Here is a 72,089-nt window from a genome sequence, read left to right as displayed (position 1 = left end):
TGAGAGGATCCAATGATACAATATCAACCGAGGATGAGTCCGGGATCCATCACACTGTTTTCATGTATTTTTCTTTTCTATAGTGGTCAATCTTTTGTGCAATAAAGAGGCTTCAGACAGAAAATAGCTGCTGCCGCTCCCTTCATTGTGTCCAGTAGAAGCACAACTACATCAGCTCACTGCTCTTGTTAACCTGCAGCCAGTTCGATTCGATCTCAAGCCAAATTAAAGACTTGACGCTACGGAGTCAGAGGTCGCAGTGTATGCCAACGAAATTCGGCAGCGCTGATTCTGTCCAGCTTCAGATTACATTTTAGTCATTCTTAAGCGATACCTGCAGATAGCACTTGAACTTCCGCACCTCTGTAATCTACACCTGACCGTGGGGAGTGACGGCAAGATAAGATGAAAATTCTACATCCTTAGATTCTTTTCTGAACTAAAGTCATGTGAAAAAGAACCCCATCATGCAGATTTACTAACCTTAATTTCAGGTGATCACTCTGATTGTAGTATCAGCCTGAATAAAAATTTTAATAGAGCAAAAAGGACCAGCCTTTCCCTATTTGAACAATGAACTGCTTCTTTGTTATGAATTAATTAAGGCAGTTTCTGATTCAGTTTCCTTAGGTACACCTCAGTCTTGGTACTGCCTGACGTGGAGAATGAAGAAATAACTTAAGCAGGATGTGTCTGACAGCTTAAAGGAGGCTAAAACATCTCAGCCAGAAACTATTTTTACCCTGAATATGTTAAAAATAATCTCTATAGCTTCGCGATGCCATCCACAAATGACTTAAACATGGAACAGTCATCTTATTTCTCGTGCAAAGGAAAAGGATTAAAATGTTGACTTCCTTCCTGAATGCAGATGATTTCAAGGTACTTTTAATAACACTGAGAAGCTCAACACAACAAAGTCCTTGAAAGCATTCAATCAGAGCTGAAGTTGTAGCTTAAACTTCACAACAAACCTGCCCCAGCTACTACACCCGTAGCTGGTAAATGAATTCAGAAACATGTCGATCTGAATCCATCCTGACTTTTCCCGTGGCGCAGCGGAGCGGCATCAGAGTCAGGCCGACCCAAATGACCCTCAGTGGGAAGAACAAGCTGTGTGCCGGAGGTCCGCTTCCTGGCGAGCACAATGGCTGTTGTTCTAGACAGGATGTGACATCACCGCCAAGGACTCTGGCAAAGGAAGAGGCTGGTGAGGGCATATCTCTGCGTCGTCTTTGGTGAACCAGCGTATCTGTGAGGAATTCAAATTGGTTTGGAAATCCAGCAGACCGGTTGAGGTGTTTGAAGATCTGACGGATGAGATATCGCTCTCTGCTCGTCCTAACCATAAAAAGATAAAGAATAAACCTGATTGAACTCGCATATGGAAACAAAGCAGACTCCTGACTCAACATGCAATAACTCATCAGACTGACAAGCATCCTTAGCTTGTAAGTAGATCAGATAAGAAATTACTGGAGAAACTTTTAAGACAAGACTGCTAATTGTTTTCACATTTCAGACTTAAGACACTGCTTTTGCTTTGCATTAAAGGCTGGAAGTTTTACATGGATTACTTTAAACTTCTCCAGTTTGTTTGGGTAATACATGTATATTAGATTTTCTTTCCAAAGCATCATCTCCAAACGTAATAGAGCCACGTCTAAAGGTTTTAATTGTCTCGGGATCAATACGAGGTTCAACTAATATATTTTATGAGGCTTAAAAGTCGTTACCATAGTGTGGATGTTCACCAACACAAACATTTCCCTCCAATTCCCTTTGAGATGCCCTTCCTGAACCTTTAAGATCTCGTCAGAACCTCTTGTTCCTGATAAATTCTCTTCTTCAGTCTCCGACCATGACAAGAAGAAATTTTCTCTAAAGATATTTTCGTCGAACATCTAAAACATTTGAAAATATCTTCTATGAATGATCCGACTTAACAAATTTCTGAAAGCTTTTAGCACAAGACATGATTGGTTAAGTTTAAATGTCTATTAACATGTTTAACTTGAAAATGTAAATGTGTGTTATTATTCACTTACATAATTGCAACCCTAAAGCTGACAACCTAGATAATAACTAGATAATTATTTCATCGTAATTTTCGTCTCTGTTCAGCTAAAGAATATACGTAGTTTAGAAAAACATTTTCAAATACATATGAAGAACAATGATACATGTGTGTAGCCCTTTATCAAGTCCAGAGGACTTGAAAGTTTATTACACATTCAGTCATTCACCCACTGATGATGGCAAGCTAGTGGGTTGTAGCCACATCAGACCTGAAGCACACCGACAGAGGTGAAGTTGTCAAGCACCGATGCCACCGTGCCAAAGGACACAACAACACAGAGTGGGAATCAAACCAGCAACCCACAGATTGCAGAACAAACTCTTACCACCATCACCACCATCATCCCAATGAATTAAATGTATCGGGAGGTCACTCAAGGTTATTTTTGGACATATTCTGAAACTGTAATTGTGAAAAAGAAATGTTAAATGTTTAAGTATATGCCCAGCAAATAACAGAAAAAGTTTTTAACTATAAAAAAACCCTCTTGCAAATATGAACAGTTAATAGAAGTATCAACAGATGTGACCAAAACAACATGCAAGAATCTTCCAGATTGAGATAGAAGTTTCTGCCAATACGTGCTAGTAAATTATGTTAATATTTGCATCTAACAATGATCTTCTATATTTTGTGTGTGCGTATGCGTGTGCATGTGCATGTGTGTGCGTGCGTGTGTGTGTTCTGACTGTGCACTTTTGTTTCTGCTTATAAGCCAAGTTGGTGATGAAGGTATTTGAGCTTTCTCTCTTTAGCTCAGGAGACATTTGACTCCACCACACAAATAAAAACTGCTGAGAAGTATAACTCTTCAGTCAGCAGTGTGTGTGTGTGTGTGTGTGTGTGTGTGTGTGGGTGTGTGTGTGTGTGTGTGTGTGTGTGTGTGTGTGTGTGTGTGTGTGTGTGTGTGTGTGGGGGTGTGGGTGTGGGTGTGCGTGTGTGGGGGTGTGCGTGTGTGTGTGTCTGAAGGCATCTTCTTCAGAAACAGCTTGTGTTGCCTGTGGGACAACGTGCACACTCTCCCTTCTCATGCACTCACATACAGTATAAATGCTGCAGGCCTGCAGCTCATTAATGATGCAACATATGGCCTCATACAGGCAGACAATCACGGTTATCCAGCTCTTATTGACTTGTGATTAATTACTTTTGAATCAAAGACAAGGCAGCCCGTCGCTGTGAACTCTGACCCAGTTCATTGGACTCGGTTTATTTATGTTGCGTTTCACAGTTGGGACTCCTGCGTCGCTCTGAGATCAGAGTTCAGTTCTGTTTTCTGTCTTTGGGATTCTCAGCTATTTAGCTCTCGGAGCGCAGCGAAGCCATCGCAGTTTGCTTGTTTTACTCTCACCAGTGCTTCTCTGCTCAGTGTCCTCCTCATGTCTGTTGCACTTCTGTCTATTTTTGGTCATTTTTGTCATGTTTCTGTGCAGCCTATAACAGTCGGTCCACAAACAGCCAAATCCCCGTTATCCGAGTCCGTACTGACATGCACAAGACTCTGCTTTGGGAACTACGTCCATAAATCCTAATTTGAACAAAAACAACATTATTTGAACTTTTACGAGTAATCTTAATCATAAAATTACTGTTTATTTTCTTTCACTCAAGCAATGCATGCATAGATTATCAGAGCCACTTTGCATTGACACCCTAAACAACACACAGAAACAACAAAGAACATTTTGTACTCCACAGTTGATTAACATTTATTCACACCCAACCTAACGTTTCCTTTAAAGGGGCAGTATTATGAGTTTTCCAGGAACATAGTGGCATTTTACAGCATAATAAAGTAACAATGTTAACTTTAATTGTTATAAAAATGCTTTACAAATCAAATATGACTTAAAAAAATTACTTCCAAATTGTGGGTCTTACTTCAGTTAACGATTCCTTGATTTCAAACCATCATTTTCCTCTAATGTCACCAAACATTTGTGTCAAAATCCCCACAGATTATCACTGAAACACTCAGACCAACCCGTGTGGCACCAACAGCCACGCCATGTTTAACGACACGTCCACTTCCTTTCTTCTATATTCTGATGCTTTAAACTTCAGCAAGCCTCAGAGCATTACTTTATTGACATCGAAATGCTTTGAGTTTCTGCCATGTAATAAACTGATTTGCTATTTCAATTAATTATATATAAACAGGCTCATCAAATGAAGTAACGAGTGAGTGGATACCAATCGACTTGAGTAAAAATTGTCCAAACCTCGACTAAAGTTGTGAAAGAATCCAGAAAAGAAAACTTTAAGCTAATTGTCAGTGAAAACATGGAGAAATTTACCGGACATCTATCTTTTTAGTCAATTTCTGTAATATGCAGAAATGACAAGCAATTTAAATAGGTGTTAAGGGTTTTAAATATTAAATGCATAGCTTGATTTAAACTCGACCTGTTTACTCACTGATCGAAGATGTGCTTCTGTTTTTTGAGATGCCATTACTCCCTGGCCATGCACACTCTAAATGTTACCTCAACTATCACCCCACAGTCTGACAAATTCAAAAGAAAGACTGGTTCAAACACATCTGCTTCATTGTCATTGTAGGCTATTATTGGTTATGCATAAGAAAATGAACAAAGTGAGATCTGCAGAGATTTCTGAAATCTCCACAGTGTGTGTTTGAGTTCCTGATTCCTCTGCAGAGTGACCGGAGGTTTGACTGAGACTCTGGAGTTTAGTCACCTGCTGTTTTGTCCTCAGCTGCTCCATCCCACCCTTTCTCTTTTCTGCTGAAACTCTTTGGTGTTCATAATGAAGATGCTTGTCATCATTCACAGTGACAAGCCGGCTGCTCTTGGCCTATCCTGGGAATGTGGCCCCGTTTTCATCTCCGAGAAGTGGATTAAATACTTTTTTCCATTGCTCTGTGTGTAAGATGGCTCGGTTTTAATGGGGCTGTGGATCAAGATTTGACTAACTCCATGTGTGGAGTTTCTTCTCTGTGTCTCGACGAACAAGCCGATTTTCACTTTCAGTCACGGTTTTTTCCCTCTAAACTATAAAGATCGCCTCATGAGTCGGCGTCGGGTCTGCTGGAGACCAGAGGCACGGCCACACGTGTCCACCAGTTCAAAGGTGATGTAGCTCGAACATGCTTCTAATAAACTGATCAAATCCGAATAGGCCAAAAAAGAGATAGGAACAGTTGTGCGATTGTGACTGCACCATGAGCTAACACACACACACACGCACGCTCACACACTCTGAGAGGCCTGATGGAACCAATTAGCAGACGTTATCATGGCCTGGAGACGTCACAAGCTGTTCACACACCCCCATCCTCCTCTGTGCCTGCCAGGGGGTCTGCGTGTGTGTGTGTGTGTGTGGGGGTGTGCATGTGTGTGTGTGGGGGTGTGTGGGCGTGTGTGTGTGTGTGTCACTTCACATACATCAGTTCTAAAATATTTACAGTCCTCTGTGTCTTACAGTTTATGTGACTGACCCACATTAATCTGTGAATATGTGTGTGATGTCAGCGGCCTCGGTCACAGGAACCTCTCCATTTATGGTTGGAAGCCGGGAGCTTCACACAGTCCTCTCTGTCTGAACTCTCACGTCAAAAAATTTGACTGTTTTCTATCTGCTATTGCACAACGTCAGCCATGCTTCTTTCTACAGAGCAAATACTGAGAATATTTTCCAAATTGGACACATTTTCTATCACTTTAACTTCAGCTCGTGTCGTGCGGCTGAGTGTGTAGGACTTTTTTTGTCGACCAAAAAAGAACGGCCAGTAAAACTCTTGTCCTTTTTGTTTCCAAAAGGAAATAATCATCGAAATGCTACGTGAGTCACTGCTGGAGTTCACCTCCTCTAGTTCCATCATCGGTACAAATGACTAACAACGTATGGTTCGCATTAAGGATCAAGACTTCGTCTAACAAGAGGAAAGACTGAACAGGACGAAAGGACTTAAAAGTCAGGAGCGTGTATGAAAAGGAAACAGAATCAAAGTCTCAGACAAATATTTCTCGGGACATTTCTGAGTTTTTGTTTAAAATCAGAACATCCCATAAACAATTAGAAAATTAGCATGGAGCTTGGTGACATTAAGTTTCAGAACAAGTGAAACGCAGCATGCACTACCGATGAAAAGAAACTGTGGGTGTTCAGCAACGATCCATTAATGAAGAGAACTGACACAGTAGGGTGTCACATAAAATTTAACGTTTCAAGATGACAGAGTCTTTAAACAGGACAATGCTTCAGGTCACAACACCTGAGCAATTAGGTCTACCTCAAGTCTTCAGCCAGAGAGCTGAAACTTGGAAACAGTTTGGTTTCAAACAGGACGCTGATCCTTAAGATGCATCAAAACTGGTTATGAAAGAGATGTTCATATCAGAAAACCAACAAATTCAAATGAACTGAGAGGTCAAATATCCAATGGAGAAATTTTGAGTGTCAATCGGTCGAGGTGCAGTCACTTCGCCAAACATCAGCGGGGGTGTACGTCTGTATTTGTTTCCAATCTGAAAAAAAACTCAAAACAAATAATTTTGAATATTAGCTGTAATTGCCTACACCATTAGTGTTCCCTTAAACGAGATACTCTCTGCTAAATGAGTGTTTTTCATTATGTTTGTGTAATTTGTTTTTCTTTGGCCAGTTGGTGCTATTGCAGGGGAAAATCTGGATTTAGTCAGTAGTTAGGGGTCTAAACATTCATTTCCTTTCATTTGACAGCGGCTCCTCCCTCCTCGTGTGCCATTCTCTACTTTGGGCGAACAGACAGTCCCACAGCCGTGTTCAGTCTCAGATCAAAGCTTTGTATCTGGTCCTGGTCTGTAATCAATTGATGTAAACGCAGATGGGGGGTAGAGGGGGAGGCGCCTGTTTATTAACATACCACAGATAGCACAGATAAACTCCAGGCCATGTTGAGAGCTGGGTCAGCTAAAACTATTACAGGCTTCAGGTATGGTGCGTTGCAAAAAGTGTTTACTTCACTTCAACTTTTCCATTGGGTTAGGAAGAGTTGGCATTGTAACACAACGCGATGTGGAGCAGTTTTCAGAGGTTTTGTTACTTTTGCTTAAGAGCTGGAGAATGTTGGTGCTTTTTTACAACAACACTGCACCAGTATAAATTTCTAAGAGTGATTTATCCGGCTGTAAAAAGAACATAAAACACCACATCAGATTCAATTATACCATAATTTACTAACCCGAGATGAAATGAGAAAAAAAATGTAAACACATAAAAACTAAGAATAAACTTAAAAGGGTCCTTTGTGTGTCAGGACTGTAACTTCCCCCTGATGTGCTCGGCGTTGTGTGAATGTGGCTTGAAGTGTAAAACTCTTTTCACACCAATAATTTAAAACTGCAAATCCAAAATGACTAAATGTTTCCGTAATGCAATTCATCATTTTGTAAAGGCATGTTCAAAGTTTTTGGCAACATTTTATTATTAAATGCACTCAGATAAAAAAAGGCCACCAAAACGTGAATGGAAAACACGTGCAAAACGGTTTTTTAAAAGTGACAGAAATCTTGGTTTCATCTTCTCAGATGAACTTTAAGTATTTACAAGCTCAATACAACATCATGAAATTTAAGTTCAGCACAAAAACCTGATTTGCATTTCATTTTTGCCCTGCTGTTGTTGCTGCTTGATATCATTCTCAGAAAACTGAGAGAAGCAAAAATTATTTCTTTAAAAGGGAGTGGTGCGCTAAAACCCCTTTTACTTTCATGAATCATGACTACCTCCAAGGAAACGTGCTGACATCAGCATTTTGCCTCCCAAAGACTTCATGGTCCAGCATGTCGCCACCAGGAACATTGAAGTTGAATCAAGCGTCAACATCGAAAAGAGGAAAAAGGGAGGAGGAGGCCCAAGAAAGACCAACAAGTTTCAGGAGTGTACTCTAAAGAAAATCCACTTTTTTTATACTGTCTTAAAAATAAAACACCACATCTGCTCATCCAAAAAAACAATGTTTGGTCAGTGAGGATGTCCTCTTCTTTTCTTTAAATGACTTGAAGCTCTCACCCAGAACCTGCAGCTGACATGGCAGGAGTTTCTGTTAGCAAGATGACTGTATTTTTATCTGCAGCAAATGTTATGTCATCATTTTGGAACAGAAGCAATGCTGTGGGAAAATCTGTTCTTGTCTTTTAACTGGTAGGCAAACAAAATTTCCCACATCCCCCAAACTTCTCACACATCTGAGTTTGCGGAAAGTTTCAAACAGAGCAGCGAAAGGAAGTTATAGAGCGATCCTATTAATCATGATACACATGCTATCTCTTTCTCTCTTAGACAAGTTTTGTCAAAAATTGTATCTTCGTGATTTTTTTTAATGTTGTAGCTGAAGTGCCACATTTCCTGGCCGGGTGCTGTGTTAAAAAGAATGAAGGGAACAGGCTGTATGAGCGGTTTCATCACATTAACTGCACTTTGTGGTTTCTCCCAGATGTTTACAAGCCAAACCGCTCCAGTGACTGCAGCAACACGGCGACGGAAGCTTGAAATCTGCGCTTCAAGAGAACGAACCTTTCTCAAGATCTATTGCTGATCTCTCGTCGACTCTACGATCGGATGAAAGAGGGAAATGAAAAAGAACAGAGGAAGTGGAAGAGCTGACAGCAAATTTGCATGCAAAACCAAAAAAGATTACCACAAGAACAGCTCACAATACACCAAATACCACATTTGAAAACACACACGGCAACACACGCTGGCGGTGGTGGGTTGCGGAGAGCCTTAATGACCAAATGAGAGAGTTCAACTTTCATCTTGAGGCGGTAGCTTATCGGCTTCTGATCTTCTGGCCTCTCCTCCGCTGTGGGTCTGTGACCTTTGACGTTAATTGCAGCTTGAGGAGAAGTTTACAGTAACTTCAATGAAGGCAGCACGCTGCTGAACAGATGCTACCAGCGATAAGATGATCCCTATGGGCTGGGGGATTGTCTGTCAGGCCACAGTTCGTCACAAGGCATCCACATATGCCACTCACTTCAAATTTAAAAATTGTGTTCCTTTATTATGTCTTTATTGAAACTGAATCGCCGCGAGCTGCAAATCGTTTGTCTGTTCTCGTTCTTGAAAGGCGGTCAAGTCAGAGATCCGTCGCTTGCATCCATCACCTGGGACAGACGGAGTCAGATCCAGGTCTGGTGGTGACTCTGCTGATGCTTCAACAACTGGAGATTTGTTGCACCGGTCCCATGATGGATGCCTAGAAACACCAAAACACTTCTCGTTAGCAGTAATTAGCTTTTTTATACAACACGTCGCTTGGGTGTTGATTGTGCCATCAAGCCTATCCATGCAGATGACCTTTGAATATATTCTCTTTTAGCGAATATGAAATACAGGACGTGTTTGTCTTTCAACACAGCCAACATTTTGAGAGGTTTCATTTCTCACTCTGAATATTTTTGCTAAGCATTAAGTGTCTTCATGTGAGACAGCCTCACACAGGGAGAAGTTTACCCTGGGCTCACAGTGAAACAGTTTTTTGTTGCATAAGCACAAATCTTGCTGAATATAAGGTAATGATTGACATTTTAGGCAATTTGGTCAAACACTGACTTAAAGGTAGTACATACGATCGGATCAGGGCGTCAATGGTAATTGTTATGTATGAATAGATAAACACATCATTTAGCAGCCGGGAAGAGCTGAATGTGATCTTTTCATACAGGTTTTCTTGTTGTATTTTCATAATTTATTCTCCTTTAGTGACAGCTTACGGTAAGGGATTTGAAGAAGTTTCAGAAAATTTTTAATTCCACTGCCTGGAAAATACAAGTAGAGGACTATCAAAACAAATACCACACCCCAAGGTTGGAAAGAAGCATGTTCACCCTGAAAGCAGACCGCATGATGCTAAAAGGAGTCTCCAAAGCTCTAAAATGACGTTACTACCAATATGAAAGTACACACCTGCACAATCAGAAATAGACTGTTCAAGTTTCAAAGAAGGCAAGAAAACATGAAGGAACATTTTGGTAGATAAGGCTAAAATTAAACACTTTGGACACCAAAACAGAGGATGTGCGGTTTACAGCACATCCTCTGGGGATGGTTTGCTGCAGCAAGGACTGATTAGTGCAGAATCCCTGAATCCACCGTGTGATTCAGGGTGCTTGCGGAAAATGTGAGACCATCTGTACAAAGCTGAAGCAGAACTGAACCCTAGAGCGGGACAATGACCCAAAATATACCAACAAGTCCACCAACAACTGGGTGAGAATTGACAGATTGGACGTCCTGGGTCTTGATCTGAGGGATGTGCTGTATTGTGACTTCAAACAAGCTGTACATGTAATAAACTCCTCAAACGTCTCAGCTGACTTTACTCAGACTGATGCCACAGACTGGTAAATGGCGAAAGTTATTTAGATATTGGAGCGTTGGATGTGTTGTCACTCAAAAACATATCTCTTCAGAAGCCCATTACCTTTCATTTGATTCAAGCACGTTGAATCAAAGTACATCTAAAACATGCAGGGCACCGGGTCTTCAGAGCTGACTTTGGACACCATTGCTCGACCTCAACCAGTCAGGATATGACCAAGCAGAATGGATCAATCCACAAACAAAAGAAAGTTATAAGGCTCCATTTGTACAGAATAGCAAGACCTCTTCCCTCCCTTTTCTCTCCTGGACTCAAGTTGGTGGAAAATATTACTTTCAGATGATAAGGGTCTTTTTTTTTCTTTTCCAGAAAAAAACATATCCAATTATGGGTGAATGATCTTCCACGTACGGTCACCTAGCAACTTCACATGAACTCCATCACAGCTCAGTTGTTTTTCACAGTAAAGTGCATGTTGTCATGCTAAATTTACAGCGAGATTAGTCAGATTTAAAAATTTTCTTCAGCACTAAATCAGACAAAATCTGACTTGTTACATTTGATCATTTCACGAACACACTTCAAAAAGAAATCAGCAAGTACAAACAACTGCTTGTTTACTATAAGTCATGCTTGAATCCAGGTGCTCTGATCAAGCTGTAGTGAACTCAGAGAGGGAAGCATGGCTCTATTTTTACCCCCATTTTTGAACATACGGAGACTCGGAGTGGGTGGGAAGCTGGGAACAGTAGCGGCCCAGATTCCAGCATAATAACTGCTGGGTCATTAGCAGGAAGTTCCAATAAACAAACTGGAAAAACGTGAATGTGTGCGTGGAGCAGAGTTCCTGTCCTACATTTGCCCATACAGTGTCCTTCAGTTTGTGGCTATTTTTTACCCAATTGGATAAAATAAAGTTGATTACCGCCAGAGTGCTCAGAATGAATAGTGATGTTCATGTTTTCCCCTGAGCTTCTTTCTTAACTTTGGAAATATGAATTTCTGCTCTTGCTAAAGAAGTTAGAAATATGTGGAGATGTGCAAGAGAATGCAAAAGTATTCACATCCCTTAAACTTGTCAGATTTTGTAAAGTTGTGTACTGTGTAAGAATCCAGCAGTGAATGACAAAAAGTGAGGAGCTCATAGGGAGACTGGGTCCTTGACCAGTAAGAAGTGGCTGACTGGGAAACAGGGTGCAGCTGAGAGAGATGGCAGCGCAGGCAGACTGAGGGAAGGCAACACATAAACAGAGAGGAGGACATGAACAATAACCAAGGAAGAAAGGCTTCAGGAAACTAAACTCAAAATGCAAGAATAAACTAACAATTATTACAAATTAATGAACCTATACGGCAAGACTTAAGTAGATATAAACAAACAACAAAGGAAAGAATGAAAATACAAACACATAAAATGCACAACACAGTTCAGAAGTTTATATATGAAAAATGTGCAAACTATTCTGTTTTTACACTGTCACATTGTTTTTTTTTCTGTGTAGGTCTATGAGACAAATCTACAAAGATTGTATGAATATGAGTAGTTTTGCAAGACACTTTATTTTAAAGTACAAAAAAATAAAATAAAATAAAAAATATCCCTGTCCTCCTTGCACATCTCTGTGGTTTTATTTAATGCTGACTGGTTGTTGAATTGGAATGAATCCCTGAGCACTTTGGAGTTCTTCTCTGTCTTTTCCAGGACAAATATTCATCCCTCTGAACTTCATATATACAGTGAACCTTAGCTCTTCATCATTTCAGGCTACTGTAAATAAACTGATAGTGCAAATAGTTTCAATCACACTTAGCACTTCTTCTGTAGTAGTCTTTACAACTTGGTCCAGCTATTGTTGGGACGATGTCTGTAGCTCTTTTAACACAGGACAAAATTACAAATTGTTTGCAGTTTGCAGACATTTTGAGACTAATTCAGACTAATACTTTAATGTTTATTAGGAGAAGTTTTAAAAAGAAGTTGCTGCTTGGATGCAGATTTATAATCTTGTGGTCTTTGTGCAGAACTTTAAGGTCACATGTCACCTCCTGGCTCTATCTTAAAACATCAAGCTGACGGAGGAAACACGTATGACAAAAACAATATGTGTGTTCATATTGACTTCTTTATTTACTCATATAATTTCTCAACTTCCTGTTGGCTAAATTCCTTGCTTTCAGTGGTATTTGCAACATGCTGTCCCCACAACATTGTGGTCCAAAAATAATAATTCAAAGTGATGAAATCTGGTGCAATGCAGAGTTCACATTCCTCTCACTTAGTTTGGGAATCAGTGTAAACATTTTCCCAGAAAACACAATTTATCTTATGCTTAGTATAGCTGCTGATCCTTTTTTCCACTTTTCTTTTATTTATTTTTTTACTTGTGGTCTCATTTTTTTCCTGTGGTTGTATCCACTTTAAATGAGATTGATGTTCGCTGTGCGTTAGACTCTGTTGACATTAAGATCCCTGCTCCCTACTTTGCCAAATGTTTATTTCAAAATACAAAAAAAATAATAATAATTAACCCAACACATCAATGGGTTGTGTCTGCATAGTCCACATTTACCAAAATTTACTTTTTATGCAATAAAATAATCTCATATTAATCTCTAAATCAGAAGTTTTGGAGTGATAATCAACAGGTCTCAACTTTATCAAATCACAGTTCTAATGTTATATTGCTGTGCTTCGATTGTTGAAAACAAAATAAACAAGACATGCATGCTTAATTCTTTAAAGACTAAGTAAGTGTAACTGTGAAGACAGAAGAATATATTTTATATGAGGGTCCTTGAACATGTATTTAAAAGTATAAAAATCACAGCAGCTCTTGATTTTGCAAAATATTAACTGATGAAAGCGAATCAAGTCCACATCGTATCAACATTTCACATTTATTTATGGGAAGCTAATTTGGTTTATTTTGGGGTTCTGGTTGTAACATTGGTTATCTTTTGCACTAAGATTGTTACTGTTGTCAAGTGTTATTGCTGCAATACATTTATCACAAGACTCACATCAGATGGGCAGGATCACAGACCATATGATGATTGGGACAGCACTGTGGTTAAACACCAAACTATTATACTTCTAATTTTTTAAAACTGCAACCACTGTAGACATTTTAGAGAAAGCTAATATCGTCACCTTCCTAAAATAATAGCCCAAATAATTTTTTCTGGCATTTTTTTTTGACACAATCCTTTTTGTCAAAAAATGACTTAAACCATAATTTTAGGAAGGTAACGATACATAAGTTGTTAACTAAACTAATAACACGTAAAAGCCAAGCATTATTTTAAATAATGAAACATGTGAAACCCCAGTTGGAAGGAAGATTTCATAGAAAAAATATAAATATTATCAGGACTTTATTTTGTTTATAATCATATGTCAATGTACTTTTGGAAGGACTTCTTTCTGTCTCATCAGGATGATAATAAAAAAAGTCTTGCTTATAAAAGTAAATGGTAAATTATCTGCTAAGTTCCCGAACTTTCCTGTTCTAATAAAAAAATGAACAATTTCTTGTTAAAATTCAGAAAAATAACTATTAAACCAAGTAAAAAAAAAAAGAATTTTGACTGAATAAAGATTCCTAGCCAATGGTTCATGAATAGTATTTTTATTTGCCATCCCAATAATGGAGAAAAGCAAAAAGCTAAATTTAAAGTTGCCTAATTCCTGGAGGTTGTCCAGTGATTCTTTTCCAAAATGTGTGAAAAAACAAACTTCCTTTAGTTCAACAACGTTTACGCTGCATGGTTTTTACAATTCAAATATAAAATATATATATATATATATATATATATATATATATATATATATATATAAAAACGCGTTGCTCGATAGAGCCTGGTGATGGTTTGGTTAAGGGGAGCTAAGCATAGGCTTTGTATAGGCTTTGTTCGCTTGCACCTTGGGCTGGCTCTGGTCCCGTTGTCAGAAGTAAAAGTACCAAAGTAATTTAGCTCAGCAGGTTAAAACTTTATGCCAGACTGAACATGTTGATGAGCTTTCCCACGACCGAAAAACCTGCTTGAAACTAGAACTAAAAGGAAGTGTTTTATTTTTAAATGTTTTTACAGGAGGAAATCCCATTGAGTGTTGCTGTATTCGTTGTTTCTAAATCTCTCCTACTTTCGTTGAATACTTGTGCGTTCAGACGGTAAAATGGGATTAAAGTTCATTCTATTAACACCTGATGATAACTGCAGAGGAAGCACGGTTAGACCCGCGCGCTCTCACAAACACACACACACACACACACACACACACACACACACACACACACACACACACACACACACACACACACACACACACACACACACACACACACACACACACACACACACACACACACACATGCACAGCCGCGCGCTGCCCTCGCGCTCACTTTGGGCGGATGCTGGAGGAAACACCGTTAGACACATGGAGAAAGAGGAAGGGTCTCAGACGGCTCTCAGTCTCATTGAAACTCAGCTGAAACTCGAGTCTTTCACGGTTCTTTACTTTCATTGAGGTTTAAGCTTTTTTCTTTAGTTTTTTCCCCTTTTCTTTTCTTTTTCTGTAAAATCTCTGAAGCTCGTGCGCTGTCTCGAGGAGCAACAGGGGGTTTCAGCAACAAGTCTCTGGCGCGATTGAGAGGAGTTTGCCGGAGTCCCATTGAAGAACCAGCTTGTCTGTTTTTTAAAACTCGTTCTGGATAGAAGCTTTTTGACCTAAGAGGCTCTCAGTTGTCTGAGTGGTACGTATAACCTCCATGAGGTGTTCAAGACAGAAAATCAACAAGTGTCAAGAGTTCGTTAATGTCCTTAATTAATGATTTTCTTTCATATTGCTTATGTAAGAATCCAAGCAGGAATTGTTTCGGCTTTGGTATTTTTATTTGCTTTTTAAATAATTCCATGTGGAATTTAAAATAAAATAAAGATTATGTGAAGATGATAAAATACACCACAACATATTAGAGTTTAAGTATATTCAGGTAGCAAACACATTAAAAAGAAACTTGCGGCAAGTTATGAACTTTAAAGTATTTACTTTACTTAAAACATAGAGGAAAGCATAAGCAAATTGCCATACACTCTTGATTTAATTATGCTAAAACTGTTTTAAGCAATAAAGAATCTAACAAGCTTTAAGCATTGTGACGGTCTAATATTTTGCAGAATATGGCTTTAAGCTAACTTTTTTATGTGGAACCACCCCTTGAATGTAACAGGAGAAACAGGATACCGTCTTTGTTTAGCAGCTTGTTTCATTAACACTTAGATTGTTCTGCTTATTAAAAAATGAGTCTTTGAGCATCACAGAAAAAATTGGCATTTTCTTTTACAGAACTTGGGAACATTTTCTTGAATTGTGTGTAAAATGCGTGTCTGTAAGGTGAAGTGATCCAAATTCAGCAGGGATGAAGTGCGTCAGCCTCAGGGTTCATGTTGGAACAGTCCTGTTCACAGCAGCCGGTTTAAGAGGTGGGAGTTAACCGCAGCTCATTCCAGCCCCTCTCTTTTACTTCCTACTTCTGTTTGGGGTTCCTCTTGACATCAGAAGGTCTCAGCCAAAATGTGGTTGCACGTTAAGACACTGGGGGGTAGCTGACATCCTGACATGCCACATTTCTTGCAACTGACTTGGATCTTTGGGAGTACTAGATTATTTGTTCAACTTCTTAGCCTGCGTATAGATTAGATCAGTATATTGAGCCTCATACTTGACTGACGATTCACACTTGACAAACTATTCAAACTATTTTAGTTTGTTTGATAAGTTAAAAAAGACTGTGTTTATTTTAGTTTCCTGCAGGATTTTCCCCAGGAACCCTGCCAAGCCTGGTAGTGAGGGCGCTACGGCAGTCCACCAGTAGTCCACCCGTGTTTTTATGTAGAAAATGTTAATAGTTACAAAAAATTGGAAGGTGAACGAGCAGGAATAATAATTTAGAAACAACAGCGTTTGAGGCTAACGGGTGCAGGAAGGGTGCAATTGGAGCACACCAATCGTGCTCTTTTCAGTCCGTCACCTATAAACCTAGTTTAATCTGTCTATACTACCACTGTTACTGGTGACATAAAAACCCTATTTAAAATAAACAACACTTAGCCTGTGGGGGGCTAAGTCAAGCCTGGTGGCCCGCCAGGCTTATAATACACTGGGGGAAACCCTGTCGTTTGCTTTAGTGATGCTTATCCTAAGCTGAGGAACATTTGTCGATCTTTAGAGTTTAAATCTGATCTTATTCTAAAATGAAAACCTTATAGTTTGGACAATCAAACTAAATTCCTAAATTTTATGTTAACTTGTACCTGATTTTTTTAAAAAATTTTTTAGATGGAGCTTTCACCTGATGGATCTTTCATACAGAAAGTTTATCATTTTGTTGCTAAATAGAGACGTTTCTTACACACTTTGACAAGCAACAATTGACTAAAACTAACTTGTTTATGGTCTGGTCATGGTTTACTGTAAGAAATTGTGATTCTATGATTCCAAAAGTATCTTCTAGCAGGAGGTTTCTCTGTCATTTTTGCTTGTCAGTAGTCATGATGTTTCATATAAAATACATCAACTGGCCCAACAGGGATCAGAATCAGACTAAATGAAAGTATGATGCAGAAAGAAATAGTTTTTAATACTTTCATCATTATTTGTGAAAATGAGTAACAAGAAATAAAAACAAACTCACTATTTTAGGTGGAAGCAAAGCTTGGGTATAAAATTGGGGTAAAAACTTATGAAGGGGTGAATTAATACACTATTTACAGGTTTTGCTATTTTCAAGATTCTTAAAGATCCTATCGTCCTTTTCTGTCCTGCAGGTCGTCTACACCCATCAGTGGACATCATGGGTGTTGTCTTCTGCCTGGTTCCAGTCCAGGTTCTGGTTCTGGCTCTGGTTCTGGTCTGTCCTGCTGCAGGTTATAATCTGGATCAGGAGCACAGCATGGTGTTCAAGGGCCCTCACTCCTCGATGTTTGGATACTCTGTGCTGCTGCATCGCCATAACTCTGGAAAATGGTCTGAATCTAATTTCTGTTTTTACGTTACTCAGCTTCCATTTATCTCCTCCATAATCGGTCTATTAATCTGTAGATTATCCTACGGTAGTCTACTTTCAACTCTATCGATCAAACGTTACATGTTAGACATTTGTCTTGGATCTAATTGATCGTTATTCACATATTAACCATCTGGTCATCCAAGTCTAAAATATTTTAATTCAAATATTGTTTCTTTGCAGCCCAGATAAATTAGGCATTTATCTACTTTGGGTTTATTTAATCTTTTGTGCTTTCTCTGTCTGTTTATGCACTAAGCTGCTTCTAAAAGCTGCTTTTAGAATATATTGTTTGTAATAGTCTAACTGATTTTTATTTTGTCACTAAATATCATTATAGACAGTATTTGTGAATCATATATATTGTAGCTGTGATTTAAACCAAACACACTGCTGTTCCTACACATATAGACATTTGTTTGGTTAAACGTCTTCAGTTAATGCAGTTCATTAGAGGTCCATCCATGCAAAGGCCTCTGTGTGAGCTGCTGGTGCACATTAATTAGTGTGTTTTTGGCAATAAAGAAAAGCTCTTTGAATCCTCACACACAGCTCACCATTCAGACTGAAATAAAAAAAAAAACACTGACCCTGTCTTCATTTTTTCCCCGTCTAACTCAGGCTGCTGGTCGGAGCTCCAGTGGCTAACTCCTCTCATCAGCTGACTCAATCTCCAGGAGCCATTTTTCGCTGCAACATTATGGATGAGAAGCGCCGATGTGATCGTCTTTCTGCTGGTCAGAGTTTGTTTATGCTGTGTTTTTACGAGCATCAATGAAACACATTTACTAGTGATATATGCACGCGCCTGGATGTTACTTGGGGTGGCAGAGTAATTGGCTGAAAATAGAAACACACATAGTTATTATCAAGATATATCATAAAACTGTAATCTTCCCTTGACTCTTTGGTTTGTTGGATAAAATCCCATTGAACTTAAATCTATTCACAAAGGTGTGGGATGTGTGAATGACCATCAAACTGGAACAATAAAATGGTTTTATAGCTTTTGTAGGGTACTGCAAAGACGCAGGCCATGATAAACAATGCATTCAAGTATACAAATACATTAACACTGACTTATTAACAACAAAAAGAGCTCATAAAAATCTGCATGTTCTGCCTGACTGAAAACAACATTTGCCTTGTGGAAGTGGCAGTGAACTTTTGTACGTGTGTGCAGAAATTTCAAGTTGTGGGAAGACGTGTGAACCGGAGAGCGATCACCAGTGGCTGGGTGTTAGTTTGTCCAGACAACCTGGAGAAAATGGTGGACGTGTCCTGGTAATGCACAGTTCATTATTTTAGCCCATTGTGACTGTTTTTTGACTTTTTCTCTGTTTATGAAGATGAAATAAAACATGTTATTCCCAGTATGTTCCACGACAGACAGAGGCTGAAAGTCAAAAAAAGATATTAAGGCCTTTCTTTATGTGACCACTGATCTTCCAGCTGTCACTGGCAGTCTTTCTCTCTCTCACCCTTTCACAGCCTGGATGAACTTTTCAACATATGGTAGAAAATAGCTTCCTTTTAGATAGCTTCTTACATATCTGTGCTTTCACGCAGATAATGAAACTATCTCCTTTACTAACAACTTCCACACCAAAAGGTGCATTTAGCTCTTAGATATGGTGCATTCAATTATCCTTTTTTTTCATTTTTGACCACCAGGAGGGCAATAAGTCTGAAAACAGGAATGACTTCAGTTACCAGCTTCTCAGGACATCTCTAAATATGATTTCTACTCTTGATTTATTGATTGATGATTGTATCTTCTGTTTACTTCTGAGATCTTAACACTGTAAAATGCCTGGACTGTCCAAACTAACAAGACTTGACACGTCTTATATCTGCTGCATTTCTTGTGTTCCTAGTTTTTCTGCATGCCAGGAGGCGACCAAGGCATTTTCCAACATGTAGATTAGATATAGACAATGTTGGCCAGCAGCTATCCTGCTAAATTTGCTTCCTGTTAGCACGGGAACACTTAAATAGCAGCAACGCCCAATGGAGAACACTTCCAAAAACATTTCCAATGACATAAACGCCCTCCAGTAATCTATAATTGTTCAAGTGGTCACTCAGGAACGTCTTAGAATAGTTTCCTTCTGATTCAGTACTTCTGAGGCTTTGACAAACGCAGTTGGTGAAGTTATTAACCAGAGTATGGAGCAACTGCACAACAAATAGCTAAATTTAAAACCATGAAGGCATTGTTTAGTTGACAGATCAAGGAAAGCTTTCAGCCATTTGATCATTTCTGTTGCAAAATTAATACAATCAATAAAAATACAGAGGGACTGAAATAACACTATGCTGCTGGCAATGTGGATGATAACAGTGTTCAAGATTTCTGTCACCATGATGGCGTCCCGTATGTCTGTGGCCGGTTTGGATTTATTGCTTAGGTTAGCGTTTTCTGTCGCAATATCTCAGAGAAACAACGCAAGAACAGTCCATGACCATCTAAGTGAAATGTGTGACTCAGTAATAGTTCCTTGTCAGATGTTGTTTGTGAATTTCAAGTGTTATATGTGTGTATACGTGCATGTTCAGGCATGTGCTCACCGCTGGAAGAACGTGTATTACTCAAGGAAAGACGGCCAGAACAACAAGCTTCCTAATGGCGCCTGTTTTCGCTATGAGAGTGACCTGGTATCCTACCAGCTCTTTATCCCTTGCTACAAAGGTACCCCCCCGCCCCCTGCCCACACACACACACAGTGTTTTATCCACAGCTACATGATTAGGGTGTCATGGTGTTGTGAGGGTTCTTGACCTTTGCTTCCTCATCGAGACAAAGTCTGAGGATGAAACTCAGCTGGGAAATCCTACTGGTTCAGGCACTTCCTTTTCTGCCTGAATTGTTTTTTTAAAGCGCCACAGTGACTTGATATTATGGTTCAAGATTAAGAAATCATAGCCATACCAAGAGATACAGGTGTATGTGTGTGTGAGTTTGGGTATGTGAAAGCAGCAGCTGTCCAGGAAAACATTTGGATATAATTTGCTCACCTCCACCTCTGTTCATCACTCACAGACCACCAGAGGAAGTTCGGTGAGGATTACGGGTCATGTCAGGCGGGCATTTCCAATTTCTTGACACAGGTCAGTAACAGACAGGCAACATGGTCTCTGAAATCTTTTTTTGTTCAGTGACAGAGAGAGTTGTTAACAGGATCTGGCTGCTCCTGTTTTTTGTCTTTTTGTTTTTTTTTCCTCCGGAATTCTGAAATCTAAAAATTGCCCAATTCCAGTTACTGGTTTATTTCTTAGTACGTCTCTATTCATAATGACTCGTAGTTTTAAAAATAAGAAGCTGATAGAAGCAAAGTTTGTCGTTTTAGTTTCTATTGTTTGAAAAAAAGAGGAAATGTTTTCAACTAGTTTTATAAAACCTTATTTAGAAATTTTTAGCTAATAAAAGACTGTCACAATCTACCGTAATCCAGATTTCAAAAGTTTGTTGTGAGTTTTGAGTTTTCGTTCTCTCTTAGGAACTGATCATCGTAGGAGCTCCAGGATCTTCTTACTGGACCGGCTCGGTTGTTGTCTACAACACATCCAGCAACTCGATGTCGGTGTATCAGGATGACGAGACAGGAGCTGTCAGCTATGGGAGCTACCTGGGTAACACTTGATCCTTATCCTGCTCAATCAGCATAAACCCTAAACTACAGCTGTGTTTTATTTAGTCATATTTAGATTTAACCATCCTGATGCTCTGTTATACAGTTCAAGCAAGCTGGATCTCTTCATATCTTTACATTTTAAGCAGTGACACCCTGCTGTAAACACATTCAAATACCTTTTGCATGTTTTTCAAAGTGTATGCTTTCTGCAGTTCTATAAATTCCTTCCTCCATTATTTTTGATCCAAGCATCTTCATCAGGAACCAGAACAAACCTGTCTATTGTCAGCTATATTTTATAAATCTCCAATTCTGTGGCGTAAATAAGCACAAATGTATTTTAGCAAGTGTAGTTCTTGTGTTTAAAAGCCATCTATGTTTACTGTTACTTCAGGATTCATTGTAAATTAGAAATACTGCTAAAGTGAGAGGACATGCTGAGCTGAATGAGGATTTTGTCCACCTGTCTCTTATCTCTGTTTCAGTTAGCTACGCCACGTTTCATTTGGCTTTTCAAACACACAATTTAGATACAGCGGAAGAAGGGAGGGTTCAGTCTCCACACCACTCTCACACATGCTCATGCTCAAAATATTCATATTTGCGAGATACACCTAAGGCCATGTTAAATGTATGTGTCGCTTAGGGATAAATTTATGTTTGAATTTTCCCTGATTTCAAGGTGGACACTAAATGTATCTATCATCTCTCACAATGCTGAGCAGGAAATCAGTCAAAAAGGCGTGATGTTCAGAGAGAAACACATAAGCTCAGAAGGAAATGAGTTTTAACACGTTTATCCACTGATCTTGTTTCCCACACCAAGACACTTGTTCAGTTTTTTTTAAAGGTTATTTCCAAAAGGTATTCTTAATCTGAGGAACGAACATTGTCATATTGTAATTTACTGATTATGGCTGTATGTCACATTACAGTCTTGGTGCTTTGATGTTGTAAACGTGCAGTTGTTGATAGAATCGTTTTAAGTTTGAGGGTCTTACCTATTTAGTAATTATCCAAGATTTTGGATACAATTATCCCAAAAGAAATTGTGTACTGAATCTGTGCTGTGTGTTTGTTATAGTTGAGTTTATATTTACGTATTTGTTTGGATCTGGTGAGGCCAGATCCTTTATACCAAGAGTGTCAAACTCGTTGTCATTTTGGGCCACATCAAAAATCTGAATATTCTTTGTTGATAAAACCGTATATTGATAAAACCAAAGCCAAATGTAAAAAATATCAATAAGTAGCTGCTCCTCTGGGATTTTGTTTTAGTTTTCTAGTTTGCAATCAAATTACAGATTTTGTGGTGAAAATTTAGAAAGGAATTTTGACAATATTTGCGATAATGTATGATGTTAAATGTGACTCTATCACTCACTGTATCAGTAACAGATACGGTGATTGATACAGTTACCGTATCAGTTACGCTAACTGTAACCGTAACAGTTACCGTATCAGATACGGTTGGTCAAAATCTTTGACCAATTTCGAGAAAATTTGGAGTAAAAAAAAAAAAAAAAGGAAATATTTTGATTTTGTGCGAATTTCACAGATTTATGAAAAACTGGAAGGACTTATTGATGTAATTTTGAGTCTAGAGGACCACATAAAAAGCTACGGCGGGCCATATTTTGCACCCGGGCCTTGAGTTTGACACTTCTGCTTTATACAGTAAAACATTAGAATTGGCAGAGGGTGTACTTTCTTTTTTTATCATCTCTATTTTGTGAGTTTTAATGTCACCTTGTCACAAATGCATTGCGTCATTCCCATTGCCTTTAAACCAAAGATACATCATGCTAAATGTCACATGCAGGTCTTTTATTCTGATCAAATAAACCTACACAACATTATTTATTCACAAACAGAAGACAACCCAACTATTATACACCTACCCTCTTAGAGGTTTAGTGTAGATTTAAATACAAGGGGAAATATATAATAATACGTCCTACAATGACTTGATTATCTAGTAAAGGCAGAATGGGTATTGGCGTGTGGGGTCTAACCTTGTGGCTCCCAACATCAACCTCAACTCATGGAACCACGAAAGGTGATGAAACCATTTTCTCCCTAAACAGGAAGTGGTTTTGTGTGAGTGTGGTGTGGAGGCTGATGTTAGCAGCAATGCCAGCATTGCACAAATACATTTACTTCCTTTAAAATCATCAACAACAAAACCTGAGAAATGATTTTTATGCTGGAGATGGTGGTGCAACTGAACTGCCTATTAAAATGAAATGTTTGACTTAAATGTCAGCCAGGTGTTGAATCAGAGTAACTGCTTCTATTGTTGATGTTAATTTCATGTAATATGTTTTATCCTCAGTCGCCTATGAGAGCAAATATGATGTTTAGTTCTTGTCCATAAACTGTAGTAGGTATTGGTTTGTTAACAGTGCGTCCTGATGCTTCAGGTTACGCTGTAGGAGCCGGTCACTTCCAGAGTCCCTCTTCCATAGAGGTGGTGGGTGGAGCTCCACAGTACAATCAGAAGGGCAAGGTAGGATCAGGAGACTTATTTATGTACAATTTTACTTCACGTACTCAACCCTAATGCAAATATCTGCTTTGTTTTTGTAACTGGTTGAGTTTCTTGAAGTTGTCGCCTGCATCGACGGTTGAATCAGTCTGTGTTTGCACATTTCAGGCCTTCATCTTCTCAACAGAGAACAGCAAAATGCTGCAGGTGGTTTCAGAAGTTACTGGACATGAAGTGAGCCCTTCTTTTCATCATCAAGTTGGAACAATGCACCACATTTTTTGTCTAAAAGATGGGTCTCTTTCCAGCTGGGGTCTTATTTTGGCTCCAGTCTTTGTGTGGTGGATCTGAACGCTGATGGTTTGTCGGACCTGCTGGTTGGTGCTCCCATGGCAACGGGGACCTCCAGGGAGGAGGGAAGAGTTTATGTGTACATCAATCAGGGGGAGGTAGGAACATTCATCCATCCATCCAAGTAATATTTCTAGTTTTTTTCAAAACTTGGCTGAAAATATTAAGCACTTTGAAATGCAAAATATTGAATATTGAATATGCTGAATTCTCACAAAGGCGCAGCTGAAGGAGACGGAGTTTAAGCTGACTGGCAGCGATGCGTATGCGGCACGGTTTGGAGAGACCATTGCTGACCTTGGAGACCTGGATGATGATGGCTATCCAGGTAGGAACCACACCTGCACAGCCTAAAGAGACTGTGACAGTGACACATAATACTATTGACTCTAATAATGTTACTTCTATTTTCAATTAATTATATCATAGCTTTATCATATTGTATCGATTATTGAAATAATCGTCAGTTAATTTAGTAATCGATTTATTTTTAACTGGAGTATGCTAACTCTAAATATGGCATTTTATGAGGAAAAATTGTTTTATCTTCACCTGTTTCAGATTCTGCAAGATTTTTCTATTGAGTTCCTATTACTGTCCAATTATTAATTGGCTAATTGACAAAATAGTCACCAGTTTAGCCCAACCCTGTACTGATGTTAAGTCAAGCAGATTGGACTTATTCAAGTATTTATTTAGCTGCAGATGCATCCTTTACAATGGTATTGCATTTTAGGCAATAAATGCAATTGAAGTATTTGTTTATTTGCAATTTTTATGTTTCATTATTGCGAAAAATAAGCTCAAGTGGTTAAATGAAAAATCTGCAGAATGTGCCTTTTCTTTTATCTGATTAATTGATTGCTTGTCAGATTAATTGAGGACTAAAATAATGGCTAGTTGCAGCCCTAGTCCCTTTGTATGTAAAAGCTCAAGTGAAGAAGCTGTGGGTGGATTTTTTTTGCTCCAGGGCACCTCAGCAGTTGTGAGTAGGAAGAACTAAGAGCTGATTTTCGTCTTTCTGCTCAGATCTCCTGCCTCTCTGCCCCTTTATCAAATACCACCACCGTAGTTCAGTGGCATGCTGGGCTAAACAACCCCAGGGTCACAGTCACCCCCCCTCAGCGCCTGTTGTCACTTTCTGATAACAGAGCGCCATCCTGCCTTTAACACATTGCTCCTACACACACATATACAACACAGCCCCCTCACCATCTGTGTGTGCGTGTGCATCTGGGTGTGTGTGAGGGGTGGAGTGTGTTATTAAGTTCATTAAACTGTAATGACAAACTGTTGCTGCTCTGTAAATGAACGTGCCCTGTAATCTGCCACTGCGAGATAAAAAGCTACGTGTGAGTGCTTGTATTTTTCACATTGTGGAGACGTACACATTTACCCACTAACATGTGGGGCCTGCGAGGAGCCGAGTACTTTGAGTGGGTTTAAAATTAGGCTGAAATTCATTGGAGTTGTAGTTAGGATTAGAGCTAAATTGGTGTTTTCAGGAAATTAACGTGGTTCAGTAAGTCAAGCCAGTGTTTATTCTGGTGATTGAATATTTGCTAAGTGAATGTTTGCGTTTCAGTTTCAGTGTGCTTCTGGAAAAAAAGAAAAGTTAAAGGCTTCTTTCAAAGAACCGAGGTTAAATATTAAAAGATAAGACTGTTTTTCTTCCCATGTTCACGTATAGCGTTTTAGACAAATATTCACAGCCTTTGACGTTTTTGACATTTTGTCATGCTGCAGCCACAAATGATATTTTATATAGTACAATAACAATAATAAGTGCATAATTATGAAGTAGAAAGAAATAGAAACTTACTCTAAAAGACCAGCAGCTGTAATTTTATCTAACAGTAAAATTAATACAGGTAAAAACATGTGAATATTTTTTTCAAATAGTTGCACTTCATGTTTATCTGCAACAAGCTTAACTTTAGCTGTAATGAAGTTGAAAAAACAAACAATTACACAGGAAGTATCACAGAATGCTTTACTTAAACAGTAATATAGTCTTTAAAAGCCAAATCTTATGGCTATTTTAAGAGGTGATCTGTTCGTAAAGTTCTCCAACATAAAAATATACATTGCAAGGCAGAACATTTTTAAATAAAGAGCAACATACATTGTTTTCTGTGTGACTGTAAAAAAGACAAACAAAAGACTGGAAGAAGAAGTCCTCACAGAAACAGTAAGACCAGCTTGTGTGTGTGGTTGTAGATGTGGCTGTTGGCGCTCCACAGGAAGACGACCTCAGAGGCGCCGTCTACATCTACAATGGCAGGAAGGAGGGTATTTCACCAAAACCATCACAGGTACAAACATCAACACAGAGCCAGAAGCGCCTGCATAATGGTGTTGCTGCAAAGCTCAGTGTGCAAGCAGTTCAGAGTAGAATGCGTTGCAATGAGCAACTAATCATGAATTGAAATGAGATAGATCATTTTCATATTGAATCTTTTTTTTTACACCATAATCTGTTTTGTATCTGGTTTTGGTTGTGTGTGTTTTTTATTTCCACTTTATTTACTGTTGTTGATTAGTGTGTTTTCTTTTAGAAATGTAAAATGTCTTCCAGTGTGTTCTGTATGAAATTAAAATGAATTAGTCTTCTAGAGGGCGGACTTGCGTTATCAATATTTTACTTGAAAATGGTCTCAAAATGACAATATTATTATTTATCAAAATAATTTCTGGAACAATTTATCGCCCAGTAAACTTTGTTATTGAGTCTGGCCTGGTACTTAATAGTGAGATATTAAGATTACTTTAATTATTTAGAAGCACACTTTCTAAATAACAATAGGTCTTAATGACCTATTGTCATTAAGACCTATTGTTAGGTCTTAATGACCTAACAATAGGTCATTACGACCTATTTAAACAATAGGTCTTATTGTTTAAATCAATAAGACCTATCAAGATTTGTTATATTTGATATTCTGAGAGTTTTTCAGTTTCTCTTTTGGTGACTCTTGTATAAAGAAGTAATTTTGAGTTTCGTTGTGTATTATATGAAGTAGTACTTAGACTTGATTTCCACTCTGTGACCTCAGAGGATTACAGGGTCATCCCTGGGCCATGACCTGAAGATGTTTGGACAGTCGCTGAACTCTGGGATTGACATCGATGATAACGGCTACAACGGTAAAAGATCCCATGTGTCCGTATCCGCCACATTGTCCTGTGCTGTTCTCACCGGATCAGCGCTGAATGTGGATAAATTGTGTCTCTACAGACGTGGCAGTGGGAGCTTTCCTTTCAGACTCAGCTGTGGTTCTCAGGTAAACTCATAAAAATACTTTATGTTTGACCAAAACATTTTCTTATAATGGTGTGAAAAGGTTTTGTTCTGATTCTACCCCACAGGACCCGTCCAGTGGTTCAAGTGAAAGCTTCTCTGATTCTGCCTGAACATATTGACCAGCGGGGGATGCAATGTCAAGATCACAAGACTCAGACCGTCTGCATCAACGTTACAATCTGCTTCAGTGTCGCATTTAAACACCACAGGGGGGCAATAGGTACATTAAAGAAGTAAAGGAAACTGTGTAATGTTTAAGTGTTTAAAGTCCATTTTACTATATTTACTATATATTACATTCATAAAAAAAACTATTAGCTTCAGTGTTTAAGAATTAAATCTGTAATAGTATGTAACTTTGACTTACTTATGTGGAAGATTTTCCCTCTTTCCTCCCCAGAGCTTCAGTATAATTTGACCTCCGACCTCCTCCATAAACCATCGTTCCCTCATCGTTTCTATTTCCACGGCAACGGATCATCGAACAGCACGAGGGGTCATATGAAGGCACGACACGGCCATCCCAGCTGTGCAACACATGTGGCTTACCAAAGGGTAAAACTCTCAGACTCAAAAAGCACAAAAAAAAGTAAAACATGCTGATTCCCGACCAGATCAGCAGTGGAGATGTTGAGTGTTTTTATTTCACCCCGCTTGTCTTTTCCTCATCTACAGAAAGACGTTAAAGATATCTATACCCCAGTTCAGTTTGAAGTTTCCTATGGCCTCAGTGAAAAGAGGAGCCACAAAACCCCGTCCAGAAAATTAGCATTCATAAAACCCATTCTGCAGCACAGCGCAGGACATCATAACACCATCACCAATCAGGTATCAATCTGTGTCACGCAGTAAATTCAATGTTTCATTTGCAAAATAACAAAATATTACTTCATAATGGATTTAATTTTATATATAAGTTGGATTATTACAAGTGTATTTTTTTTATTTTAGGTTCTTTATGGTAAAATGAGTGATCAACAAGGAGTTTGTTCAGTGTCCTTCAAAATAAAAGCCTCTTATAGATTAGTATTTCCTTTCTCTACTAAGAAATACAATATATATGAACAATAATATTTAAATCTAAATGCAAAATTCTACTTTGAATAACCCAGTTCATTAGATAAACTGATTTAAAGGGGAGAAAATAGCTGCTTTAAAGTCAGATACCTAACAGCAAACCCTGCTGCTAATCCAGATGTGTTTACAGCTGCAGCGCCTGCAGCACATTAGCCAACATCCGGCTCCTGTGTTTCACAAAAACAGAGCAGAAAAACAGTTAAGAGAGAGGAATTCACAGCTGGAGTAAGTCATGAGATCATTATTATTAATCATCTGTAACTGCAGGGGTCAGAAGTCAGGGGTCACAGGAGCTGTTTGTAAGATCATCAGTGACTTCTGCTTTCATTCATTGTTGCTGGTGTCATAAACAATACGCTTCTCTATTTCTTTCTTTCCGTCAGACTCGGTTTGCTCGCTCCTGCTCTATGGCGAACTGTTCGACCAACATGCAACTGTCGAGTGAACTAGTGCTGCCGCAGTAAGAACATGAGCACACACACATGAAACAGGCACAACACGTACTCTGTGTAACTCAGAAAGAAAGAGACAGAGGAGGAAACTAAAACCAAAAGTGACAGCGCAGTTGAAAACACCTCACAAGTCACTGTGCTTCAATTAAGACTTCAAAAGATGAGCTCTTCCTCTCTGTAATAATAATAATAAAAAAAACATGGATTTTCCCCCCCTGTAAACTCATGATGATAATTAGTTGCAGGCAAACAGAGAACAAACATTTTCTCTGTTTTTAAGAGTTCACTGCTTGCACTGAACTCTAAAAGCTGCCAGCATTTTAATCTGCATATTTAAATACCTCTTATTATACCTCTTATCTCCCTCCATTATCTCAAGTTATATCTAGATGCAGATGAAATGGTATTTCTCAGCTGCACTCACTTTTGAAACGCTGAGCTAATTAAATGTACAGATATTCTACACTGTGAAAAGGGGATTACCATCAACAAGAATGGTGGCGTTTATCAGCAGATTAAGAGACGAAGGGAGGAAGCAGCACAGTGGAAACGAGATTCAAGATAACGAGACCATCCACATTCAATTAGGGGATTCACCACAGGCTGATTTCATACAGATGATGAAAATAAGATACCATATTGAAGAATTAAGTCATCATGCAGGAACTGAATGTTATTTATAAGTGGAACTCCAACATTGATATTTGTTGTTGATCTTGTTGCTTGTCTGCAGACAGCAGAAGTTCTTTGCTCTCGGTTCGGGACAAATCGTCCTGAAAACGTCCCTGCTGAACTCTGGAGATGATGCCTTCCTGCCTCGAGTGACACTGAGATTCCCAAACAACATCCACTACATCAAAGTGCTGCATAATGTGAGTTTACGTCATACAGAGAAAGGAAGAAACCATCGTTTGGTTTTACTAATTAAGGTCTCAGTTCTGGCTAATTTTTGATGTTTCCACATTGGAAGATTTAACTTCTGATGTGGAAGAAAGCAAAAGTAATTGCTGATCTGGAACCAGGCTCATTACATTCTGTAAATCCCCACTTTAGTATGCTTCACACCAAATGAAAAACCAAATATCTCAGCTTTAACCCTATAACCTCTTAGACTTAGATACCCTCTAAAATCTACTTGTTTGTTTCCGTATGAGCAGCAGCGCAACTTGATCAGTTGTGATGTCACTGAGGAAGTGAACACTACAGACGTGAAGGTGGACTGCAGAATCACCAGCCTCGTCCTCCCAGCGCTATCTCAGGTAATCGCAGTATTACTCGTCCCACTGTGCTTAACAACACCTTGGTTTACCACTTTCACAACAGCTGCTCTCCTACGATGGGCCCCCTTGCAAAAGTATTCATTCCCCTTTGAGTTTTTAACACTTTGGCCACAAACATGTCAGAAAATCACAAGGAATCCCTGTTAGACACAAGCCATGTGAAAGAAGATGCTCTGGGCAGATTGGAATGAAATGTAATCAAATAATTCACTCAAAGAATGCACTAAATTATGAAAGTCATTCTTTAAGAGTATAAATGCTAACGTCAAAAGCGAAAAGGTCACAGGTCATGTTTTTATTCCCCACCACATTAATGGTTCACTGTCTGGTAACTATGATTGTGAACTTATGGAGTTGTTATTGCTCCTTACTTAGCCTACTGGCTCAGAACATCCTGCAATCCAAAAGGTATAACCAAGAGACTCCTCCAATCACAGCTCTATTTTAGCGCAAAGAAAAAAACAATCAGTTGAAATGTTAAATATCTAGCATTTAGAACATTCCAGCAATTTGCAGATAGTTGCATTAAGACAAGTATAAAGCTGTAATATAACCTTTTTTTTTGTTTTTGCAGGTGAATATCAGTTTTCTGTTGGATGTCAGTCAGAACAGCACGCCTGGCGACATTCACATTAACATCAACACCAGCAGGTAATAACCTCACCGTCGCCCCTGATGTCATCACTGAAGCTTAGCTTTAAAGCAGTGATCCTACGGAAGAGATGTCTTCAGGTTACTACAGATAAAATCCATTAAAAAACGTGTTTTTTTTCTTTTGCAGTGATAATTACGAGACGGATGAGTTTCTCCGAGATAACACCATGACGCTTGTTCTTCCTCTGAAACATGGAGTTGGTATCAACATCCACGGGTCAGTCAAATTTACATACATTACAGCTGAAATGGAAGGAGAGAGATGAAAATATACAAAATTGTAAGTAGGAAAACATTAGAGATGCTTCAGAGCCAGCTGAATGTCCTTCTTTGTGTTTACAGTTTTGTGACTCCAAAGTCTTTTGTGTTTGGCGATGAAGACTTGATTCCAGCTGATTGCTACCCTGAAAAATTCAACTACACATTTAAGGTAGGTTCAGATGTTTCTTTAAGTGTGTTCAGTAGCTACAGGTGAAATAGCGTCAAAATGTTCCTCCTATTTTAGTCATTTATTTTGTATTTATTTCACTTAGCTTTGATGATTGTGGCTTACAGCTAATGGCAGCAGAAAATTCAGCCTCTCCAAAGATCAGATGTTACATTTGACTAATAAAAACAGATTTTTAAGGCTAAAAGCTAGTATTGTTGTCTATGCGATTATAGAACGTCAACTTGACATTTATCCAAGCCGTTGCATTTTCTGTGTAAAGCCTTTATTAAACCAGGATAGAGGTGATTTTAGGAGAAAAAGTACTGGACTGGCAAATTACTTTTCTTATTTCTATTTTTTTCATCACAAATATTAAAATTGAGAAATTAACTTACGGTTTTCGTTCCCTTTGCCATATTCTTCAAAAATAAATGCTTGAAATGTGTAACTGTGTAATGAATCTGCAGTATATTGAGTATGAGTCTGGCTTTTTGCCCTAAATTACTCAAATTAATATTTTGATTATATTTTCATATTGACACGGACATCTTGTACTTGCTACTGATTGAGATCCCTCTCAATTATGCCCCAAAATAACTGAAGTGTTTGTGTTTGTTCTTCTTTTCACAATACTGGGAAAATGTAACATGATGTGTTTTCCTAATATTGCCAGCCCTGATTGATCTTGTTAATCTAAAATTCTATGTATTTGTGTCTGTACTGTGAAGACACAGCACCTGAGGACAAAAATATTTGTCATTAGATGTTGGAAATTTCCCAACGTTTTGCTACTCAGTATAAACCATTTTTCACACCTGTTTGGTACTTTACAACTATAACACGCATACAGCAAATACAGCGAAGTGTCATGGTGGAACAAGTGTGGTTACACTTTCAGTGTTGCATGCGAAGCCATATTTAGATCAAATCATTATTAAACCATCATCTCATACTCATACCAACTGTAAACAAAAAGCTTCCAGTCTGTAAAGCTGCTGAAAAACAAACCTGATCAAATTATTATTGTTATCTCTTCTACTAGACCTTTGAAAAATCCCTTAAGCTGAACTTGAGTCTTTTGGGTTGTCTGTCATTTTGTTTTCGTGCAGGTGTTAAACTCTGGACCCAGCAAGGCGTTGAACACCGTGGTTCAGATTGCGCTGCCAAAAATCCTGGCACCGTATCCACACAGACTGCTTCAGCTCATCGACTGGAAGGTAAAAACAGCATTAGGATCCAAGTTTCTATTACCCCTAATGCCGAGGAAAGCTAGACGACTGTTAGCTGCAGGTAGCGGTAGCACTAGACACTACGTGTTGACGACATTTTGGAAAGGATCTTTCATAATAACTCTTGTCTCTTTCTGCAGTCATCACATGGTTCATGCTCAATAAGTGACAAAACGATTTCAGTCAATGAGGACTGCAACGTTCCTCAAGCTTCATTCATCAAACAGATCATTTTCTTCTTCTCTCCCACCACCACCCGCACAATGGTAAGACGACCTTTTTCTTCTCAGAAATATGTGATTCAGTATAAACATAGCAGTTCATCAGATAGACAGAGGCAGCCAAGGTTAAATGAATGTTTAAATGTTAAAGTCACAGTGGCACCAAAGAAAACGGCAGGTCGTAAATAAAGTAGGATTAGAAATACATCAATCAGAATTTGAGATCTCTGGACTTGAGCTGCTTATCTACTCATTTCAGGTGACTCAGATATCTTTGTAGCAGCTATGATATCTGATTATATTACATTTTGTAACTTTTTCAAATCAGACTTTAAACTACCTTTCCTATGTTAAAAATTGGAAATCATTTGTGACCATCGGTTTACATAAAAAAATGAAAAACTTGTAAAACAAAACAGAATATTTCTTTTTTTTTTTTTTTTTTAAGTTTTACTGACATATTTCTGTATTTTTCTCCCTTGTAGCCTGAGTGAACCACAGACATGTTGCAAAATACAGGTTCCTCTTAACCTTTTGTGCCTCCCCTGACATCTATTTTAAACGTTTCACTAATAATGAGAACATTGAGTCTTCCCCCAGTATCAGCATAAACAGTGAAAGGTGTTTGTTGTCAGCTCAGCAAAGCACAGGCTAGGTATGGTGCATTCACTGGTCAGGAAAAGATCAGGTTTTTGATTTCTGAGCAGCAGGTGTCCAGTGAGGTGAGATGTAGTCGTGAATTACTGCTCCCCTATCCAGATGACAAACTGGCTTTCATTGGTTAAACTATTTCACATATGTGTGTTTGTGTAGTTCTGTGGCCGTGTCGATAATCTGTGTGAGCAGCTGGTGTGTCGTCTTGGTAACCTGGATGCGGGCAGAGATGCTACCATACAGCTGGAGATCAGCCTGAATCCTGCTGTGCTGCTGCAAGCACCGGTAACCAGTTCAGATAATCTTACTGTTTAAGTTCAATGTTTCCTTTTTTTCTTTTTGTTTTATAAAGTAATTGCAGACGATTTGCTTATTCCAACGGCAGACGAACATGTTGTTAAACTGACATTCATTCATTTAGGGATGTTTAACTCAATTGTGCCTCAAGACCTTTAAACATGAAACATAAACTTAATTAAAAAGTATTAGTTTGTGAAAATAATTATTGCATACACTGCAAAAACACAAAATCTTACTAAGTATTTTTAATCAAGTTTCTAGTCCAAATACATAAGTGCACTTGAAATAAGTCCACACTAACTTACAAGTAATGTTTCAGCAAGATATACAAACTTGTTTTAAGTCAATAAGTCCTTAATATTGATGAAAAAACTAGTCATAAGTGGAACAATCTACCTTTATCATTCAAAACAAGGAATTATTAACTTTAAACAAGCTCATATTTCATGCTGAAAGTTTTCGTCTGATTTCAAGTGAACTAAGCTCAAAACTGGACCAGAAATATTTGGTAAAATTTTATGTTTTTGCTGCGTATCTGCAAAAATCAGACTTTGCTTTGGTTTAATCAGTTTCTGCTGATATATCAGCAGGCTGCTCTCCTTGTTACAAATAAATGCTGCTTTCTGTCTCAGGGCCGTCATCATGTTATGATGTTGGAGAGCACAGCAACCGTGTTGTCGCCCAGAGAAGATGCTCACACTGTCCTAATCAAGGATCAACCTGCACTGGTAAAATGCCCGAAAACCAGAGACCCGAGTCCAACGCTGAATACTGTGTGTCTATATAAACAAGGCTTTGTTAAGGCGCTGCATTTTTTCCCCAAATCCTTGAACAACAGGTCTGGTTGTTAAAAAGTGTTAATAATTTCCAGGTGGTGGTGGAAGCTGTTTTTTCCCAGAAACCCTCAATGGCTGTGAAGATTTTCATCATCGCCGTCAGTTTAGTTTTAGGACTGATCATCTTGACCGCTCTCATCTGGTGTTTGTGGAAGGTAACTGGCTCATTTTAAACACCCAGTATACATTTTTAATGAGGAAACATATATTTACAGTGTTTGCTGTTATTTTAAGGGAATAAAATCTCTTAAAATTCTGCATAACAAAGCAAAATTTAATAGGGACCATTTGTTTTAAATCTTTATTCCTTGTCTGATTTACAGTGTGGCTTCTTTAAGAGGAACTTCAAGAAGCAGGAGGAGTTGAACAGAGACAGCTGGGACTATGTTCCCAAGCTCAACAAGAGGGAGAGCTCTACTTAAACTCATCCGCTGCCTCTCGCTGCGACGTCGGGGCATCAGCAGCGATGTCAAAGCTGTGCAGAAACTTTGCAGCCATGACGGATGAGGATGAAAACATCCTGAAAGCACCTGAACCGATAAACCAAATGTGCCTTCACAAAGGAGAGACTGAGGAAGACCGCAGCACTGGATGGATGGATGGATGGATGGATGGATGGATGGATGGATGGATGGATGGATGGATGGATGGATGGATGGATGGATGGATGGATGGATGGATGGATGGATGGATGGATGGATGGATGGATGGATGGATGGATGGATGGATGGATGGATGGATGGATGGATGGATGGATGGATGGATAAAATAGCTTCCTGTGTTGTGGACGAACACTGAAGAAGAGCCAAACCAAGTGACTTTCTGAAGATCTCAGGGGATTGGAGACCTGGCTCTTGATTGGTTCATACCTTTGGAATAAAGTTCCTTCATTTTGTTTACCTGCTGGTCAGCAGAGATGGAGCACGGACTCACTGGTTGCGTCATCCAACAGCTGCAGTCAACACTGGACTGCAGCGGGCTGCAGGAGTGTCCAGGAAAAGGGAAGCAATACAAATTTTGTGTTCTGAAAGCGGGACACAGATTTTAAAAAATGCTGGGAAATGGGATACAATGCTGCTGCTTCTTCTGTTTTTTTATTTTTGCTGTTTTCCCTTTTGTCACTGGTATGCTTGCGTCTGCTCCTTTGGCAGAATTTTGTGGCATGTCTAGATAACAAATGAAGTAAATCCACATATTTTCATTGTTCACCTAGGGAAAAAGTTGTCTTGGCAACGCCGACAACCAACCAAGTAAAGTATCCTGTCACTCAGATGTGTTGGGGGGGGGGGGGGGTAATCAGCATTAAAGAAAATACTTCTGGGCCTTTTGCTACCTGTGAGGATAAACTCACAGGTAGCAAAAATGAAACAAATGCAGGTATTTTGAAAGATGGTGCTAAGAGATCACAGGGGTGCAATGTCTTATGAAGCCTTTATTAGAAACAATTATGAGCTAGCCATATGACAAAATATTTTATTAATTTAACTTAATTTATATAGTATTTTACAAGTTACAATGTGTTGAAATGAAATTAAAATGCATAATGAAAACGCTGAAAATTATTAAAATGAAACTCCACCCGACTTCACCAAAGAAATAAATGACATTTACTTGAAAGAGGCTTTTAGAAAAGTAAAATGTTTTCAGATGTTTTTTTAACTTCCTGTATTCTGTGAATGCAAACTGTTGAAACAACCTCATCCCTCGTCTTTTACATGTCATAGAAATACACATCATGCAAGTGTTTGAATGTTTTATTACATTTTTATTTTATTTTTTATGAAAGTTTGTTCTGCACTGGAGCGTCTCACTGCTTTTATCAATACTCCCCTATTAAAATAAAGGATTTTTTTTTTGTATTTAAACATTTGTTCTTTATTATTATTATTATTATTACCACAGAATAATGTGGAAATAAAAACAAAACAACATTTTTTGAGAAATATTCACTTATAAAACTTTTGGATCAGTAAAAATAAGGTAAAAATGTGAGCAATTTCAACGCAACACTAACACAGAATGGAGTTGATAAAACAAATGAGACTTGTAAACATTAATTTAAATGTAAAAGAATGGTTATTAGCCACTTTTATAATAAGTCACATACTGACTTCAGAGATGAGCTGCTGAAGTAGATGCCCACTGTTAGGTACGGGGGAGGATATGTGATGATATGGGTCTATTTCTGTAAATCTCTTAGCCAGACAATTAGCTGACAAACAATTTTTATCACTTTATATCACAGTAACATTGGCAGTAAGAACCGTTATCTAGGAATCGTCTGTGGGACTGGTTTCCATGGTGACAGAAGTTGGGTCAAGATACGGAGCGGCGCTTCCTGTCGCTCTCAGATGCATCTGCAGGTGACGGTTGACTCTGCCTCATGTACGTCCTCCCCATACAGAGTGATGAGTCTCGGATGAACCCTAAACACAAACAGCGATTACAATGCATTCTTCTCAAAATGGGGCAGTCCAGTCAAGCAACCAAAAATCTTTTACATGGCATCAGTCTGTCGATTTTTAATTCTAGTTTTTTAAAGATGTTTTCAGTTTGAACAATGACTGCATTAAATGCAGCTCAAAGGTTGCTTGTATTTATTTATTTATTTATTTAATTTTGTTTAACCATGTCTAGCCGAATAGCAATAGGAAGAAACCTAACAAATGTACTTTTACAAATGGAGCACTACAGTTTTCTCTGTTCTTTACTTAAAAAAAAAAACATTATTAGAAATTGCAGTGGTTTCATTTAAATCAAAATACACAAGATGGAAAAGCAATGGAGAAGAAAGAAAGAGAAAAAAGGCAACTGAGAAACACAGTGACAAATAACACAACAGCAACAATGCCACTTAAAAGAACCCAGTACCAATTAATAATGTATATTCAGTGGCAACCACAACCCAAGATAGTGTGTCTGCAAGCACAAGAGAGCGTAACTGAGTGGAAAGCTGCTCATATTTATGACAGGATTTTTTTATTTTTATTTGACCTTAAACGGATGAAGAGTACTAATATGGGTGCTTGAGGATAAAAGACTTTAGAAAAGAGTGATTACTCCAAAAGGCAATAAAGGAAGAGAAACAGCATGTCTGACTGTGTCTCCTCAGCACATAAACACATGTGCATGGCTACCCAGGAACCCAACTCAGCACCTTGTGGAACCTCTTTATAGATGTTGGAAGGGAGACTTAATACAAACTGACTTCATCTAGCAATCAGTTTAGAGAAATTATATCAAAAGTGAGGAAATAAACAGTCAAATGTTTTGCCCGAGTTGATTCTTTTTTCGTCTTTTTACAAATCTTTATCAAGGGTGCCAACAGGGAAGCTGCTTTACATTCAGAATTACTTAAAACTGGCCAGCTTTAGTCGTGGTTGATTGTTTTATGGTGTGAGTGAAAGTTTTTTTGCTGAAGCAGATGCATTTAAAGAACCTTTCTATACTCACACGAAGAAAAAGACGGTGCTTTGGGTGAACTGACCTCATTTGACATAACAGCGTTTCTCAAATAAATCCATGGAATCACTAGTGATTTGGGTTTTACTCCTGAAACACAGCCAGTCCCACCTGATGAGCACTTCATTGGCGATCTCCACCAGCTCTCCGTCGATGTTCCAGGGCAGAGCGGCTCGTTCTGATTGGATGATGGGTGTATTTTTGGAGTCTCCCTCGTCTTCGCTCTCCTCCTCAGACCAGCCAATCAGTGATCGGGGTCGAATCCTCACCGCCGACACGGAGTGCGTCTCCACGAAGGGGAAGCTAAACTGTAGAAAGACAATCAGGACGTCACTGTGGACGTATGTGTGTCAAAGCTAAGCTGGTGAAGACTGTGAGTCTTTGTAAATCTGTGTTAAGCTGCTTGTTTCGGTGCGTCGGGTTCCTTTCCTATTTACTGTCCTCTGTTGTGATAACACAAGGCGCCAGTAGGGGGCAGCAGAGACTAGCATTGTGACGATCCATATGCGTGCAGGTGTTTGTTGGGAGGATTTCTCTCTCTCTGTCTTTTCCGTTTGATTTGCAAATAACCAAGCAAGCAGTCACTTACTTGTCTTTTTTTTGTTGGTTTGTTTAGATGGGTTTTTTTTTTTACCCTCAAAGTAAAATAATTTACAATTATTCACATTAAAATCTTTTTTTTTATGTGGCCTGTTTATAAGTTTATATCCTCTTGCAACTTTGTTTTATCTCTCAAAGTACATACTTTACAGACATAAGTTTTAAATGTTGGGTATGTTGTTTCATTGCTGAAAAGATTGATGAGAACATAATACAATAATGTTTTAGGAGGACATTGTTCTGAAATGTACACACTTGGTTGGTATTTTTTTTATATATATATGTAATTTTTTTTATTATACAGCTCTGGGAACCTTAAGAGGAAACAGCCCAATAGTGAGAAGGTCCCATTAAGCATAAAAATATTTGACCTCTTACAGCAGAAACAAACTTTAACTGATGGGATTGGTTTTTGGAGTTTCAACGTTCAAATCTTCCCAGTCGGTCAGAAGCTGACGTCGTCGCTGAACTTGATGTCTTCTCTATTTACATGGTAGCTAACCGAATGTAGGTCACTCAGTTCAATGTGCTTTTCCCTTTGCTGGACAGTCACCGTCACACTGTCAGTATATTTAGAAAGTGGGTTAACGTTTAGTTTCTCAAGCCACAGCAAGCCATGCTAAATCAGGCTAATCTGCATGATAACTATTTTGTTTTCCTCAGAAAGAGGTGGAGGTTTAAGAAGACGAGGTCACGAGCTGATGAAAATCCCATCAAGGTGCTCTTGACTGTGTCCCGCTGGTGTTTATTACTGCTGGTTTAACACTTCTCATCATTAGGCTGTACAATAGAAAAAAATGGACGAAATGCAGATGTCTGATTTCAGAAAAAGAAAGACAAGAAAGGCATATTAGTAACGCGAGTAATTATAAATGGTAGAGGATTCATAAAAAGAAATTATGATTTCGCCATGATTAAAGATCAATACCAGTCCCTACCTGTTACACAGACTGAGTCAATGATCCCACATCTATGTAGTAACTACATTATCAGTATGGGTTTGCTGGCTCTTATAAATTAAACACACAGTTTCTAGTCTTCCAAACTAAAGTAAGGTAAGTGAGTACAAATGTGAAAAACCGAACCGTATTTGTGAAACATCAAGTCATGTTATGTATTTGTGGGTAATTTAAGATGTGAACTCATTTTATTTTACAGCATAGGACGTGTGTTGGGATGAAAGTTGTATAAATGACAACGTGGTGCTGTGTCAGGAGAGAGTAAGTTGCCATTTTGTCACTTTTACCATAATTACTGGCTATCTGAGGATCAAACGCTATATTCAGAGTCTTTAAATGTCCTCGGGTGGTGAAATAATTTTTAGCTGGATTCATCTTGAAGTAGGTTTTGTTGCCCTGCTGATGTAGCAACTTTGTGCATCCCGTTAGCCGAGCAAAGTAAATCTTCATCAGTGCAGACAAAGCACCTGCATAGTGTACTATGAGATCAAAGTAACATTATTATAGTATTATTACCGTGGCATTAGAGCTTCATGTTCTTAAATTTAATAATAGTGGTTAATAAGTTTAGTATTCATGCTGTTTCTGATTTGTGATGGAGATGGTATGCCGTGAAATATGACTGACAACTTTTTTGCTTGTCAAAATCTCAAAATCTAAATATAAAAAACATTTCATTGGTATCATGATTTTGAGTATGTAGATTAGGCATTGAGACTTTCTAACTGATGCTGTTTAAAATCAGATGCTAAAAGCCTAAATCTAAGATTCAAAACAAAAATTTTAAGACACACTAAAATTACAATGTAGCAATGTAGAATTAATCCTTAGCATAAGTTGCTCTGATAGTTGATGCTACTTCATTGTTCCTCTCACCTGTCCACTAGAGCTGCTGTACTTCTTGAGGTGCTTGATGAACTCTGATCTGGAAGCATTACCTACTGCGATCAGTGAGGCGCTGCCATTGTCTAAACTGTCACAAACAGGAAGTTTAGAGAGAGTTCATCAGTGCAGACACTGATGTCAGAGAGTCAGCTATTAGAAAACTGAGGGTTTAAGGTGTACCTGGTGTTTGGAGCCAATCCCTGAGGCGCGTGTGGGCTCAGACAGGGGATAGACATGACGCTGATGCTGAGATACAAACCCTGATTGGTCATCCAAGACTCCTCTGCTTCAACACAGACCAATCAGAGCGAGCCAAAGTAAAGCCGGGTTTGTTAGCAGAGGTAGGAAATTAAACCCGCTCAGGTCTCAGTTCACATTTGCAAATTGCTGTCCTCACCTGACTCCGTGTCCAGTTCTTTGTCTTTGCCCTGTTCTCTAGAAAATGGACGAGGGAGGGTGTGTTTAAAAAGGTGTGTTCACAGACATTTATAAATATATATACAAAGAAAAGAAAGGAGTAGAAACAACAATTAAACCAGTTATGAAGCCATTGTTCTAGTTTTGAACATAAACTTCACAAATACAAGGAATACAAGTAATATTTAACCTTTACTGTTCACATCTGCAAAAAAAAAAACAGTTTCATAAACACCCCTCACTAACCAGAGACACATTTTAATATTCCATATCTTGTAAAAATTAACTCCTGAAAAAAAGGTTTAACTGGTTGATCAAAATTGCATTTAAAATTTTTTTTACATTTTTTATCAATTAGAAATGTTCTTGCAGCAATGAATAAGGAGGTAAACTGTGAAATGAAGTCATGGTTGAAACAGAGTTTGACTGCTGTTTCAATGCAGGCACTATGCAAGACAAAAACGCATCACATCATAAATGTAAAACATCGCCCTCTAGTGGTGACAGTTTCCTTTTATTATTGGAAAAACTAAATGTGACACATTAAGCAAACTATAGCTGATAAGACTAAAGCAGTTACATATAATAATAATAATAATAATAATAATAATAATAATAATAATAATAATAATAATAATAATAATAATAATAATAATAATAATAATAATAATAATAATAATAATAATAATAACAGACTAAAATATGTTCATCTCTTTTAAACATTTTCTCACTTCAAATGTTTTGGGATATTTCATACAGATTGTGCAATTTCCAATAAGAAAGAGGTTTGAAAATTTTATGTCATTTACCACAATGGCATGAAATTTTAGCTTTTATTCTACACTAAACATTGGAGCGATCAGTGACGGCGATGAAAAGCGTCTACATTTCTGAAATATGTTTTACAGAGAAAATTGATTTAATTCAGTAATGTTAATGTTTCATCATTTCTCTATTCCCCCTAAAACCATTAAGAAAATCTATGAATGCTTCTTACTGTTGTCCAAACAAACTTCTTTCTGAGCTTTTTGCAGGTAGAAATGACAGCTGGCAGTCCTCTGGCCTGATGGAGACAAACAGAAAAAGAAACACTCCGTGCTCAGCTCGCCATAACGAAAATTAACTTAATTTAACTCATTTATGATGTAAAACAGGACCATGAAAAATACATGGTCAAGTAGTATCGTCACTGACACCGACCGCCATCCTTTCCTCTTTTGAAGCAAAACATTTAAATGACTGAAAGGAAAGAAAATGCGTCACCTCAGCCTGGCCAAGGTCTTCACCACGGCATATTCTCGTCGCCGTGACGATGACATCCACCTCTTCTTTTCTGCCCTCGCTAAGCTCCGGCCGCCAAAACCAAACATGGCAGAGAACCCGAAATGCACCAGCTGACTGCTGGACGAGAAGCTGCACATGTCCACCTGCTGCAGGTGACCTGAACACAGACAGGAGAGACATTCAGACAGGCAGCATTTCCAAGAAATTGATGACCCAACATTTTGTTGCCTTTTCTTCTTGGTGTATTCTAATAGCATTTGATGAGCACAAAGCAAAGCCTTTAACCTAATTAGGAAGACCAAATTGAACAGAAAAGCACCTTGCAAAAGTAAATACACCAGCTGAACGTCTGACAGATTATAGCCACAGAATTAAGCTTTTTCATTGAGGCTATTATGTGAGAGACAAAATAGGAAAGTTTATTTGGGGGTAAATATCCACCAGCTTTGGATGTGCATACACTGAAGTTGTTGCCCATTTTTGTAAGCAGAACATTGAGTCAGATTCTCAGTTGAATTCTGGTCTATCACATGAACATACTGCGATCTAAACCGTTCCACAGTAGCTGTGTTGGATCGCTGTCCTGCTGAAAGGTGAACCTCCTGCAGCCTCAAGTCTTTCATCGCCTCAGCAGGGTTAAATTTTTTTCTCCAAAGTTGTTATCTGCGTAGCTCCATCCATCCTGTTCTCATCAGCTTCTCTGTTCCTGAATGGGACCCACAAAGCACACTTCCCTGATGGCTCTCTCCAGTCCCTCCAGCATGGACCTATTGGCTGAGTTTGGCTGAATGTAATGTAATGTTCTCTACGAAACCTCTGACGCCTTCACAGAACAGCTGGATTAATAGTGAGATTAAATCCCACACAGTTGCAATCTGTTATTATTAAATAAATAATTAAATGGCATTTGAATGTCATTGGTTGCAACTGATTTTATTTATAGTCGACTACAAACACACAACAAACCTTTTCAGATTTTAAAACGCAATTTGTCGTCTAAATTGCTTTACAGAATTATGTTATATTTGTTGTTTAATGTTGTCCCAGAAATTATTAAAATTTGACGTTGCCAACAGTTCACAGCAAAAAGAACTACAATAGCAGGAGCCGTGTTTAAATATAGCTGCGAGGAAGCAACGGCCACTAATATTGACCTCAAACAAGAACGCCTTCTGGTCTCACTTCGTTCCTGGAATGGTTTCATGCGTGGAGCGACCCAGATAAAATGCTCTAACACAGAACCTCGCTCATGATTTCCTCTCTGACAAAAGGAAGAAAAACCCATAAAGCAAATGGAGTAAGAAGAACCTCCTTTAATATGAACTCATAAACACGTCCTTTTGAGAAAATGCTCGATTAGCCTCCAGAAGGGTGTACACAATTTGTCGCACACACTCGGTACCAAACACAAACACGGAGCGTGCCATCTGGCCACATACCTGCTGTAACCTACTGAACTGCAGTCTCCTCACCTGTCTGTCCTACTGCCTGTCTGTCTGTCTGTCTGTCTCTCTGGCTGAATCTGATTTCCTCACCATATGGCTTGTTGTCAGTGTGTTAGTGGAGCTCCGTGTGTTGAGCGGGATTAAAGCTGACACGGTCAGTGTGTCACCGAGATCAAGCCTACAGCTCATTTTAAAGGCTCGTCTAATATTTATAAACAATGTAAACAACGGAGGGGGAAAAAACATGTTTTTTTTCTTAACCTTAAACATTTCCATCCCTCCTCATAATGTTTAGGTCTGCATTATAGATTTTTATGAGCAGAAGCGATCGGGTGGGCATGCAGAAAACGACAAGTGTTAATATTATCTTATACATTCACATTATATTATATATTAATAAAGATGGGAAACAAATGCTGTATCTTTATGAGTTCTTTCAAAAGCCCAGGAAAAACAGGCTTGACGTATTTCTATTCATTTTCCAAAGCTGCTTCGTCTTGTTTCGGGCCACAGGGAGCGTGGTGCGAATCTCCAGTGAAAGGCCAGACACACTGTATTGGCTGACACTTTATTACAGGGGCTTACCAAAACACACTCAAGGCACACAGACACACACCCTGAGCAATTTAAGTGAGAGAAATTAACTTGACATCAAGGTTTTTAAATGTAAAAGAAGCTGGAAACTTGACATAGAAAGTCATCAGCTGGGATTTGAACTCAGGAAGTTGCAACTTTGAAACAATGTGAATCACTTTTTTTTTTTTTTTTTACATTTCTCTTTGGATAATATGTTGAAACTTAGTAATATTTTAAAATTATTTTCCTTTAACTATACAATAATACAATATTTAGGGTCCCATAAAATCTGAATAAAATACATTGGAGATTGTGGTTGTACTGTGACAAAATGTGGGAAAGAACATTTTTGCTCAACACCAGGCAAAAATTTTGTGCCACGGCATCAAACAGGTTAACTCAGGAAACAACTGAGCTTTATCAAGTGATGAATGAGCTGTCCGGGAATAAGTCTTTGAGTTATTAGACAAGGTTCAGAGTGAAATAAACCAAGTTTGATGACCTGTAGAAAATGTTTTACAGATAAAAAAAAAAAAACAGTGCATGAGAAGGTGATTTATCAGCAAATTATGAGCAAATTCAGATCAGATTTGTGGCAATAAAAGCCTAATTCAGTTTGTCTTTATGGGAAAATCATTCTGCTTTACTTTGACTGCTCTCTGTTGTTCAGATTTTACTCCTATTAGTGTCACTTAATACTCCCAGTTTCTCTCTCTTTTTCTCTCACACACACGCATGCACGCACACGCGAACACACACACACACCAGCTACCAGTATTAATTATGCATGATGAACCATCTCACCAGAAGCTGTCAAACAAAAACAACAACACGCCTTGCTTCAAACCGATTGGCCGGCAGGTTTACCTGAGAGGAAATGGAGAGAGGTGAGGAGGTCAGTGGGGGAGGGGGGGACCACAAGCAGCAGGGAAAACCTGTGATTTAGTGAAACCGATCCGACAGTCGGACATCTGTCGGCTTCCTCCCTCCAGAGTCCAGTACCACCATCTGTCTGCATGTTTGTTGTTTTTTTTTAACTCTGGTCCCTTCGCCACTCGAATGGAACGACAGCCAATCGCATCAAAGCTCAGAAACGATAACAGCTCCTGATTGGTTTTCACCTTGACGTTTTGAACAAATTGAATTTAACAACAGATTTACTGCGGGCGGAAATCAATCCGAACGACCTGAGGATATAGACGTAAAGTAGATAGAGTGTATTTAACACAGATGTTCAAACTGGTGATGCATAATGGGGAGAAAGCAAGCATGCTTTCTGACAACAAAGATAAATGAAGTCAAGTCAATATTCGTTGGGAAATATATTGCACTGATGTTTGTTGGTGATTTGTAAACAGCATTCATCCTTTCGCATACATTTTTATGGGATCTTTTTTATTAAAACACACATCAAACTGTGTGCAGGAGCTGGAAAAAAAAACAATCCACCTATAAAGTCTGACCTGGTCTGAGTTAGAAACAAAGGGCTTGTACCTAGAACAACGTGGAGAGCTGCTGTGACTGGATCTCTGACTCCATGGACTGAACAGGAAACCACATCTGTAGAACCTGTTGAGGCAAAAACGAAAACTCCTGAAGCTTCCCGCATGTCCGGCTGCGTTTCTGCTGCATGAAAAGGTCTTACCAGCAGGAATGATCCCCAGCGGCAGAGCTGCTCTCACTGGGTTTTCTGGAGAATTTGCATCTAGCTGAGCTCGGAGAACCAAAGCATGGCACAGCTCTGCCACCGATCCGTCCCCACCGACACACACCACCCTGACGGACAGGTGAAGACATGTCTCCATCAGGACAGGTGGATGCCAGAAACAACTCTTATTGTGAAGGTGAAGGCATTTTGTAAATCTTTAAACTTCCTTGAACTCCAATAAAAATCTTGAAAAGTTGCGACTCTCTCATAGAAAGGGTTTTAAATAAAGTTTTATTAATTCAGTTAATAGTTCAGTCAACTTTTTTACTTCTTGTATTTCGTACAAAAATGAATGATTCAACATTGGGATCAAGGCCCGTTGGTTTATATTTGTCTTCTACAAATATAGGAGGACAAATTTAATATAAAAACTGTGCGAAGCTGGAGAAGAGTTAACTTTAGCAGTGTGATGTTAGCACTATGAAGTGAGACGCTCCATCTTCATGACTGTGTTTGCAGTAAATAGGAGATAAACTGGCTCCGCCTCCTTCCCCCTCTTCCTGGGGATGGGATTACCTGAAACTCTGGTCGCCACGGTGACAGTCAGCCTAATTGGCAAATGTAGGTTTCAACTAAATCCTCACCAGTGCAGCCTCACACACACACACACGCACACACACGCACACACACACACACACACACACACACACACACACACACACACACACACACACACACACACACACACACACACACACACGCAGACAAACGCAGCAGCTAACTTAGCAACGCTGAGCTAATCTTCTCTAAGCACATTAAGCTTCATGAGTGCTGAGCACAAAAGCTGCTTACACACACATCCAGACACACACACACACCCTTATACACCCAACCACAGGTAGTGACAAGAGCTTCATAAAAGTTTTATATTCTTCAAGAACACAAGGTTTTGAAACAGTGTAAAGCAGTTCTTAAAGCTCACTCTGGGGCAGGCAGTGGAACAAGGTCTATGTGCTTCATGTAACCTATGTATGTATGTGTGACTGCGTGTGTGTGTGTAGGTGTGTTTGTGTGTGACTGCGTGTGTGTGAGAGAGAGAAATCAGTCTGGGTCAGTGTGTTTTAGTGTCAGCCTCTGACAGTAAACCTCTGTTTGATTACACGGCTCACTTCAGTGCATCACAAACTCATACATGTCAAACATCAAAGCTGCATCTTCGACTGATTTGACATGTCAGATAGTTTTTTACAAGGTGAAAAACAACTACATCAAACTTTATCGTATGAGTTGTAAAATCACCTGTAATCACTTGGTCAATTCCACACACAATAACTCCTGGGTTATTATGTCTTAAAATAACCCAGGAGTTTTGGAGTGGCCCGGTCAGAGTGCCCCATATGAACTGGGAAACGGCAAGAAAGACTTTCAACCTCAACGATCGTCACCAGAGAAACACGTAAAAAGCTACTCAGCAGTTATAAGAAGGGATGTCAAAAGATTTCTAATTAATGAGAAGGATAATTAATATGATGCAATTTTTAATGAAATGGGGACAAAAACAAATTTTTTTTAAAATCTTTTAGTTGATACACTTTTTACACTGTGTTATGTCTTATTTTTTTAATGTATGAGTCAATTCCTATAAAATAAACAAACATCTTTGCTAAATGAGAATAATTGCCAGGATTTTGAAAAATGTTGGGCTTAATTGTAGCAAGTACAGAACTAAATGTGCACAACATTCAAACTTTAACCAATAAGAACCAAAATATCAATAAAAACACACAATATTTTACACCATGTTATCCATATATTGAGTATACATTTTGTGAATAAAATTAGCTTAAAAATAAATGTTAATTATTTCAGGGCTGAAAAGTGATGTGTTTCTTTTAATCATTGGTTTCTCGTAGCTCTACATAAAAGCACATAAAATTGTTTATTTCAATCCTTCAAACCAAATACTCCTTGTTGTAATCAGTTTCAACTCACTTATATTGGAGGTTTTAGCTCACTCTTTCTCGGTTTTAATGTTAGACATTAGCCACTGTAACTTAATTTTGGGGGTGGAAATGAAATCTACTGTCAAAATGAATGCGGGTCGATCCATATTTGACCCAGAGCTGGGTTAAACGACCTTCTTTTCATCTAAATGGTACCAATAAATATCTATGGCATGAAAAAAAACAGTGTAGTATAGCTACCAAAATGTTTTACATAGTCTTTCTCATGAAACTGTGGATGAACAACCAAGATTCCGAATGAAAATGAAAACTTCAATTCCAAAACATTTATTTTATTTCATAAAAATCAAGAAATATGAGAAATAAAAGAGAAACAACTGACCCATCGTATTCATCCAGTTTGCATTCCTTCATCACTGAGAGAGCATGACCCTTCCTATCAGTTACTGCAGAGACAGACAGAAAGAGAGACACGCAGGGACAGACAGAGGGAGAAAAAGGAGAGGTGAGCAGATGGAGAGTCACCGAGATGGACAAAGATAAAGTGTTCATGCATGTGTGTGGTCAGATGTACATGGTTGTGTGTGCTTGATAGCTGCCAAAAGAAAAAGTGGGACAACGGATATCGTGCCATCTGCTGAGAGAAGGGAAAGAGAGAGTTGAGGAGTAGCTGTGAGAAAAGAGGAGAGGGAGATGCAAGCAGGAGAGGAGGAATCGTAGAGAAGATGATAGAGGAAAAGAAAATGAGAATAGGGCAAAAAAACAGGGAAAGGAGATGAGAGGAAGTTGTGTCCCTCTGTCATAACAGATGGACTTAGCTCCGCCTCCAGGATCAGGTTACCTAGCGACCAGAAACTGCCATTAGCTTTGACCTTTGGACCTGGACACTTAAGCGCACACACAGATATTTCATATCATATTTTTATTGTTGTTGTTTTTTATGCCAATACAGAACAAATTTCTGTAGCAATTGAACTGATTCTTATCACAATAAAATAAACTACTAAACTTGAATGTCCTTAAGCGTAGCAGAAAGAGATAAGCAGCGGGATGAGCCAACCTGTGATGTCAGTGCGGACGTCGGCCATCTTAAAAAGAGGAGCCACATGGTCTCTGTAGATGTGAACGGCCTCCTTCTTGTGGCTGCTCGGGTTGATAAACACCTTCACATACCTGGGCCGGCTGCTGAACCCTGCACACACACATGGATACACCCGCCGTGAGCCCCTTCATGATCCAGTTTACAGCAAGCGAAACTGATACTGCAGAGTTAACAGCGTCCGCTCATATTTACGTACATTTATGTAAGTTGCAAAACATTTGTAAAAAGGGACCACACTGCACGGCTTTTGGCTATAAATAATGAATTTAGTCCTAACAACCCAGTAAGAACAAGAGTCGACTCTTTAATGACGAGTTAATCACGTAGAAACTCTTACGGCTTAGACTACAGCTCCCATTTCTTGAATATAAACAAGTCTGAAGACTGTGTGTGCATCTATGTGTGTGTAGTTTTACAGGATTGTCTCCAAAATACACACATTCGCCGGGGCTCCCCCCACACAGCTCATCATTAGGCAGATTTAGAGACCGCATTATGAATCCCCATAGACTAACTTAGATCAATACACACACACCAGCTCCATTATCCAGCTCATGACTATAATCTGCTCCCAACAGGCCGTGACCTCGCCCTGTTAATGACCCCACTTGCACACACAAAGTGCACCTCCTACCATCACTCCATGGTTCTGTCCAGGTTCTCCGGAGATCTTGTGAGGAGCCACCTGACACCTTCATCACATCGGACCCCCAGCAGTGCAAGAAGCCACACCCGCTGTTTTTAAGCATCCTGTCCTATATTTATTACATTTTTTTATTGTATCTCTATTTATACGGGTCAGCCACCGTATTATTTGGAGGTAAAATAAGTATTAGATGTGTCATGGGTTTTTCCAGCTTAAATCTTTTAATGGGGACGAGATAAAATTCACACCAGATGTCAGCAACAAGCCAAAATTATCCACACGGCCAAAGAGTATCGAAGCAAATTCGTCTGCAAATGAAGCTACTGGTACAAAATATATACAATGTATTTGCAGAAACTGATGAAATTGTGGAAAAGCCTTTTCTGGTAATGACAACTTCCAGCCATATCTTGTAGAAGGAGACAAGCCATATGAATTTCTCAGAAGTGATTATGACCCATTCATTTAAAACAAATTGTCTTTGAAATTTAAAGGTATGTGGGTCCTCTGTATGCACTCTGATTGTTGCTCATTTCCATAGCTTTTCAGCTGGAGAATAGTCAGGTCATTAACAGTCGAATGGCTGGGAAATTTCAACTTGTTTTATCTTCCAATTGTTATCAAGAATGTCTTGGTACATTCATCCGTTCATTTCATTTTAACTGAGGCCTGCCAGTATGACGTATGCCATTCTTTGGCATTATGTATTTGGGGTGATATACAGAGTTCCTCGAAACAAGGTGTGTGAAATTAATTCAAAAGGGTTCAGTGGCGGGGTCTTCTGATTTGACAGCATTTCACTGAATTGTCCAGATGTTCTGCAGCCAGCTTTAAACAATGCTTTTTCTTCAACAGTGGAGTCTTATGCAGCTTGTTTTCAAAAAGACCATTCTTGAGTGAATTACTTATTTTCATAGAAAAAAAGAAAAACAAATGTCTAAAGGTATTCCTGAAAATTTTCATGACATTCTAATTTTTGACCCATAATTTAATTTTGTGGACAAATTCTCCTTTCCTTCATTTATTTATATGTGTGGATTAACTGGATTGTTGCTGAAATCTGGTGTCAATTTATGATCTTATTAGAAATATTTAAACTGAGGAAAAGACTGCCAGTGTGTATTTCACCCTGCATTTTATTTTTGTTGAGATTTTTTTTCATTATGGTTTATGAGTAAAAGGAATTGATGAAGGATGGCTGTCTCCATTATTCAGGAGCCACAGACGAAGACAGTAATACTGGATGAGCTAATGAGCTATTTTTATTCAAACAAAATCAAGAACTACAAAACCTCTACTCTCCACAAATCATAAATTAGGTTTCCATCTTTATTTAGAGCCCCATCCTCAGGGGTCTCTAAAGAACTGTAATTCTCTCTCCTTGCTTTCATGAGAGCTGCCACTATCTCACTCAATCAGTATCAGGAGTCGATTCTGTTCAGTTCTGATGTGTTTCTCAGAAGACGTCTCTCGGTCTCGGTCAGTAGCATGTTGCTTTGGTTTTCCAAACCGTTGCCATGGTAAACAATCTCTATGTTGTCAAGGATCAGTGTTGAATTTCCGACACAGGACTTGAAGCTCAACTGCTGAATGCTGTTGACGAAAACAGAGGCTCCACCTGAGGTCACAAATAAAGGCATGAACTCAAAAAACACCACGGTTAAGCTTTATTAGGATTAAATTAATAAAGTTTAACTTTATTACTTATAGAGTTTCAGTAAACATTTTGGCGCTTTATGAGCACTAAAATGTTTTGTATAAAATGAATATTTTGATGTTCGGTATATAGTTCAGTATGTATTTACAGTAGCCTGTTACAATTCATAACTCTTGAACGTTTCAACTTTTTCATATTAAAGCAAGAACTTAAACTTCATTTTCTGTCATTTATGTGATTGACTATAAAACCTGAAACAGAACCATGACGTAGAAAGGAAAAAAATAGATGGGCTTCTGGTTTTTATGCCAAAAATCTTTTTCAAAAATGTGGTATGCATTTGCATTCAGTCTCACTAAGTTAAAACTTGAGGACTTTGGTTTGGACTTTTAGCATACGACTATACTTTGATCTAAACCCCTCAGCTGAAGCTCTACTGTGCTTAGGGTCACTGGTCTGCGGACGGGCAGCCTCTGCCACAATCTGAAGTCTTTAGCTGCCTCTAATAGTTTTTTTTTTTTAACCAGGTTTGAAATATATTTAGAGCCTTAGGCGATCCCATCAACTCTGACTAGCTTTATTATTTTTCTCCTGAAAAAAGAAAACATTTTCTTGCGTAGCAGGAAATGTATTTCCAGTGCTAGCTTTCTGCAACACAGAGTTTTACTTGACAAACTGCCTTTTATTCAGTAGTGCAGATTAAAGTAGGTAGAATTCAAATGCACATCACACATTTCAGATTTTTTTTTATTTTAAAGAGAGCCAATGGCGTTCCCTTTCATAGTCGTGTGTCACTTTGCGTTGGTCATTTATATAAAATTGTAATTACAAATGCATTTGAATGTGTGGTTGTGTTTTAAAATGTCATGAATATAATCACAACCTCAAAGCTACAATTTTTGAAATGTCCAGAATTACTTTGATTATGGCATCATTCAGAATTGCATCATCAATCTTTGGAAATGTTATCATACTTATCATCATACATTTTGATGATGGAAAGAGTTTCACAAATATTTGCTTGAGCTGTAATCGAAACATTGTTGAGGAAGAAATTAATCCTAGTTCTGGCATCCTGACATGAACGTTCAGGGATGATCGTGAGAAATAGCAGGTTCACAACAGAGGTTTTAGGTTTCAGTTCCCACCTCCTCCTATCCATATGCTAAACACTCCATAAGCAAATGCATCTTCTACTTAGGGTACGTGTATGTCAGTGGGTCACAGTCTGGATAAAAATACATTCAAGCATCTCTATTTTCCACTCTGGTTTGCCGGCGTTATCAAAGGTTCACATTCAGATTTCTCTTCTCTCCCTTTCAAGTTGCAGTAAAACAAAGATTTTTTCCTGACAAACCAATAAAGAGAGAGCAAAGTAAAATAAGTAGGGGAGGGAGGAAGTAAACAGTCTGCTCTCATCCTGTCACTATGGATACACAGGGCTTCACTAACAAACCAGTTAATGTGTAACAGTGAGCTAAGCTTGCTGTAAAGGGCCATAAAGTAATTTTGATAGACAGACATGCTTAGACTGATTTCTTATTTGTAAAAAAAAAAAGAAAGACAAAACACAAAAAGTACAATAATCAATATATGTTGCTTATATATGCTGTTAATTAAAACTTGAAAAATAAATATTTTGTTTATTGTCATGATACAAGAAAATGATGTATTTTTAGACTCATCTATCAACCATGAAAAGGATGAAAATTTAAGAAAGTTAAACTTTTTGAGAAAGAATAATATGTCCCAATTTCAATTGTATGATCAGCCATATGAGTTTATGAAAATCTTATAAAAAAACATCATAAATCACCATCATTTGCCAGAGGGGGCGCCAAACATCCAGGTGAAGTAGTTCGAGTTGTGAAAGAGCACAATTTACAACATCGCCCTAAAATGCAGACCCTGTAATAAACGAATAATCTAACATGGAGTTATCCATTCTAAATATGTCCTGAAATCATTTAAATAGTGAAGCAATGAATTTAAAATAGGAAAACAGAGAAAATTTAAACATTTGGCAGATGAAAAGACACTAAATGTGGATTTAAGTTCTGATAAAAACATTTTAAGGAAATGATCAGTGACAAATTGTACTAAGCTGAACCCCCCCCTCTATTGGGGTTTCTGTTACTTCAGGACCCAATTCAGACAAAAAGAAAAAGAAAAACTACTATAAAATTATATCTAGTGCTAAATCTGCACTTTGAGTAATTTAGTTTAGGGTACGGCAAACTATACGATTTTAAAAGCTGAGTAAAACTGATGAAATTTTGGTTTGATCCACCTTTCTTCTATTTTTACTCAGCAAAAATTAAACTGCAATGTTCGCAAATAGCAGAAATTATAGATAGCTGTGAGACCTTCCTTGCTTAGTTTTGGACATTAGTTTTCTTAAAGTTGCACGTCGGAGCAGAAAATTCAAATAAAACCAAAGCTAAAGATCAGTAATGATAAATGATGACAAGCAATTTTTTACATTTAGAGAAAAGCTGCATACTGGATTATAATGTGAAGAGCATTTAAGTGATATCAAGCAAATAGATTATGTCCACTAAAATATTAAAAGTCAGTAAAAACTTGCATAGTGCTTAACTTATAGCTAACATGGTGTTAAAATATATTTCTCCACACATTATCACTGCTGGGGCTTTCTCCAGTAACACTGGACTGTAAGTCTGTTCAGCTGTTTAACAAGTGCAGTCAATTATTCTGTCGTCTGACTGCATGTATTGAAACAGTCTCTATACAGCATAAATACTTACCTTTTGTAGCTCTGACTGCCATTCAATTTCTGCACAGCATTCTGCAGCTGCCTCACGCAGCAAACGGGACAGAATAACGCTCTGGAAACAAGAAACAAGGTGCTCTCTGCTCGCCATTGTGCAACCTAATGTTCGGACCTAGAGGTTAAGAAGCGGCGACGGTGTTTGCGGCGGCGAGACTGCCCACTCTGCGCCACCAAGATCCATGCAACAATAGGCTTTTCATACTGACCTCTGGCTGGAAAATAGGCTTAATGTCCGCAGAGCAGCAGAGCGACTGACTGTGTTTACCTTTCACATCCACGCACACATGCAGAAATAGACTCCTACACTGCGGTGTTTAAAGTCACAAAGGCCGTCACAGTTTGATCTGCAGTGTGACCATTCGAGCTGACACTCGACCTGCGAGCCATTCATGAGCGTAAGTATGAGGCCCATAACGCGGCCTTGAAGAAGTTGTGACTTTGCTGCGGGGGCCTCAGGGGTAATCTGGTTTGATGGACAGACAGACGCGCAGTCAGACAGGTGACCAGCGATAACGTGTCAGGCTGATGCCATGGTGGGGGAGCGACGGTGGCCCGAGTGTCAACTTTGACCTCCTCATTTAATGATTGCTTGTAATGTCTCTGTTGGGCTCAGCATAGATGCAGAAGCAGAAAAAAAGCTGAAATGTAAAGCATGTTCCATACACACAGCACTTCAACATTTCCATTGTGAGTTAACAGTCAGCCAGGCACTGCCCACTACAGTGCACCTGGGAAATCAGCGCATGGGAAACTCAGAGCGCAGTAGCATCCAGGACTTCACCGAAAAAGCTCCTGACAAGCAGATGGCTGCAGCTGAGGAAGCTGCCTGATTTACTAATAGATTAGCTGGTACACCCTTAAGTAGGGGTGTAATGGAACATTTTCTGCACAGTCCTTTCAGTCGGCATTCACGCCAAAACTAATGCAGACTTTTAAATTAGAGCACATGCAGAAAGTTTTGGTGCAAATCTAATGTGTAATTTCTACATTCCTCTGCGTAAACAAAGCAGAGAAGTCCTAACGTCTGCTATTTAGGAACATTACATTAAAAGTGCACAACACCAAAGCTTTATGCCACAGCTTTTAACACCCATGAGGTACGGAGCTTGTTGATTACTCAACTGAAACAACATCAAGTAAAAAGTAAGGCACAGAGAAAAGGTTAAAGTTCAAATCTATCTGCTTCTAGCATTCAGCTAGGGTTTCTACCAGCTTTGCTCATCTAGGTACAGAATTTCTTGATCTGCTGAAGAACAGCATCCCCACATCATGATGCTGCCAACACTATGTTTTACAGAGAGATGTGCATAGTTATCTTTCTGCATGTAGTTTTGTTTTGTCTCATCTGACCAAAGTAATGTTGATTTCAGTGACCAAAGCCATGGTGTTAATATTTTGTCTATGGTCTGAAATTGAACAAAAAGACCATTAAAATAATAATTATGCCAAAAACGGTAATGATGTTCAACAAAGAATGAAAATTAGACTAAAATGCTTAGAGGAAGATGAAATCAAATCAGATCAAATTTTTCGTTCTGAGAAAAGGTTTGAACAAGTTAAAAGCCTAGCCAATAATTATTTACAAGATTGCTATTAATTACAAGCACCGTCTACTTTTTTTTTAACCTATCAATTCATCATGAAGGCACTGAGACATTGACACAAGTTGAAGAGGAGAGGTGATATTCAGTGCCAGTCATTCAGCCGCCAAGAAAAAAGGTTTTACCTCATGTACTGCAACCTTTCAAGTAGATCAGTTTTTTAGCTAATCTCTTCTGCAGACAACAGAAGACAACAAGCGCTGACAGCATGATTGTTACTACTGCTGAATGTGTATGTGTGTAATCTGTGCGTCTTTGTTCTTCTGGATTATCAGATTAGCTCTCCTGTCTGATGTAACTCTGACTCATCTCACTGAAATGAACGTGAACAGTCTTGATGGAAACGATTGCAACAAAAAACACAGATAATGTGGCCAAAAACTGAGGTCGTGCTCAGTAGTTGGTTATCTACTGTATTTTATTATTGATACAGGTGCAAATGGGGGTGAATCATAATTAATCAATTATTGAAATAATTGTCACCTAACTTAATTATAGATTAATTGTTAACTGGGGTGTACAGATGCAAAAAAAAAGAGAATTTTCTGTAAGAACAACATAATCGGAGTAGTAATTGAAGCCAAAACTGTACAAAAAAATTAATTTTGCATTTATGATAAATATATTTAAGGTAAATATGTTCTAACTAGAACTCCTCCCATGACAGTTTTAGCTTCACCTGGTTCAAATTCTGTAAAAAACAAAATCTCCTATTAACTAACTTTTACTATCCAATTAATAATTAGTAATCCAAACATTAGTCAATTTACCTATAAATGATCAAACACTAAAGGGATGTTATGTTATTGCATTTAAGGCAACGAAATGTTTATTTTCCTATTTAAGAAAGGAACTGAATCATTTGTTTTCTGCATCTTTTAAAGTTTCAATAAAGGCTAAATAAGCGTAAACAAAGTCTCTTTATTGATACATCACTGTCTAATGTGATTGTCTTATTGCCAGCTGCATCACTCAGCAGTATTTGCATAATCACCTTACAATCACAGATGAACTGAGTCATGTTTCCATTGCTTCAATCTTATGTAACGCAAGCAAGCCGACTCTTAGCTTGGACTGTCAGCAAGTCCATCAGAGTGACGCCACGCTTCGATTCACACAGTTTGGTTTTATTTGTGAAAATTACCAAAACATTTACCTGTGAGCAGTTCTTTCAGAGTGTTATACCAGGAGTGTGTGTGTTCTGCGGAGGCGTTGTGGAGGTGCAGCGTGTCCTCCTCCAGCCTCCGTCCTCTCCTCCTGCTGTGGAAGAGAGCGAGGCCGAGCACAGCTCCGCCCGACTGCTGGCCCGCCATTCGCCTCCTCTTCACCTTCACTGCGAAAACGTCCTGCAGCAGCACCTCGCCTGCCTGCGGCACACTCTCTTCCCCTGCAGCGAGAGATGTGGGCACGTACAACACGTGAGCTCAAAATGCTAACTAAGACAAAATCTACAACATCTCCATCAGATCCGGATAAAATTAATATCGCCTCTGACAACAATGAAACAATTAATACCCATTTATTTAAATGGTCAAGTAGTTTATTCTGCACCATAAAGTAAAAAACTCTAAAAGACTAGTGACTTCAAATAAATTTCAAGAAATTAATGGAAATATTTTCATTCTCTTTAGTTTAACCTTCACCTGAAGGATGAAGGTTAAACAAGAACGGTCAAACTGCAGCTAATTATGTAATATCGTCTGCAGAATTATTCACTAATCTATTGATTGGCCTAATGCACAGTCACATCCTCCAATCATCCGGCTTAATCAGGATGGGAATCTGAAATCTGATTGGTCCACGTCAGATAAACCGTCTAATTCTCTCAGGATGCTGTCAGCACAGCTAATGTTGCACACTGCGTTACATAACACTCACATTTTATTCATAACACACACAGAATACATACTTTTTATTTGGTTAGATTTCTTTAAGCTGGTAACGGACTGCGTGGATGGATTATACAAGAATAAAACTGAAAAAAATTGTTTTAGGATTCTTTTAAATAACATTTCAGAATAAAAAAGGTTTAAACCACTTGGTGTTGTTTTGATATTCGGACAAGCTCAGCCTACGAAATGTATTTGAATGCACCATAAAAGCACAACAGTTTGGACTTGGCAGGACAGCACCAGCGTGTTGTCGCTACTGTCTGCATGCCAGTCGACCAGTCTAAGCATCTCAATTGACTGGCTAATGCTGCGGGCAGCTGGATTTGGACTTCAGCAGAGTTTCCTTCAGTACCATTGATGTCTACATTTATCTTGATGATGTTACAGGTGAGTAATTCAGTGAAATTTGGCCAACTTTTTTTTTCTCTCCTGTAGCTGCGTGAACAACCTTGATGTGAGTCCTTTCTGTTCTGTTTCGGTGTCACTTTTTGAAGCTGCACTACAGAATATTCTGCATGTTTACTGGTACACCCTTGGGAAATATCCATTAAAAATATTGGGGGAGATCATTCAGTGTGTTAAAAAAAATGAGTTTTTTTCTTTTTTATGAATTCAACATGAAAATATTTGTATTAGGCTACATGTGATAACACCTTTCACAGCAGATGGGCAAAAGATTCCAACTTCTCATGACAAATAATGATCCACTTTAATTATCTAAAATATCTACATCTGTTGATTTATACCAACATGATCAGATTTAGAATTAAAGCCCAGATTAAAGAGTGACCTACTTTATGTTCACTTGTCAAAACGATTCATACTGGGACACATACAATTTCTTTAAGAGTATTAGAAGAGAGCAACTCTTAAGCTAAGGCCAATGTTTATTTACTTTTCGCAGTCGATGCAAATAAAAAAAAAAATACTAGACTGCAGCGCTACCAGTAATCATAACCGGATGATATTAACTTAAACACCAGTTCATTAGAAACAACAGAGCATAAAACAATGCAACAGCATAAAAAAGACTAAGACCGATTCATCAGGAAACAGTTCTAAATGGTTATTGGTGATTAACCTCCTCTGTGGGAACAACCCTCCTGCTGTTATCAAACACCAAATACCCCAAATCATCCACCGTTGTTTCCCCTGAGAACCAAGCCTCCATATGTTGAGGTCATGGTTCATGTGCTCAGATGATCTGTTGTTGTTGTATTTTCTGCAAGCAAACACAACAGTGCTCGTAGGACTTAAAATAGAGAGGTAGAGATACCAAAAATTGCAACAAGTAAGATCACCTTTAGGTTTTCTTCACTCTACCTTTTCTCTGGATTTCTCTGCAAACCTCATTCGATGAACCTGGACCAATTTGTCAAACTGTATTTGACAGAAACACCCGATGGCAGAAATAAAGAGGTGAATGAAAGCTGGTAAACTCAAATCATTCAATAAAGTCACCAAAATTTTAAAACTTAATAAAAGTGTAATATATAAATGGCCCATTCAGACCATCTAATCTAATTAGCAGAAAAGACTTTTTTTTTTTTTTTTTATCTTTGCAGAAAAATATGACTCTGATCTGTGCTGATGGAGCCGACAGAGAGGCTGCAGACACACAGGCACTGGTTTGTTCCAGATGGAGGAAAGTTTCCCATCATGACCTCACAACCCATTGTGCCAACACACCCACCCACGCACGCACGCGCACACACACACACACACACACACACACACACACACACACACACACACACACACACCCACACACACACACCCACACACACACACACACACACACACACACACACACCCCACACACACACACACACACACACACACGCACACACGCACACACACACGCACACACACTACACAGTGGCAGTCCAGTCTCATGGTGACCGGGCCATGTGGTAACTGTAGGGAGTTTTGGATCATAGTGTGATTACGCGCATACACAAAAACCCACAAGCATACACGCACAAACATATGTGTTCAGAGGATAATCATTTACCTTTGGACTACACCTTATATCTGTAACTTGTGCTGTTATTATAATGTTGGTTACAAAATACCATCTACTTTATACGCAGTTGAATTTTAAGCCCCATTTGTAAGTTGCTACCTGTTAGTAATGTTTCAGTGATAATAGGAAATACAATAGCGCAACATCTATTTAAATCCAAACAATAATTTGGATTCTATACATTTCATAGTCGTAACAATCCACCCAGTAAAAACCTGAGAAATAATGATGTTTTTCATTCTGAGTCTCGATGCACACCACAAAGAAAAGTTAGAACCACGGCAAGGTTTTAGAAAATACAAAAAAGATTTTCTCACTAAAACAGTAAAATCTGATGCAATCTGTTCTCATAATAACCGATTAAAGGAAGAGAAAATCTGGTAAGCAAATTGCAAAGTTGTATAGCTATACCTGCAGCTATACTGAGTTTACTTTTCTCAGATAAGAGCAAAGTAACATTAAATTTACTGCGATTGATCCAGTGTCACATAGAGCTTCTTTTAAAATGTGATCTAAATCCTAAGAGTTGTTTCAAAACAGTCTGGGAAACTAAAACCTTTTCTTGAATACCAACTCAAAGATTTTTTTTATTTCTTATGAAACCAGTAATTAAATAAATCTGCATCATCTCTTTCATGGTCAAAAGAAGGACTGATGCAGTGTGCTACACAGAAAAAATCAATATAAAAGTAGATTCCTCTGTTCTGATTTTTCATCATCATTATCATCAATTTGTATCTTCTTTGGTCAGTTATGAGTCAACTGGAAATGTTAAAATCCAATATTTTCACAATCAAAATACACCATATCCAAGAGTTGACAATAACAATGTTTCTTAAAGTATCTATTTTTCTTTTGAATTCTTCTGCAGGTTTGATCATTTCATAGCAGAGTTTGGTAACAAAAAGAAGGCATCTGCCTTAGTACAGCAATTCATAACCATCTCTCTATTTGTTGGGTGAATTGACCTGAAGCTGACTTCAGTGGATACTAACAAGGCTACTGCAGGGGAAATTAACCATAAAAGTCAGATGAGATTTTAATGTTAAAACAACTCAACTGTCCATGGCTTAAAACTCTCTTATCCACCTGCAATAATGCAAAACTAATCTCTGTATCTGACAGCTCCGGTTTCAGTTTCCTAACAGAAATAGATTAGATGAATTTATGTTTAGAAATAAACAAGAACAGATGATCCATTTATATAGAAATATCTCATCAACACACAGAAACACACACACACACACACACACACACACACACACACAGCGTGCTGACAGACTGCCTATGTGTATGTGTGCGTTAATCTCCTCACACTGAGAGACTCTAATAACCCCCCACGGGCCGAACCAACTGCTCTCTAGTGCTGCCAACACACATGCACGCACACACACACACACACATGCACACACACACGCTTACACAGTGCTGGCTTAATGACATTAGCTTGGATGAAATACAACAAAACAGATTGGCTTCAGACACACAAACACATTGAATTTACACCTTCATCCTGCTTCACTAACCAGTTTGGTCTGAATGGATTCCAAGTAAAAATCTACCACACAACAGGAAAGCACTAAATATGAGCAAAATGGTACAAAAACATTACAGAAATGTGAGGAAACTGGAAGCTGTGGGCACTTGTAACTTTGTAACCCTTTCAGTTCAATATTTACAGAAAATGTTTTTCAAATAGACATCAAGTATTGGTCAGGGGAGACCAATTAAGTATTGGGAGAAGTCAGAATTAATTTGACTTGTAAAATATATTATTGATGATATGCACGAAACTTTGATAATATATTCCTTTGTGAGACAAAGTGCAGTGCAAAGTGCCTAGAGGACTTCGTTGACTATTGTTTCAAACATCATAACAAAAAACATCACAACAGAAATTGTTTTCATTATAACAATTTCTGGTCACTAATCACTTCATGTGTGGTAATATTCTTAAAGCAGCAGACTTGTCATTAATCCCATGGTGACTGAGTACTACAAATACATCACACAGAAGCATCTACATATAAGCAACGCCTTCTTAGAACAAAGGGCTTATTTTTACAATGAACACAAATAGTTTAAGTAAGAAGAATGATGTGAATGTGTAATGGATGTATACAAATGTTGTAAGTTTCAGGTTGTGTCAAACAGACAGACTGTCCCCATCACAACAGCAGCTACACTCTTAGAAAATGTAGCTGGGATTGCATTTTGAACAGCATAGGAGTTGTTCCCATTGTGACTGACCTGTGGGACTCTCTGGTACGATGGGGGTCCATGTCAGCCTGGTGTGCGTGAGCAGGACATCGTGGCTCTTTTTCCCCACTTTGAAGATCCCTCGCATCAACACACTCTCACTGATAGATCACAAACACACACACACAGAGTTTGAGCTTATTTCAACCAATCAGATGTTACTTACACACATCCGTCACTAAAGTTACTGATAGATCAATCCTTAAACCAATCAAATTAACAAAGAAGAAACAGATGAAAGAGGCTTTCTCGTTATCTTTTGTCAGACCTTCTCACTGCCATTTATGGAAGACATGTAGGGCCACTGAAGAAATAAAATAAAAAAACAATAATGTCTTTAATCTCAGAATTCTGACCTTAATGTAGATGAGTGTCTTAGAGAAACCAACTTCAATGACAGAGAAGTGAGTGGTCCAAGAGGAGAACTAGTTTTCTATTTATCAAGTTTTCTTTTTATACGACAGGAGAAGCCAGAATTCTGGGAAAACAGAGGCTGTCTTACAGAAGCAGTGTCTTCAGTCAGAGGCTTCTTTGGATAGGTTGCAAGACTGACTGCTATTGGAGACCACAGTATCACTATCTACAATGACTCTTTTGAAGATAGTTGGCTGATATGAGTTACAACAACATTTAATTTACCATTGGGATAAATAAACAATTTTAGAAAGACATTGAATCTTTTTTGTTCAGTGGCTAGTAATCATCTTTTCTAGTCAAAACTCCCTGATGAGAAAAGCAAAAAGGCTTCCTGTCATTAAAGTAGGAGGGATTGTAGAGCTGTACAAACAAGACGTCTTGCAACACTCCATCAATGTCAAGGTTGTTCGCAGTACAGTCATTTTAAATTTTCTAAAACATCCTGAGTGGGTTGAGACAAAAAAGTCACGCAGTGGACCGAATTAAAAAAAACCCTGACTCTGCCAGAGGACACAATGAGCTGTTCAGGAAGACAAAGGTAGATCATCAACCCAAATGAAAGCCCTCACCGACTACAGCCCAGTGACCACAGGATGGCATCTGGGAGAGAAGAGCTAATGAACCATAAAAGATCCTCAAAAGTGTCTTTATGCTGCCCTGACCACAGGAACAAGTTTCCTGGCGGCTCAGTGATTGCAGCAACACTGTATACTCCCATTTTTCATGTTACAATGTCAGAAGTATGTCTAACCTAGTTAGAATCACAACATATTTAAGAAAATGTTTTTCTGGACACATTTTTGTTAAAGAACAATGGTGTCTGAAGAAATATCAGAGGTTTGTCAATGTTTTTGTAATGTAGCCTGAGGCAAACATAAATAAAACAGTGGGGAACTTAGTTTGTACCACTAGCTAGTAGCTATTTCATCACTGTGCACTCATCAAGCTGTTCAGTAACAGAACAGTGCAAACAGCCCCCAACCTAAGGATTTCTCAGAGGGTTTTCTGATACTGAAAGTGCATGTAAAGTACGGACACAGAGTATCATCAATTAATCAATCAATCAATATTGCCCACTCACTGTCATAGAGTGGAGTAACTCACAGCCTACATGTAATGATAATTGTGAAAATGTTTTTTAACTCCACTTATATTTTTGTGGTATTGGAGGACTCACTTAGTTTATGACCATGAGTTTTCCTCTCATCATTCTAAAGGAGAAATTCATGGGGAGTAAGAATTAAGAACATATTTTTACCAGAATGTATTAATTATAAATGTTAACTTAGTACACGTTAAGAACTGCCAAAAGACCTGCGTGATTGAAAATATCCTGTGTTGGAGGAAGACCTACAGTTTGAATATTAGCAAACATAAAAGAGCTAAAGCTATGGTCACCAAGCTAGCAGGTTGAGTGTTTTGACCTCTTAACCCTTAATATTTAAAATCAGTCAGAATGTAACCTGTTTTATTTAGCAAGTACATTTTTAAAAATGGTCTCAATTTAAGAAATTTATGCATTTAATATGCACAAATCTGCAACCCTGTAAGCATAAACGGATGGATGGACGGACGGACGGACATATGGATGGATGGATGGATGTCAGATGTGCACAAAGAACAAAGAAATTCTGATTGAAACCTACCAATATAAAATGAACGAGACATTTCAGAGTAAATTTATTAGTTAAATTTTATTTGTTCCATCAAAGTAAAAAAAAAGAAAAGAAAAAAAAAGCTACTTGGAAAAAAAAAAAAAATAATTTCCAACCACATCAACTCGGTGTTGATGTGCTTTTCATCCTACATATAGCATCCCAACTGTTTTAACTGTTTTAACCTTTTAACATTCATAACATGGTGTCAAAAAGTAAGTCATTAACCACTTCCGTTGAAAGAAGCCTTTTATTTTGAAAGAATTCTCTAAAAGGCTTATCTGCATAAATCCTCCCTTTCCTCTTTCATTTAATGTTAACTTTCTAACATGAACGTGTGGAGGAATTTCATTTACTACTCACCTCTTCTCCTTTTCTTTCTTTTCTTTCTCTTTTTCTTCCTCTTGTTTCCGCTCCTCTTCCTCCTCCTCGTCCTCCTCACTTACCCTTCGCTTCTCTTTCTTTTTATTTTTCTTCTTCTTGCTGCTGTCTCTCGGTTCCCGTTGCGCTTCAACCTCAAGCTCCGACATATTTACACGCTCAAAAAAAAAAAGACAGAAAGAAAACACCACGGATATGAATTTGTTTCTGTCCGATAAACAAGCAGTAAGCTGATCACGGTGTGTATTTCCGGGGTCTCGTCGCTATGGAGACCGGTAGCGGCTTCATCGGGCACGCGGCCACACTGGTGTGTAATCAACATGCATGCGCGGTCACACGCAGGGGCGCGCACACATGTTTTTGTAATATTTTGGGAAACGCCTGTCCCATTTCCTACCAGACAGAAATTATTTGGTTAAATGAAAACTGTTTCAAATATAAATCAAACACTTATATGAATAATATTATATTTAACTGTGATAAATTCAATCAAAAAATCTGGGATATCGGTGACATATTTCATACAATCGTTTTGCTGAAAATTGTAAACTGTCCCTTTTCCACTGAATGCAGTTCTGATCCTTGTTTGGGTAAATCTAGACTCTAGATGCAGTTCTGATCCTTGTTTGGGTTAATCTAGACTCTAGATCTATGCAGTTCTGATCCTTGTTTAATCTAGACTCTAGATCTAGACTCTAGATTAACCCAAACAAGGATCAGAACTGCATAGATCTAGATTCTAGAGTTATAAAATTTGACAGATTATGATAAAACTAAAATAACCACAATTTATGCATAATCCAACATCCTTACAGCTAACCAAAGGTGTTTTAAATCATTTGTTGTCAAAGCACATATGAAACGATACTAAATTATGACACATGGTCTGCATAAAACATCCTATGAGAAATGTTTACCTCTGTGCACCTAGCTACCAAAACATATTTAAAAAAATTGTTTAAATAACTGAGACTCATTGCAATTTATATTGTGGTGAATATTACTTGTGATTTGAAAATGATGGAAATTTGAGTAAAGCAGTGGGAATACTTTTGGAAAATGGGATTTTCTTACTAACTAGGTCACAAATTTTCAGAAAAATCCAAAAACCTTCAAAATACATTTCTGTACAATACCTGCTTGAAGTCGTGTAAAATAAAACTAAATTAATACATGATCTTAGTCAAATGTCCTGTGCTTTTGTCGCTATTAAACGGCTCACATTCACTGACGAAGTATATTACTTTTTGCAATAGGCCAATGAAGAATGTCTCTTGGGGCATCCTGCAGTTTGGTACACCTGGATTGTTGTCGAGATGTGTGTCCTGTGATGTTATTTAACAGACACCTGCCGGCCAATCAGAAAGGACGGGGGGTGGATTGTGGTATTAATTCCATATTATGAGCTTCGGCTCAAACACTCACTCAGCATGTGTGCTGTTGACAGATGGCTGAGTTTAAATCTGCATTAATCAGTGTTATGATCAGCCAACAGACTGAAACACAAAACCCCAATCACAAAGACTGCTCACAATACAGTTGTAATGCTCCTAATGCTGCTGCTACTGCTGTGTGATATTTTTAGGATGCTCAAATAAGGGTGAAATGTACTTTATAGTTGCCATTTAAGAAGCATCTTGCAGCTTTTGTGCTTCCTTGTCTTTCCTGAGACTAAGAAAAGCTAAGCAAGTCTTTGTTGTAACAATGCTTCTTTCCACTATTTTTTTCTACTTAAAAGTTTGCCAAACAGCTTATTCTGCTATTAACTCTTGCTTGGTGTGTTTTATTTGATTGTCTGACTGAATTTATCAATTTATTCATTCACCAGCCTGGGTTTTAGTTGTACATAGAAGAATAACAAACAACCAGAACAGGCTCCATCTTCCTCATGACGGTTGCCACCTTGGACAAGTAGCACAGGATGACATCCATCTTCTCAAACCAGCATTTATGGCAAGTCAGTCAAAGTGCTGCATGTTCGAATTTGGCGCAACAGCGAGGTTCAAGCTGCTTCTAAAACTGTTCAGCGAAGTTGAGGTCAGGACAGAAGGCAGATCTTAACATCTTCTCTACTCAAATTCACAAGTTAGTCTCTGGTTAATCCAATATCAGTCTCAAAGACTGAATGCTTTGCAAGTTGCTTTTTTTTTTGGCTGCAAACCACATGTTCAACTTCCCCAATATCTAGCTACATGGTCAGCTTAACCAAAACAAAACACAAATTTTTTTACTTTACAATTTTATCTTATTTTGTTCTGTTTTTGTTTGGTTTTGAAATAACGGTTGTACTATAATTATTTCTTCGTCACTTGACAAAGAGTCGTTTTTCTCTGCAGTCTTTTGCTTAATAACATTCCACTTCAACAAGGAGAGTAAATGGTGGGATATGGCCACCATATTGTCCCAGTTGACTTACACACACCGACGCACGATCAAGCAGTAGGACATTAGTGTGTGTGTAGGGAGGGGGGGGGCTCTCATGCATAAACAAGATCATTTTCATAAATTAAAATCTCGCCTGCAGAACGAACATCTGTGCCCTTCACACACACATACACACCAATCCTTGTTTTGTCCTTCACATAGTGGGATAGTGTTGTTAACCTGGTATTCTCTGTTAGGAAATTTGTAGTCTTTTCACTTCTGTCAAAGTGAAATTCATCCAAACTATTTTCAGAGGATTTACAAAAAATTTTACAAGGCATGAGATTATAACAAGAGTGTGTTATGTTTTATATGTTTTATAGTCTAAACCGTAGTGCTTTTGTGATGCTGTTGCAGATAAACTGAGTCTTAACAGGCAAATGACATGAAATTCCTTTTAATAAAAGGCCTTTATAAACATCTATCTTATAAAATATGAACAAGAGTCACATGAAATGATAACATAACGCTACAGAAACCATATAAAAAGCAAGAACTTAAAAACAACATGAACAAAATTAACACTTCAGCCCGACAACAGCCCAACATCGCCTCACTCACTGACCCCAAAAATATAGAAAAATCTTTATTCTTTCAACATTTGGAATCATCATCTGAGCATTGCTCAGATTTTTAACAAAATTGCATAGTTTTCTCCAGATTATTGCTCATTGATTGTTAATTATTTTTAAATGACAATATGGACACTGACAAGACATTCGAAGAGCGTCTCCTGCCAGGTGAAGCGCTACAGAGAAGGTTACGGCATTGTTGAATTGCCATGGTAAAGAGAAGCTTAAGACCCTAATGAGTACAGAAAGATGACAAACAAGACAGCGATGAAAAGATAGTGGTCTTCTCATAGCCTGCTCTCTGTCTTCATCGGTCACATGGTCCTTCATCCTCAGGAGTCATGAAAGATGGCGTTTAACTGGGCGTTCATCAGCCGTTCGTGGTGTGAGTGTCCATCAAACCCCATCAGTTGTTCCACCTGCAGATCACCGCACCGTGGATTGGGCCCCCCGCTGCCATAGATGGAGGGATGGCCGCCGGCTCCTCCTCCACCTCCGTAGTGCACGCTGAAGGAAAAGCTCTTGTCGTAGTCGGAGCCAGCGGCGGGCTCGTGCTTGTAAGACGAGAAGTTACCGTTGATGCTCAGGGGCGGGCTGAGAGGTGGGTCGAACGCCGGGCCATCGGACACCAGGACTCCGTCGAAGAAGGGTTCCAAGGAGCCGTATGGCTGACCTTTGACCTGGTGGAAGATATGGGAAGGGTCCATGGTACCGTAGGGGGGGCTGGGCAAACCGGCTGTCAGTCCAGGGCTCTGGTAAGAGAAGTGTCCGGGATAGGTGGCGGCACCAGCAGGGGGAAGGTGCGTGGGCATGTCCGGTGTCTGCTCTGGAAGGAAGGTCCGAGGGTTAAGCTGAAGGCAGCCTGCCACCAGGTTGGTGGTCGGCTGAGAAAGACCTGAGAACACAGAGAAGGTCTACGGTCAGTATTGATCAATGATTTGGAGTGAAACAAGACCTTGTGACATTTCCCTTTAAAGTGAAACCTGTCTCCTGAAGTGCTATCCAGTTCCAGTCATTATTTTGTCTGGAGAAGTTAGTCTGAGTTGTTATTATGAGGCCCTGATTTGAAGGTGAGCATTCAGATTCAGGTAAACCTTTGTTTAAAACTTTTATTTTGAAGTTAGAAAGGAAGTAGTTCTCTGCTACAAAGGAGTCATTCTCCTCTTTTCAACCTGTTCTTTTTATCACCATTTTGGAAAATCTTTATGGAAAAACAAACTGACAAGATTCAAGCAATTTGTAGACACTGTAAGAATATCAAAACAAGCTAATCATTAGCAACTAAAGTAGAATTTGTTATTTCATCATTTTTAAGTAGTCTGCACTGGATGTGGTCACCTCTGTGGTTCCAAATCCAGAATATGTAGATTGAAATACAGTTAACGATTTATATATATTTTTGGTATTCACCTAGTCAAGATGGACTCTTAGTCATTAAGTATTGGCTAGCTCTTGTCTCATTTCCATCCATCCATCCATCCATCCATCCATCCATCCATTTTCTTTACACCCTTGTCCCTCAGTGGGGTCGGGAGGGTTGCTGGTATCTCCAGCTAACGTTCCGGGCGAGATGTCTCATTTCCCCAAACACAATTTTATACACAGTATCTTCCTGTCTAAATAGCTTCATGTTTTGTCCCTAGCAATGAAATGTAATAGTACTTATGAGAAATTGTCAATTTGGGATTTACATTACCTCATCAAAATGTGTCACTATAATTTCATCAAGTATGTTCTAATATTGCTTAGGATCACAGTGATAAACTTCTCACCTTTGCAAAGCGCCTGGACAAAACTCATGAGGTCGGGGGCCTTGCCAGACCGCAGGACCTCACTGAGAGCCCAGATGTAGTTCTTGGCGAGGCGCAGGGTCTCAATTTTGGATAATTTCTGGGTTTTGGAGTAACAGGGGACGACTTTTCGGAGACTCTCCAAAGCATCGTTCAACCCATGCATGCGATTTCTCTCCCGGGCGTTGGCCTTCATTCGACGGATCTTAAACCTGCACAGACAGAAAAAGAGTTGTTAAATATATATTGGAAAGGACAGATGTAGGCTGATCAACAAATTGCTCAACAAATGATGTACCGTCTATTCAATAAGGAGTGGCCATGTGTTGTGTACAATGTAAGAAAATTTAAAGGATTCATTTTTTTTCCCTTTTTATATTTAAATAACCTACATTTAATTTCACTAGAATTTGTTGAAAATCTAAAATACTAAACAAGCCAATCATTGTTTAGAGTATTTGAGACCGAATAGTTTAACAACAATACAATTGACTAATATAATTATTTTAATGCATTTATGTACAATTATTTTATAAAAATAAGCCATGCAATGAATCTTTTTTTTTTTTGCAAAATGGGCTTTGTTGCAGGAATTGTGTGAGGAATGATGGAAGTACAATTTAATTTTTAAACAGCACATTTAATACACTTTGTGACACTGGGACAAATATAAGAATAAACTTTTAAAAATTACTCTAGTAGTTAAGCCAAATCTTTGTTTATTTTGAGCCTCAGTCTCTCCTTTGTTTTCCATTACTGTACATTACATGAAGTGATCATGATTTGCACCGATGATAGAAAACACCATTCTACATTGGTAGAACTAAAAGTTCGAGGAAATCTGTATAAAATACATGTCGCATGGATTTCATGTACTAGAGGGGTCTTTATTCAGATCTTAAATTTCTGTCATCTGATAACACATATAGTTTCTGTGTCATACATATAATTTCTACATTCAGGGTGTCTCTTTTACTCGTTTATTTATGCCATATCCACAAGCACATTTTTACTATTTGCGTGAAGGACAAACCATACCTCTGAAGACGAGCCTTGGTCATCTTTTTCTTCTTCGGCCCTCGCCTCTTGGGTTTGTTCTCTCCATCCTCCTCTTCCTCTTCATCTTCCTCGTCGTCTTCCTCTTCGTCTTCCTCTGGATGGTGGAGAAGGTCCTCCTCCTCCTCCTCCTCCTCTCCAGCTCCCGCTCCGGCTCCTGCCCGCTCCGTCTCTCTGCCTGCAGGGCTGCAGAGATCCCGCTGCTCGTCCGACTCCACCGATGCAAGCTCCTCTCTCACAGACCTGGTCATGATGCTGATACTCTGCGAACAAAAAGTTGGAGCCCTTTTTATTATTATTATTATTATTATTATTATTATTATTATTATTATTATTATTATTATTATTATTTAAAAAGTGTGTCGGGTTTTTTTTATTTGTAAATTAGTCAGGTCACATGACGCTTTTCCTTCGCGTCATCGGAAAATTTTATTTCCAACTTGGAAAAGGTGATTCGTTTACAATAGGCACGATTCAAGTTTGTAACTTTATTTCCATTAAAATAAGGTTAAAAACGAATGTGAGAACATTTTAATCAAACTTTAGGGTTAGCGATCATGCATCAGTATATACGCGCACCTTAAAAGTCCCGGACAGCAGAAGCATAAATATGATTCTACTTAAAAATAGAAATAATACAAATTTAGCTGAGGCCTACTAATCTAATTTAAATATTTAGTTCGGACGACGGTGCGGGTTATATTCCACAGAGAGTGAGTGCTTTCTAACTTCTTTTTTAAGGACAACAAAAAACAAAAATAAAAATAAAAAGAAGGCATTTAACTAACCAATTCAACATACGACAGAACGAATGAGTGAATAAATGAATAAATACTTAAATGACCTTCCATTTAAATTGTACCGTCTTTTGAGTAATTTTGCATTTAAATACACGAAGCGAATATGCCTATAATAATAATAATAATAATAATAATAATAATAATAATAATAATAATAATAATAATAATAATAATAATAATAATAATAAATAAAATAACTTTTTTCCCTGTCTTCTGGTGACATGTCCCGTTAATTTGTTGCGGATATGACACAGGTGGACATGAGAACATTTCGCTCGACCTCATTCATTTAAGCAGAACAGTAAAGAAGAAAATCAGGATACGAAATTTATTAGCTAACTGGACTATATATATATATATATATATATATATATATATATATATATATATATATATATATATATATATATATATATAATTTTTTTTTTTTAGTTATCAAATAGGGGAAAAAATGGACACAATGTATTTTTCTATTTAGAAATTAGCTGTAATTGTTGTAGATTTTGTTTTATTGTTTGTTTTAATGAACTCTTTCTGTTTGAGACAAAGTTTCCAGGCAACCTATTAATGACTTGATTATAGCGATTTAGGTCTCTAATTTTTGTGTAAACTAAGCTAATGAGAATTCACACATATTATACTTCATAGGATGTAGCAAATAATATTAATAATATTAATAATGACTGCGTCAAAAGCTTACCTGTTGTTTAATGAACGGTGCTCGTCAGTTCGCAGGCATCCCGCGCGCTCTGTCTGTGTCCGTGCGTGACTGTGCGTGATCTGATGGGAGCTTTCTGAAGAGCGTGCGAGATGCTGCTGGTTTTATACTCAGCATCACAGACACGCACACACACCCAAACCCACGTGCGGGGGGCCGTGAGTAATTAGCATATCGAGGTTCCACCCTCCCGGCACGCGCCATATGGTGCTTACGTCATTAAATCTCTCTCTCTCTCTCTCTCTCTCTCTCTCTCTCTCTCTCTCTCTCTCTCTCTCTCTCTCTCTCTCTCTCTCTCTCTCTCTCTCTCTCTCTCTCTCTCTCTCTCTCGCTCTCTCTCTTTGTGAGGAAACTTGACCATCTGTCAACTCAAACACACCGCACTCCAAAATATACCTGAAGATGATGCCAGCATCCTCCTCTTCGTCACTGTTGTCAACAAAGTCATTGTCATTAACGATGGCAACTTAAGTACTTGAATGCTTTGTGATGATGACTGACGTCGTAGTAATAAAGGTGATAGATATATTATGGGGGCAAAAAATTAGGAAAGTAATACCCATCTGTTTATAATAACATTAATTTTGGATAATGAATATATTGATCTTGCTGTTCATCTGGACCCTGACTAAATCAAATCAGATGTGCGGTTTTTAAATTCTCATCTATTTT

At 38.4% G+C, this 72,089-nt stretch overlaps 3 protein-coding genes across 5 annotated transcripts; 1 reads left to right on the top strand and 2 right to left on the bottom strand.

Annotated features, from left to right (window-relative positions):
* The first annotated feature begins 14,814 nt into the window (after positions 1–14,814).
* Positions 14,815–36,252, top strand: itga4 (integrin alpha 4). The gene is made up of 29 exons (XM_081600895.1): positions 14,815–15,163; positions 17,238–17,436; positions 18,098–18,213; positions 18,660–18,760; positions 20,036–20,168; positions 20,520–20,587; positions 20,977–21,109; positions 23,535–23,620; positions 23,768–23,833; positions 23,908–24,048; positions 24,170–24,278; positions 26,171–26,265; positions 27,007–27,097; positions 27,189–27,234; positions 27,320–27,474; positions 27,655–27,809; positions 27,930–28,082; positions 28,715–28,791; positions 29,517–29,655; positions 29,941–30,042; positions 30,638–30,714; positions 30,845–30,934; positions 31,060–31,147; positions 32,257–32,364; positions 32,517–32,642; positions 33,411–33,536; positions 34,184–34,279; positions 34,423–34,542; positions 34,711–36,252. The coding sequence occupies exons 2-29, from the start codon at positions 17,264–17,266 to the stop codon at positions 34,807–34,809; spliced, it is 3,069 nt and encodes a 1,022-aa protein (XP_081457021.1). The 5' UTR covers positions 14,815–15,163; positions 17,238–17,263; the 3' UTR covers positions 34,810–36,252.
* A 355-nt stretch (positions 36,253–36,607) lies between these two features.
* cerkl (CERK like autophagy regulator) lies at positions 36,608–64,359 on the bottom strand. 3 transcript variants are annotated; one of them, XM_081600902.1, is made up of 15 exons: positions 64,040–64,359; positions 61,596–61,705; positions 56,584–56,814; positions 48,688–48,819; positions 48,202–48,297; positions 48,010–48,073; positions 45,661–45,791; positions 45,510–45,584; positions 41,974–42,151; positions 41,708–41,773; positions 40,691–40,728; positions 40,474–40,579; positions 40,285–40,381; positions 37,961–38,157; positions 36,608–36,813 (listed from the first exon to the last, which is right to left on the bottom strand). In XM_081600902.1, exons 1-15 carry the CDS (start codon positions 64,204–64,206, stop codon positions 36,735–36,737), a joined length of 1,767 nt encoding a protein of 588 aa, XP_081457028.1. In that variant the 5' UTR covers positions 64,207–64,359; the 3' UTR covers positions 36,608–36,734. The 3 variants fall into 3 exon arrangements, with proteins under 3 accessions (XP_081457028.1, XP_081457030.1, XP_081457032.1); XM_081600904.1 differs by having other exon boundaries at positions 40,474–40,576; positions 64,040–64,358; XM_081600906.1 differs by lacking the exon at positions 48,202–48,297 and having other exon boundaries at positions 64,040–64,357.
* A 2,503-nt stretch (positions 64,360–66,862) lies between these two features.
* neurod1 (neuronal differentiation 1) lies at positions 66,863–71,508 on the bottom strand. Its single transcript, XM_008432949.2, has 4 exons — positions 71,400–71,508; positions 69,882–70,162; positions 68,826–69,055; positions 66,863–67,948 (listed from the first exon to the last, which is right to left on the bottom strand). The coding sequence occupies exons 2-4, from the start codon at positions 70,148–70,150 to the stop codon at positions 67,386–67,388; spliced, it is 1,062 nt and encodes a 353-aa protein (XP_008431171.1). The 5' UTR covers positions 70,151–70,162; positions 71,400–71,508; the 3' UTR covers positions 66,863–67,385.
* Between the last annotated feature and the right edge of the window lie 581 nt (positions 71,509–72,089).

Source organism: Poecilia reticulata, chromosome 2 (assembly GCF_904066995.2).
Source record: "Poecilia reticulata chromosome 2, P_reticulata-male-v2, whole genome shotgun sequence".
NCBI lineage: Eukaryota > Metazoa > Chordata > Actinopteri > Cyprinodontiformes > Poeciliidae > Poecilia > Poecilia reticulata.
The sequence above is the reverse complement of the archived record's forward strand: the minus strand, read 5'-3'. Positions and strand labels throughout refer to the sequence as shown.

What these genes read in the sequence shown, in the direction of transcription:
- cerkl (XM_081600902.1), bottom strand. Translation starts at nt 64,206, where the DNA reads ATGTCGGAGCTTGAGGTTGAAGCGCAACGGGAACCGAGAGACAGCAGC. An exon ending in AGAAGTTTGTTTGGACAACA is followed by an intron (nt 40,729 to 41,707) that starts GTAAGAAGCATT and finishes TCCATTTTCTAG; the next exon opens with AGAACAGGGCAAAGACAAAG. An exon ending in AGAACTGGACACGGAGTCAG is followed by an intron (nt 40,580 to 40,690) that starts GTGAGGACAGCA and finishes TCTGTGTTGAAG; the next exon opens with CAGAGGAGTCTTGGATGACC.
- neurod1 (XM_008432949.2), bottom strand. Translation starts at nt 70,150, where the DNA reads ATGACCAGGTCTGTGAGAGAGGAGCTTGCATCGGTGGAGTCGGACGAG. An exon ending in ACCAAGGCTCGTCTTCAGAG is followed by an intron (nt 69,056 to 69,881) that starts GTATGGTTTGTC and finishes CTGTCTGTGCAG; the next exon opens with GTTTAAGATCCGTCGAATGA. An exon ending in TGTCCAGGCGCTTTGCAAAG is followed by an intron (nt 67,949 to 68,825) that starts GTGAGAAGTTTA and finishes CTGTGTTCTCAG; the next exon opens with GTCTTTCTCAGCCGACCACC.
- itga4 (XM_081600895.1), top strand. Translation starts at nt 17,264, where the DNA reads ATGGGTGTTGTCTTCTGCCTGGTTCCAGTCCAGGTTCTGGTTCTGGCT. An exon ending in CAGCTATGGGAGCTACCTGG is followed by an intron (nt 21,110 to 23,534) that starts GTAACACTTGAT and finishes CTGATGCTTCAG; the next exon opens with GTTACGCTGTAGGAGCCGGT. An exon ending in TCAAGGATCAACCTGCACTG is followed by an intron (nt 34,280 to 34,422) that starts GTAAAATGCCCG and finishes AATAATTTCCAG; the next exon opens with GTGGTGGTGGAAGCTGTTTT.